General features: G+C 44.7%; 1 protein-coding gene across 1 annotated transcript; it reads right to left on the bottom strand.

The window, feature by feature from the left end:
* Positions 1 to 28014: 28014 nt before the first annotated feature.
* Positions 28015 to 32715, bottom strand: LOC143736632 (uncharacterized). The gene is made up of 2 exons (XM_077227307.1): positions 31429 to 32715; positions 28015 to 28278 (listed from the first exon to the last, which is right to left on the bottom strand). The coding sequence occupies exon 1, from the start codon at positions 32353 to 32355 to the stop codon at positions 31432 to 31434; it is 924 nt and encodes a 307-aa protein (XP_077083422.1). The 5' UTR covers positions 32356 to 32715; the 3' UTR covers positions 28015 to 28278; positions 31429 to 31431.
* Positions 32716 to 72089: the final 39374 nt, after the last annotated feature.

Below are 72089 nucleotides of genomic sequence, written 5' to 3'. Positions count from 1 at the left end.
GAGCTTCCCAACCTGTCACGCTGGGTCACGCGAACGATCAAGCTCGGCTACGCGATTCAGTTCGCGCGGTCTCCTCCCTGCTTCAGGGAGTCCGCTCCACTATGGTTGGTGGCAATGCCCCTATCATGAGAGCGGAGGTTGCCACCCTGCTGGCGAAGGGTGTGATCGAGACTGTCCCTCCAGCCGAAATGAGGTCCGGCTTCTACAGCCCGTACTTCATTGTCCCGAAGAAAACCATTGGGTTACGGCCAATCCTGGACCTGCGTGTGCTGAACCGCTCCCTTCACAGGCTGCCGTTCAAGATGCTCACTGCCAAGCGCATTTTCGAATGTGTACGGCCCCAGGATTGGTTTGCAGCGATCGACCTGAAGGACGCCAACTTTCATGTCTCCATTCTCCCTCGACACAGACCGTTCCCTCGGTTTGCTTTCGAGGGGAAGGCATATCAGTACGGGCCATTCGGGCTAGCCCTGTCTCCTCGCGTCTTCACGAAGGTCGTCGAGGCAGACCTTGTTCCCCTTCGGGAACACGAGGTTCGCATCCTGAACTATCTCGACGACTGGCTAATCCTAGCTCACTCTCGAGATCAGGTTTGTGAACACAGGGACCTAGTGCTCCGGCACCTAGCCCGACTGGGCCTTCGGGTCAACTGGGAGAAGAGCAAACTTTGCCCTGTGCAGAGGATTTCTTTTCTCGGTATGGAAATTGACTCGGTCGCCATATTCGCGCAGCTTACGAGCGAGCGCACGCAGTTACTGCTGACTTTTCTGAGACAGTTCGAGGGCAAGAGTGCGGTTCCACTGAAACTTTTTCAGAGGCTCCTGGGGCATATGGCATCTGCAGCCGCGGCAACGCCGCTCAGATTGCTTCATATGAGACCGCTTCAGCTTTGGCTTCGCGACGAGTCCTGAGGTGGGCATGGCATCACGGCACCCTCCGAGTACCAGTTACTCCGACCTGCCGTCAGACCTTCACCCCGTGGGCGAACCTCAGCTTTCTACGGGCCGGAGTGCCCCTGGAACGAGCTTTGCGGCATGTTGTTGTAACGACAGATGCCTCCTCCATGGGCCGGGGCTCAATGTGCAATGGACGTGCTGCCGCGGGCTCCTGGTTAGGACCCCAGCGCCTATGGCACACCAATTGCCTCGAGTTGCTGGCTGTACGTTTTGCTCTGCGCCGCTTCCGGGCCATGCTCAAGGGCCAACACGTACTAGTCCGATCAGACAATACCGCCACTGTAGCGTACATCAACCGTCAAGGCGGTCTGCGCTCCCGCCGTATGTCGCAACTCGCCCACCACCTCCTCTTACGGAGTCAGAAGCATCTAAGGTCGCTTCGTGCCATTTATATTCCCGGAGCTCTGAACTGTGTAGCCAACGAGCTCTCACGGTTTTAGCTCCTCCCAGGGGAATGGCGGCTCCATCCCCGGTCGGTTCAGCTGATTTGGGACCAGTTCGCGGACGCACAGATGGATCTGTTTGCCTCTCACAACTCGACCCATTGCACCCATTATTATTCCCTGAACGAGGGCACGCTCGCTTACTGGCCCACCTGGACCTGGTTCTCCGAACTAGTACTCCTCACGACAGCACCTCCCTGGCCGATCCCTCTGAGGAAGGACCTCCTTTCTCAGGGACGGGGCACCCTATGGCACCCTCGTCCCGATCTTTGGAACCTCCACGTGTGGCTCCTGGATGGGACGAGACAGGTTTGAGTACCCTACCACCAACGGTGGTGGCTACCATCACTTCCGCTAGAGCACCGTCTACGAGACATCTCTATGCGCTGAAGTGGAACCTCTTCGTCAACTGGTGCTCTTCTCACTGAGAAGACCCCCGGAGATGTTCAATCAGTGTCGTGCTTTCCTTCCTGCAAGATGGGTTGGAGCGAAGGCTGTCTCCCTCCACCCTAAAAGTCTATGTTGCCGGCCATACCGCACAGCATGACTCTATTGAAGGTAAGTCTTTGGGGAGGCACGACCTGATCGTCAGGTTCCTGAGAGGAGCGAGGAGACTGAATCCTCCTCGCCCCCCTCTCGTTCCCTCTTCGACGCCCTCTCGACCTCCCAGTGGTGCTAACTGCCCTGCGGAGTGCTCCCGTTGACCCTCTGCAATCAGTGGAGCTTAAGTTCCTGTCAATGAAGACAGTGCTCCTGGTTGCACTGGCCTTCATCAAGAGGGTAGGGGACCTGCACGCATTCTCCATTGACGAAGCGTGCCTGCAATTCGGGCCGGCTTACTCTCACGTGATCTTGAGACCCCGGCCTGGATATTGCGCCCAAGGTTCCTACCACTCCCTTCCGGGACCAGGTGGTGAACCTGCAAGCGCTGCCCCTGGAGGAGGCAGACCAAGCCTTGGCACTGCTCTGTCCAGTACGCGCCCTCCACGCCTATGTAGACAAAACGCTGTGTTTCAGGGACCTCAGACCTGCTCTTGTCTGTTATGGTGGGAAGCTGAAGGGAAAGGCTCTCTCAAGGCAAAGGTTGTCTCATTGGATAGTGGACGCCATTGCTTTGGCTTACTAGCAGCAAGGTCGACCGTGCCCCCTTGGTGTGACTGCCCACTCCACCCGGAGTGTGGCGTGCTCTTGGGCTCTAGTGCATGGCACCTCGCTAACAGACATCTGCAGAGCTGCAGGCTGGGCGACACCGAACACATTCGCCAGATTCTACAATCTCCGAGTGGAGCCTTTGTCCTCTCATGTACTCGCTTCAACCAGCTAGTACTGGACCCGCTCAGGTGTCTTCGCTTGCTCGCCATTCCACTCCACGGACTGGATACATGCGATATTACCCTCAGGTGAGCTTCTCCGAAAACCCTGAGTTCCTCCAGCACTGCTGATGTCGGCGCCAGTGTCTATTGCCTGCGCGTCGCCTCCCGTGTGCATGGTCCCTCCCTGAGGCGACCCCCACATGTGTATTTCCACTGTAAGCCTCTCTGAGCATGTGTCTTTCCCTTGGCAAGCCACCTTGCCACCCCTGGGGTTGAAATATTCCACCTGCGGCTGGACACCCCAGTGTTCTCCACATGCATCTTTCGGGTCATATGTGTCCCCCCCCCCCCCCCCGTCCCCCCCCGTCCCCCGTCCCCCGTCCCGGGTTGGCATTAATTGCATATCCCCTAAACCTTGGGATATGCTCCCCAGTGTACCTTGGTATCCCTGTGCTAAATAGGAGTCCTTCGTCCATGCCAGTCTCACGACAGGGATCTCAGATTTTCGCAGGGCACTGGAAGACAGCCGAGAAGGTGTCGTGATTAGACTGGTAACCCCATTCGTCGTCATCCGACATAACTCGGAGTGACAACGAAAGGGAACTTCTCGGTTACGTATGTAACCCTCGTTCCCTGAGTAGGGAACGGAGATGTTACGTCTGCCGTCTGCCTGCCACTTTCCGCTGTACTGCGTGGATCGCCTGAAGCTCAGTCTTGGCTCCTCAGTGAAGAAACATATCTGCATGTTGCCAGCGTCTTCCTTTTATACCCACGAGTTAGGGCGGAGATACGTTATGCAAATTCCGCAGACCCATGGCATTTCTTTGCCATTGGCTCGTTTTGTAATACTCGAAGTTGGTAGGCTTTCAGTTTGCCGTGGGAAAAAGCTAACTGCCTAATTTTTCCTCAGGAGTTTTAGATGAGGTTTCATCTTGTAAAAAGGTCATCAATTGCCAAATCATATAAGTGCCAAGTGAGCTATGTCACTCACATCCATCAAGCGGTGGAGGCTTGAGTAGTTTATTAATACTCCACATTATGTATATGAGATGTTTGTTTCCCTTTCTCTTTCTATCTTTCACACACTCATTCTCACTTCCCTTTTTTCATTATTCTTACAGTTCATCTTACCTTCGACATTGAAGGGGTTCTATCTCTGTGTTTGTATGACACAATGCTAGAACTGGTGCTAATATTAATCAATGCCACTGTTACTCATCTGCTAAAAGCTACCTAAATTTATCCACTAGCAAAGCATACTCAGACTAATAGCAATTGCTTTCTGACACTCGTCCTTGAGAGGATGCCGGGAACGCAGCAAGAGGGCAGGAAGTATCATCTTAATGCCTTAAAGCTACACTATATATCTCTGTGAAGAGTACACACACCCCACAGGCATTAGTGCAGCTGTATACATGCTCGCACACAAGCGAGACTCTTCACATCTGCATCAAACATATACCGTAATGTTTAAAAAGAGCTCTTTGAGTTTTAAAGCAGGGTCTGTGCACAGATGTACACTTTAATATAATTACACAATTTCTGTGTTTGAGACTTGAGAGTGGAAATGCGCTTTTTTGTGGTACTTCACACACCGTAAGAATTGTCAGATTTGCATTTCACAGGCTATTTCAAACATTAAGTGCCAGAAATGGTTAGGCCTGAACTCCAGCTAAAAAGACTAGCTTGGACTGGTTTATTAAAGACCAGGCTGGTTTATGCTAGTTGTTAAAATCTTGGTGAATATTTTTTCCGTATAGTTACATACTGTTTGATTATACTGTTTCTAGAAAAACAATAAATTGTATAAGACTTCATTATATCCATCAGTTGTTGATCGGATTTTGAGACGTTTGTGTTCCACTTTAAAATGACTGTGAGCTTGAAGTCGATTATGGAGGGGCGGGGTTTAAGTGGACTAAACGATTGGACAAGACCGACATATGTTTCCAGATAGAAAGACTGTTGTTTTTCCTCAAATTATGGCATTTTTATAAAATATTAATAAGTAAAAATAAATAAATAAAATTACATACATGGATGAATTGTTCACAATAAGATCTATAACATGCATTTACAAAATAAATAGGGTGAATTTTAATTTCATGCATACTGTAAAGCCAATCGACAAGCATGGCTTTTAAAATACTAGCTGGTTAAGCTAGGTAAATGAAAATGTTGTCATAATTTACTCACTCTCATGTTATTTCAAACCTGTAGAAGTTTCGTTCTTCCGTTGAACCAGACAGTTGACAGTACCCATTGACTTAGTATAGTGTTCCTACTATGGAAGTCAATGGGTGACGTCAACTGTCTGGCTACCAACATTCTATAATATATCTTATTTTGTTTTCAACAGAAGAAAGAAACTCATGCAGGTTTGGAACAACTTGAGGGTGAGTAAGTAATTTTTAATTTTCCAGTGCTATCATCGCATAAAATGCTGTTTAGTGCTATAGGCTGAGAATTAATTTTAATTCCATGGGGACCTGTGTGGTTGTCCTAATTATTATATAGAAGCCTTTGATCCTCTTTGTTTACTGAATCCTGTGATTGTACTATTCAGTAGGGTTGTACTTTTTCCATCTTTAATGATATTAGTGGTGGAATATCAAGCACATATTCTAGTTAGCACAGTATAGAAAAGAGGCCAAGACACAAAAGATCATTGCTAAAGAGGCTGGCTGTTCACAGAGCTCTATGTCCAAGCACATTAATAGAGAGGCAAATGGAAGGAAAATATTTTTAAAAAGTGTAAAAGCAATAGGTATAACCGCACCCTGGAGAGGATTGTGAAACAAAATCCATTCAAAAATGTGGGGGAGATTCACAAGAGTGGACTGCAGCTGGAGTCAGTGCTTCAAGAACCACCACGCACAGACGTATTGTCACAGAACACACACTGGAGAGAGAGATCCAATTGTAATGACTTTATTAGGTAATCCGTACACATTAACTAGTTCAGGCAGAGGTCAAAATCCAGGTAAACGGTCCAAAACAAGAAACAAAACACAAGGTAGACAGAACGAGAACAACCGAAGTGCGGTGACTCTAAACAAGGATTCCATGCCAAACATTAAGACAGACAGGGTATAAATACACAGACACAAATGATCTAGACCAGTGGTGTCAAACTCAATTCCTGGAGGTCCACAGCTTTGCACAGTTTAGCTCCAACCAGCTCAAACTCACACCTGCAAGGAAGTTTCTAGCAATCCTGAAGACCTTGATTAGCTGGTTCAGGTGTGTTTGATTAGGGATGGAGCAAAACTGTGCAGAGCTCTGGCCCTCCAGGAATTGAGTTTGACACCACTGATCTAGACAAAGAACAGCTGGGACAAATGATGACAGGGAAAAGCTGAGTGCAATGAACCGTGATAAGTGCAGATGGGGATTATGGGGACTGCAGTTCCAAATGAGAATGACACCGTGGGGGAAGGGGACCTCTAGTGGAGACCAGGGAACATAACACAACACTGTGACATAACCCTCCCTCTATGGAGCGGCTACCAGACGCTCCAAGACTAGACACAAACAAAACAAGAGTCCAGGCGGGGGGTGGAAAGGTGGAGGATCAAGGGGCGGGATGGGGGGCCAGGTCCATGGAGGGGAACAAGAACAACAGGTGACGGCTTAGCCGGCGACCAGGGCGAAACAGAGAGTCCATCGGGCAGCCAAGGCGAAGCAGACAGTTCATCGGGCGTCAAGGGCGAAGCAGACAGTTCAACAGGCGGCCAAGTTCGAAGCAGACAGTCCATCTGGCGGCCAGGGCGAAACAGACAGTTCATCGGGCGGCCAGGGCGAAGCAGACAGTCCATCTGGCGGCCAGGGCGAAGCAGACGACCCATCGACGGCCAGGGCAGTGAAGACCCCTCGGGCGGCCAGGGTGGTGAGGACCCCTCGAGCGGCCAGGGCGGTGAAGACCCCTCGGGCGGCCAGTGCGGAGACAACCCCCTCGGCCGGCCATGGCTCAGGAACAGACACCGACTCAGGCTCGGGAACAGCAGGCACCGGCTCGGGAACAGCAGACACTGGCACCGGCTCGGGAACAGCAGACACCAGCTCCGGCTCGGGAACAGACACCGGCTCCGGCTCAGGAACAGACACCGGCTCCGGCTCAGGAACAGACACCGGCTCCGGCTCAAGAACAGACACCAGCTCCGGCTCAGGAATAGACTCTGGAATGGCAGAAGTGATGTGAACAGTCTCTGGATCGGCAGAAGCGATGTGAAGAGTCTCTCGATCGGCAGAAGCGACGTGAACAGTCTCTGGATCGGCAGAAGTGACGTGAACAGTCTCTGGATCGGTAGAAGTGACGTGAACAGTCTCTGGATCGGCAGACGTGACGGTAGACGTCTCTTTCTTCCTCCTCCTCCGGACAACTGAACTTGGGACCCCCGGACTCTGGACCACTGGACTCGGGACCACCGGACTCGGGACCACCGGAACTGGGACCACCGGACTCGGGACCACCGGAACAGGGACCACCGGACTCGTGGCGGCGTCGGCATGGCGAGGCTCCGATACATCCCACTGACTCCGATGCTCAAGGTATCTGGTAAAACTCCAAAAGTCCAAGACTTCCAGACCCTTCATTTCCCACTCTGGCAATGGGTCATCAAGACAGGTATTATAAATGTATTTTAATGCTGCCTCATTGTATCCCATTCCCCTCGAAAGCGTCCAAAATGACTGAGCTATGCAACCCACCGGCAGGCACTGCTGACGAAAGCTCATCAAATTTTGGACACGCCCCATCCTCTCTTTCTCCGTGGTAGGAGGGAGGAAACTTGCCGGCCTTGAAAAGTTATTAAAGACATCGTTAAAATAGTCCAAGTGACTACAGTGGCTCAATATTAACTTTATCAAGCGACGAGAATACTTTTTTTCTGCCACGCCACATTGCTGCAGTAATTCAGGCAAAAGGAGCCACAAGTATTGAGTGCTGTACATGCTCATACTTTTCATTTTCATACTTTTCAGTTGGCCAACATTTCAAAAAATCTTTTTTTTTTGTATTGGTCTTAAGTAATATTGTAATTTTCGGAAATACTGAATTTGGGATTTTCATTAGTTGTTAGTTTTAATCATCACAATTAAATGAAATAAACATTTTAAATATATCAGCCTGTGTGTAATGAATAAATATAATATCCACATTTCACTTTTTGAATGGAATTACTGAAATAAATCAACTTTTTGATGATATTCTACTTATTTGACCAGCACCTGTATATAGGGTATGATGTTACCATAAAATGATAACTGGAAATCCACCTTTTGCTGCCTGGAGTCCAGTTGTTTCTATTAGTTGCAGTGATCCATTTGCTTCTCTGTGCTGTGCTTTCGGCAGTCTGTAAAAATACACCTCAATTTTCTTGTCAAATATATTTGTACAGTCAATCGTAAAGCTCTTTCCCGTTTTAGACGTGTTTTGTGTTTTTTCCGCGACATTCACGCTGAAAACATGCTGCAGCTCAGTCTTTTTGCCAGCTGACGGTGACGTCAAGCGCATTCCCTCTACACACTTTTTCTGACACTTCCATTCAGACAGGGACACCCTGAATTTAGTGATTCAGGTAGTAAGATTTCATTTATTTTTGGTTTGGGCTGTCTGGTTGGAGGAGTTGAGAGAATTGGGAAGTGAGACTGTGAGTTTACGGGCACACTCAGACCTCACGCGAGAGGTCACTAGTAAGCCTGGAAGTTGCTACTAGTGTGTCTCATGAACTGAAGCTCTCTGCCTCTTCTATTCAGACGGGGTGCCCCGAACTTAGTGATTCAGGCAGTTAGGGCCACAGTACGTCCAACTGATTCCACTTTATCTTATCTATGTATATTTTCTATTCTTTTAATTATTTTTATAACTTTTACTTAATCATTTTTATTCTCTGCTTTTTTATTCTCTGCTTTTATTGTTATTTTATGACTGTTTTAATAATGTTTCTATGTTAAGCACTTTGAATTAACATTGTTTATGACATGTGCTATATAAATAAACATGCCTTGCCTTGCCTTACTCTTGTATGAGTACTGTTAATTTGGACATACTACTTTTGTCACATACTATTTTTGGCCTACTATATAGTAGGGAAGTATGCAATTTCGGATGCAGCCAAAGTGATTGACAGCACTTGCCTCTGTGTACTCCTCCCACGCTGTAATTGACTTGGCTGGGGCAGCTGTGTGTCTGTGTGAGTGTCTTCCTTAAATGGCTATTAATTAGCATTAGAGAGCGCAGTCTGCTCACACCTCGTCTCTCTTAATCCTGAGCGTGTGGCTTTTCGTGAATCCATTAGCCACAGCGTGGAAGTTGCTTCTGCGCCAGAGTCAATTACATTTATTCATACTTCATGTATTCCGCTTTACTGTTTTGGAGACTCAGCTTTGACATTGTCAGCAGCCAGACTGAAAGAAAAGCATAAAACGGAACCAGCCACTTTTACATTTCAGACCTCGTTTGATTGATTTCACATTTGCTTTTCATAGTATTTGTTATTGGCCATTAGCCTCTTCATTCTCATTAGATATAATGCTTTACCCCCACCATGTAGTTTACAAACAGTCACTTTCTTGTGCACTTATTACACTGTAATTATGTTTCTGTCTTAAGAGAGTGTAAATATGCTCTAACTAGAACACTCGTGCGTTGGATTTTCAAGCATTATTTTAGGTGAGAGCAGGTTACATTCTTCCTCACATGTTTGGTATTGCTACTAAAACGCTCGTCTTTCAGCTTTTGGCTGAGCTCCCAAATCCAAACCCCATTAAGAAGTACATCTAAAAGCTTTCAGATTGCCAGTGAGGGGAAAGCCCATCCCCTCGGTATGAAATTAGATTTTACCCTGCTACTATGAGGAAACACGTGTTTCTTCATTCCCAGGAGGAACTGTCACTTCCCTGACGCGATGCTTTGCCATATGGGACCTGTGGCTGTTTATGTTGTCCGTAGCTATTTGTGGGGCAATATTTCCTACTTTACCGCCAACCTCCCATTTATTAGTGACAAAGCTCGTTGCAATAGTCTGTACTGACCTATTCGTGACTGGCACTGGCATTTAAGAAATACCAACAAGAAGGCATTGCAAACTGACAGGGTGAACTGGAGGAGTGGTGCATAGCATTTTAAACTGCAAATGTTGGAGACGACAGGCTGTCACACTATTCCTTCCCACCAGGCCTTCAACCCAAAGAGTTAGCGGGGCTCATCGCTAGATTATGAGCAACATGGGAGGTCACCTGCATTGTTGAGATCGCTCACTGGTAGGCTTTGGAATTTTCCTCTTGCCAGTTGGAAAATTGGACCTAGAGAAGGTCAGATCTTTGTGTTTTGGAATGGCTCCATATACATTACAACATATTAGTCACAGATGAACTCATTAACACTACTGTGCATGGCTTTTACCATAGGGTGACCATGTTCGATATCTTTGAAACTAATATGTAGGAAGTGGCCTACAGGTGAGATTCTGTTTTAGGTGGGTGAAAGTTGATTGTGGTTTATATTGATGGGACTCATGGGTGAGGGGGTGGGAGAGGGGATTTAGGGGAAATAGCTCTAGTGGCAGGCCGAAAGATGATGGAGGGGCTGTAGGTGGCATGTTCATAAAGCTGGCTGGATGCTCTCTGTGCTCTGATGCCCCTATGAGAGGCATACGATTCTCACTCTGGACTCTAGGCTTTAAGATCAATAGGATTATAGGACTTGTGCTAAAAGCTTGTCTTAGTTCTCTCTGCAGCTTGCATTGCACTTTCATGCCAACTTCACTTCTTCACAAACATCATCTCTGACTCAGTGCAGGGGATCATAGAGCATGTGGTCCATAAGTACTGTCACTATATTTGACTTCTCTGGGATATTGAGCATCACTTTTCTTGTATAAGCCCATAAATAAGAAGTAGTGTTACAACTTTTGATCAAATACTGGGAAATGTTGAGGCAGTAAAACACTAAAGATCAATTATAAAAATCTGTCTGTCTGTCTGTCTGTCTGTCTGTCTGTCTGTCTGTCTGTCTGTCTGTCTGTCTGTCTGTCTGTCTGTCTGTCTGTCTGTCTGTCTGTCTATCTATCTATCTATCTATCTATCTATCTATCTATCTATCTATCTATCTATCTATCTATCTATCTATCTATCTATCTATCTATCTATCTATCTATCTATCTATCTATCTATCTATCTATCTATCTATCTATCTATCTATCTATCTATCTAGTGTGACAGCCTTTCGTCTCCAACATTTGCAGTTTAAAATGCTATGTGCCACTCCTCCAGTTCACCCAGTCAGTTTGCACTGCCTTCTTGTTGGTATTTCTTATATATATATATATATATATTAATGAGTTATAAAACTCATAAAGAAACATATTTTTAAGTTGTTAAAATGGCCTTGTGGTCATTTGTCATTTACATTTGTCATTTAGGCCTACTCAAAAATAATAAACACTATATATGTATACAAAAATAATATGCTAGGAAAACAATGATTCAATACAGTTTTTCTCAATTGCTTTGGCACATTTTTCGAAACAGTCTTAACATTCTCTAAACTGTGAGTGCAAATGTCACAACTGTTTGCAGGAACTTCAAAACTTTATAGCATGTCTGCAAAATGTAGTTACTCACCCAAAACATTTAATTCATGCTTCAAAACCTAGTTATTGTGTCAATAATTTGGCCAAGGCCACCAAAATCTAAAGTATTTTTGTCATTGTGTGACCCACACTGGTCAAAATGTTTAGTTGTTTTTTCACCACAACAGTCAACCATGAAATTTAAGGATTTACTGTAAACAAGTCTCATATTTGTTGAGAAAAGTCAATAGAAAAAAAAGTGTATGAACATTTGTATTTTTACAGTGTTTATTTTTGTACTTCATGTGTATATACACAATACAAGTGTATTTACTGTACATGTTACGGTAAGTAACTGACAAGAGTAACAAGAATCACTTTACATTTCATATTTGTGTAAGGATGCTAACATTGCCAATGGCGACTCTGGCGCGCGCGCGCGCGCGTGTGTGTGTGTGTGTGTGTGTGTGTGTGTGTGTGTGTGTGTGTCATTATATATATATATATATATATATATATATATATATATATATATATATATATATATATATATATATATATATCCACAAGTGTGGCTCTGATTTCATCAGAGACTCTGACTCTTCTATTTCCACCTGTTCCTCGATTATTTCTTCCTCTACCACCACCACGTATTCTTACACGCCTTCCAATTGCTCTTCCATGAGCATGTTGCTGCAGTTCAGGGTTGTGAACGTCCTCCATTCTCAAAAACTTCTACAGCAGTGATTGTGCTGTGGGCAATCTATATATATATATATAGACATATATATATATACTCCCAAAGTTGATTGGTGTAATGGTTAAATGGTTGATTCATATTAGAGGTAATTTGCAATTAGATTGCGAATGCAATTAGAGGTCATGTGCCAATAGCAAACATTACAAACAATGTCAATGTCAGATATATTTTGGAATATACATTCATGTATACTAATTATGATAATTGAATAGATAGTTTTGAATGTGATGGCTTACACAATAAAAAATGTCTGAGAAGTTCTGAAGTGTTTGACAGTGTAAGTGAGAATCGAGTCATCAGTTTTGATCAACAAGCCATATGCAATTATTTGTTGTCCAAACTGCAGACAGTTGTATGTACTCTTTGCACACATGTGCCAAAGCATTTGCAATTTGCTCAAATCAATAAGAAATTCCAATCTGATGTGAGGAAGAAGCGAATTGTTCAGAGATCTGAACTTAATGTTTTGGGAAATAAAAAAAACATTTGAGAACTGAGCCAAAGCAATTGAGAAAAACTGTAAAACCAATTCAACTGCATTTTCTAACCTTGTGAATTATGATTGATTTAAAGAAGTTAATCAAAATAGGTACTGGTCCACCTTGCAGTATTCTCTCAAAATAGTGTCCAAAATATTTCTCTTAGGCTTAAAATATTGGTATTGGTGTTGGGTGTAATGGTATTACATCTCATAAATCATGTTTCTTAAAGAATTTAGATTCTTTAAAAAAGACCTACACCTATTTGCCCACACAAAGACCTCTCCTAGTCCCGGTGGTCCCCTCCCAGTGGGTTTACTACCATCTATTCCCTATGAATTGCTACACTTTAGAGGCTGTTATGTGGAACCCTGCATGGAAACTTCATGGAACCCTGAACGCAATTCTGCTGGTCAAACCATCCAGTAAAGAAAAAGAAAAAAAAAATTTTAAAGGGTAACTAAACCCTAAAACAACTTTTTTTAGTTCATGATCTGTAAGAATGGAGTTTCATAAATTCTGTTCATTGATTCCAGTAAATTTTTTGACATTTGGGTTTAAAGTCAAGTCATTCTCATTTATATAGCGCTTTTAACAATGTAGATTGTTTCAAAGCAGCTTTACAGAGATAAACATATAATTTAAGGTAACAGAGATTGGTTTGGTTTTATAGTGGTTCTTGAAAAATGTTTTTTCAGCTAAAGTTAGTTTTGATTGATTCACTTCCGTCTAAATTATCATTTGTTATTAAATTAGGGGCCGCTAAGACGACGCCGTTCTCTCTAAACAGACTTTAAACGTGAACCTGTGATAGACGCTGATGGTGTTCACATGCGCATTAAGAATTGATTCTATAATTATGTGCGTTTGAATATATGTGTGCAGGTTTGTAATTCCTTACAAACCATGCCTAAACAAACTACTTGTCTTGTCTATAAATTTTGATGCAGAATTTTATTTTATCTTATCACTTTGGGTACGCGAACCGAAAAATTCCACAACACTTTATCTGTAGAGTGGTATAGGGATCCTCCATAGGGAGAGGCTAGTTGCCACTTCAGCACTGCATTGTCATCAGGTCCAGGCGAAAGTCCTTAGTCAGATCTGGAAACGGCCTGGATCCGGCAGGCTGCGGGAAAACCTCGGGATAAACAAAGACACTAAAATTAGCGTAGATGCCATCTTCTTATGATGTAACGAGTACATCAGGATTTAAGGGAAGTGTTCTGTTTAAAGTGTTTTAATTCTACAATATATGGTTTAATTCTACAATATATGTCTGATTGCTGCCCTCTTCAGGTTGAACGGTGGCTACTGCAGTTGAATTTTCCTATTAGTGGTAGGGGTGGTTGGTGACGCAGCGGTTGTTGGTGACGTAGGCAGGTTCCATACAAAGAGATGCATCTCAGGTGCACGCCCCCCTCCGCTGGGCTCTGCCCACTTTTCCAGCATTTTTCAAATATTGCCAGTGGGTGGAGTCAGGCTCTTTAGTTACCCTTTAAAGAGTACATGAGGGACTTGTAACCAAAACTGCCATGTGACAATGAGAGAGAGAGACAGACAGAGAGAGGGAGGGAGGACTCTTGTTGCATTGGTGAGATGTTTGAGGCCAGATTCAAAGAGGAATTGTGCATTATGATTCTGTGACTGTTATGTGTTGTTCACTTCAAAGATCTTATTACAACACACATTAGTATGCATGTGCCATTTAAAATGAAAGTCCAACACCTGCATTGCTAACATGGTGCTAGAAAAGTTGCACACAACGAAAACATCAGCCAGAGTCAATACTTTCTGCAGTCCCTCAGTTTGACTTGCTGATGTACTTTTTCAGTGTAGCAGCAGTTGCGAACATAGGCTTACTGAAAAAAAGCAAACAAGTCAGTGGTACCAGATTTAACTGTCTAATGATACAAGTGATACACCTTCAAAATGATCAAGGTCTTATGGAACATACTAGTTTGGGTTTGGTAAGGTATAATTGTTTTTGAAATAATAATTCTCTCTCTCTATATATATATATATACACACACACACACACACACACACACACACACACACACACACACACATATATATATATATATGTGTGTGTGTGTGTGTGTGTGTGTGTGTGTGTGTGTGTGTGTGTGTGTGTGTGTATATATATATATATATATATATATATGTGTGTGTGTGTGTGTGTGTGTGTGTGTGTGTGTGTGTGTATATATATATATATATATATATGTGTGTGTGTGTATATATATATGTGTTTGTGTATATACATATATTTGTGCGTATATACATATATGTGTGTGTGTGTGTATGTATATACACTGAAATACTAATGAAACAAAATGCCTAAACACTAAGCTTTTAATTGTCTTAACCACTAATTATTGGTCAGGAAATTAGCAACATTTAAATAAATTGACCACTTAAAAAGCCATTGCTGCCTCAGAAAAACATCAAAGTCAAAATTAAGTTTGATTCAGAGTGGTTCAGCAGAGTTGAGTGGAATGACTCCCAATGAAACAGTCCACCCTATATTGAATGAACTGGGATTACTCAAAAACTGTTTGAAACCATTCAAATTTGCGAAACAGCACTGACTCGTCCTGTAAAAAGCTGTCTGCAAGTTGGGGCTGGCTATTCCATGCTAAGTTACTTTATCTACAGTATTTGTGCAATTATTGGTTATTTCCTGGCCAGTTATTTGTGATTAAAATGGTTAAGTTTAATATATATAGTAATATTATTTAATATACAGTAATATACAGTAACTTTTTTTTTTATATTTGTTTGTTGTTGCCCAGGAGTGTATATGTGCGGCCTAATTGCCAATCTTTACTGATTTTCCATCAGAAAGAGCAGAGTGTGAAGGTTGAATTAGCTGAGCATTTAACTCAGCTGTTATATTGCAAAATATTGCAATCCACACAATATAATGGGAGACATATCAGAGTTCAAAAGTGGACAAATTGTTGGTGTGCGTCTCGCTCATCTGTCACCAGGACAGCAATTCTTTGTGGTGTATGGAGAGTTATGGTTTCCATGGTAATGTCAGCATACCACCACGTTGGACAAACCACATCCAATTTTCGACGGTATATTGACGCAGAATTAAATGTGCACCTCGGCTCTCCTATTTCCACCAAAACTGTTTGTTGGGACCTCGACAGAGTCGATATTCATGGTTGGGCTGCAATAGCCAAACATTTGGTCACTTGGAGGAGCAAGTCAGGAACGTTTTCCTTCACCGGTATCACATAGTGACCGGGCCACTGTTCTGGAACAGGAAGGGCTCAAAATCCCTGTACTGTATGTATAATTATTTACTGTAAAATGTATTGCTCTGTTGTGAAGCTGCACTTGCAAAAGAAAAAGTCCAAAATACAAACTGCTTGACAGTCCATATAAATCTTGTTGGGTTGTCCCTAGTGTGGTGAAGTCTGGGCTGTTGGTCTGTTATCAGCTTGTTTACATTAAACTGCATAATAAGCCTCTCAAGATGTATGGTGACAAATACAATGGCGTCATGATCAGGCACCACATTTGTCAACAGATCTTTCTCCTTATTTGGAGACTTTTAGGACTTTTTTCTTCCTTGACTTCATGAATTCTTAAACATAGGCCCTGGTATTTTTAAATGTTTTATTGTGGTGATACAGAAGTGCTGGTGTGTTGTTGTTTTTTTTTTGTTTTTTTGCCAACATTGTTGCATGCAAATCAAAGCAAATGTGAAGATCAGATGAACATGGTGCTTGAGTGAAAATTAAATGTATTTATTTATTTATTTTAATTGGACTAAAAGTAGTACATACTTTTATTTTTGGTTGCACTTTTTTATCTTTTTTATGAACTTAATTTACTGATAAATCAACTGTGACAAAATGGACAGCCCGAGTTGTACTACATCTTGCTGACTCGATTCCTTGCTTAATTAGCAAGAGACCAGAGAACTGTGAGGTAAGAGTGAAGTTGTTTTTTGTTAGTGTTTGCATTCCCTGTTAGTCCTTTTTTTCTTTCAGTTGTTTATTAGTTTTTTTAGTCAAAGAGTAAGTGTTGTTTTGTATTAAATGTTGATTTGTGTCAAATTATTGTCAGAAACTGATTATTTAATATGCGCTAATTGAAATTGACATTTAGAAAAAAAACACAAAAGTATGGCGCAAATCTGTAATGGAATTACTACTGTTACTTGCAAATTGTGTACTTTTGCAGTCATGCAGTTCTGTTGTTGTTCCCTCACAGAAAAAAAAAAATCAGCACACAAAGCAAATGATGTGTGGACCAAGCAAGGGTTTTAGTTGTTGTCTTGAAGTCAGATTATTTTGTGCTAACTTATTAGCATTATTTTTGCCATCCTCATTTGTTATTACATGCGCAGGCTGTAGGAATGTCAACTGAGGCTGAGACCTCATAATCTGGTTGGCACTTGAAATGTGTAACTTCCTTCCTTTACTCGCCTGATTTTAATGGTTGTTGTTGCTCATCTGCTGGAAAAATTGCTGGGAAACCCTGTTGCTGCTACATCTGCTTATTGCAGTATGTAGAGTAGAGTAGGCTATTATGAAAGATATTGACAAAACGAGTGCATTATACCTGCAGTGGTGGACGAAGTACACATACCATGTACTTGAGTTAAAGTACAGATACTCAAGGTAAAATACTCAGATACTCAAGTAAAAGTAGAAGTGCTGCCTTTAAACATTCACTTGAGTAAAAGTACAAAAGTATGTGCCTTCAAATTTACTTAAGTATCCAAGTATTATGATTTTTTTTTTTATGGCTATAATGTCCTATTATAATTTGTCACAAGACTCTTGCTTAACTCAGTCTACATGAAGACTAATGTCACTCTTGGCACACCAATCTATTAACAAAATGACATTACACTGATTCTTGAAACTTTGGCTAACAACACATGTCCCACTAAGAAAAGTGCTAATTCTGTTGGAAATGAATAACATTTTCATGAATAAAAAGAATCAATGTTATAAGCAGGGGGTCCTTTGCACATATGTATGGTTCTTTTAAAGGTTTATTTTTATTTTTTATTAATTTAATGATTATATGCTGCCCGATTGCCTACAAAATCAGTTGTCCTTGGATAGGAGATAATCCTTTCATCTTGATTAAAAAAACACAACTACACTCAACTACACTCCTGAGCACCCCATTTTCAAACCTTCCGCTCTACTGCATGCTTCAAGATCCTCAAGCTCTCGTAAGTTTTCTATTTTCTTTTAAACTTGTTCATATTTTTGGACACTGCTACTGTCACAACTATAACATGTCAACACTGTATCTTTTGTATAAAAATTTTAGATTAGATTATGACATAAATGTATACTTATTAAGAAAAGGTCTGAAGTTGCTAGCAACAGAGGGGAAACAAGATGGCTAATGTGAACAACTCATGCATATCATGTGAAAGAGTAGCTCTTTGTCAACACCGTCAGACGGTGGTGACAAAAACCTCCAAATGGTTCCCTTTCAGTCGATAACGTCGGACGTAGTCGACGCCGACTGAAATGGGATCACGCTAGGGAGCCTGTCTTCTTCGAGTACTATTGAACGAGCCAATGTAATTGCCGTGCGTGATTCGCATCACACACTCCGCCCCCGCGGCGCGGGTATAAATACGGAAGTGGATGCACGCACTAGTTGCCTTTCGCTGAGGAGCCGATCGTTTGATGTCTCTGAGAGTGCTGTTGTCTACAACGAGCGAGTGTGTCGGTATTCTTCAGGAAGACTCTCCCAGTGCTGGTGTTCTATAGCGCGAGTGCAGCGGTGATCGCGAGCTTTGAGCTCTCAACTGCTGTTTTAACAGCAACAAATTTCTAAATGTTTGTGTGTGTTGATGGCTGGTTAGAGGGCGGAAAAGTGAGTGCTTCACTGTTTCAGTTCTCTGTTCAGTGTTGCCGCGGTCATTCCCCTGTGTGCTCCGGCACTGGTGACGGTCCTATTTTCTGAAAGAGCAACACGGGTGCGTTTGCGTCTTTTTCAAGATGTCATTCCGCCCGTGCGTTTCTGGGTGCGGTCGTTCCCTGTCTCTCTCTGATGGTCACAACTGTTGTGTCACGTGTTTGGCTTACAGCACGCTGAGACAGCTTTTGTGGACAGCTCATGTTTTCACTGTGGGAACATGACTGTCGCAGTGTTGAGGGCGAGACTCGCCTTCGTTCGCGGAGAGCGAGTCCCCATTACCATGCCCCACCCTCGGGTGCTGTGTGGGATGGGTGACCGGAGGATAGTGTTGGATGTCCCGCCCGGTAACCATTCCCTGTGGGCTCCTCACTCCTCCCGAGCCGGATCCAGAATTATCAGCTATGCTGAAGCGGGCCGCCGAGGCTGCCGGGCTCGAGTGGAACCTCCACCGTGTCCCGTTCAGTCTCGGTTGGAATCTGGAGTTTGGTATCTTGGGGCGGGCCGCGCTGGTTCTCAGCTCGCCGCCCCAGTGCCTTTCTTTCCCGAAATGCATGGAGAGCTTATCAGGTGGTGAACAGCATCTTTCTCTGCCAGAAACTGCCTGAATAGCTTTTCCCCCTCATTACCCTTGATGGAGGAACGGTGAAGGGTTGCGAGGTGTCCCTCCATTGGAGCGGTCTGTCGACACAGGTGCACCTGTGTCCGGCGGCCGCTGCCTTTTGGGGGGATCCTCGTCTCCCCCCTAAGGCCTGTGAGTTTCGTCTGTTCCGACGGGCAGAGCTTACAAAGCCTGTGGGCAAGCCCCTTCCTCTTGCGTGCCATGGCGTTGCTGCAGGCTAGGGCACCCATGGCATGCACGAGGGTAATCCAGACCGTGCGCTCATAGGTGAGCACCGCACTGCATCCGACCTCACCCTCCGGGGTACGGGTGTCATAGCGTGCGTGATCGGTCTGGCGATGTCCACCTTGGTGGTCCAGTGGCGTCTTCGTTGGCTCAGCCTGGTTGGTATGGCGGATGCGGACAAGGTTCGGTTCCTGGTCTCCCCAATTTCCCAGGTTGGGCTGGTCGGCGACGCGGTGGAGAACTGCATCAAACAGTTCTCTGCCGCTCAAGCGCAGACGGAGGTCATCCGGCACATCCTGCCCCGGTTGCCAGCTGCTGCCTCCACCCGCCGCCGGTGGCAGCTCCTCCGCCTGCTCGTCGCCGTGGGCGTTCACCGGCCGCCGCTCCTGCTGGCCCTCCGCAGCAGCCTCCACCCAGGCCTCAGCATGGAGCCGGCCGCAGTAGAGATGCCCAGCCCGCTCCAGGCGCTGCCAAGCCAGGTGGCAAGCGACAGCGAGTGGCACGATCACTCCCTCCCCCCGGGTGAGGGCCGGGTGGAGCCTTTGTTTGTGTGTGTGTCTGTTCCGCCGCTGGCTCCCTAAAAAAAAAAAAAAAAAAAAGCGGAGCAAGCGGTACCCACACTTCAAAGAGAGAGCAATTTCATCTGTTCCTGGGTCCCAAGAGGGCCAGTCTGGCGGGTGTGACCCTGTATAGCCTTACACCCCTCAGCTCCCCCTTGGTCCCCAGCAGGCAGCTTGGTGCGTTCGAGGACCCGGTCATCCGCCTTCTCACGCGCCCCCTGCCGCTTGTGGAGACAGGTAAGTGTTGCACAGCACACTAACACCACTCTCTCTACTTGGCTGCCCCACCTCAGGCTCGGCTACCCCGCTCAAGTCAGTGATAGTCATCACATTAGGTGTTGAGCAGACGTGCTCCTGAAAATTCAGTGATATTCATCACACCGAGTGTTGAGCAGTGCTCCTGACTTGTGCGTGCTTATCTTATCCTGCTGGCGAAGGATTTGATATAGCCGCTCCTCCAGCCGGTACGAAGGCCAGTGGTAAACTCGTTCTTCGTCCTACTAGGTGGTGGGTCGTGACCATCTTGGCCCAAGATTGGTCTGCAGCTTTGACCTGAAAGACATGTGCTTCAGATCTCTACCTCCCGCACCGCAGGCCATCCTGTGTGTTGCGTCTAAGGGTGGAGTATCAGTACAGTGTCCTTCCCCTCGAGTGCTCCAGAGTCCGTTGGGTCTTCAGGTCAACTGGAAGAGAGTAATCTCGCCCACGGGCTGAGTATCTCTTTTCTAGTTTTGGAGAGGTACTCGGTCCAACATGTCTCTCGAATGAGAATGTGTTCAGCTGGTGTTGAAGTGAGAAAGGGTCCCACTGAAAGAACTTTCAGAGGCTCCTGGGGTATATGGTAGTCGCAGCCTTTGGCTCCCTCCATATGTGACCGCTTCAGCACTAGCTTCACGATCGAGTCCCGAGGTGACCGTGGCAGAGCAGCTCACCCTGTGTGACTATAGTTCATCCCGGTCTGCTGCCAAACCCTCTTCAACAGAGGGGCCATGTACAAGGGGCGTGTTTTAACGGGGGCCTGGGCGACCCCCGACTACACGGGCATTCGTGCCTCGAGTTGTTAGACATTGCGACCGTTGCGCAAGCTTCCCCTGCATGTCACAAACTCACCCGTCACCTCCTCCTTGGAGTCAGACGCTTCTGAGGGCGCCTTGTTCCACTCCTCCCGCTTACTCAATCGTGCCGCCATCGAGCCTCACGACAGTTATAGCCAGAGCAAGTGGAGACTCCATCCCCTGGGTCCGGCTGGGTCATGACCATTCCGGGGCCGCTCAGTTGCCCCCCCGGTTTTATTTTTCCGCCAGTGTTTGGGTAAACCGAGCGGACTACCCTTGGACAAACACTGGGTCTCAGCTGCCCCAGGGGCCCGCAGAAATGCGTTTAACCCCAGTGAGCCTTTAAAAGTGACTGCGACTCATGGTCGCCTTGCGCCTGCAAGTCAGTGAAATTATCACTCTTCATGTTGAGCAGAATTGCTCCTGAAACTCAGTGAGGTTCATCGCACTCAGGTGTTGAGCAGCAATGCTCCTGTAGCTCAGTGAGTCCATCACAGGTAGCTCAGTGAATTCATCACACGCAGTGCTGAGCAGAAATGCTCCTGGTGCTCAGTGAAGTTCCTCGCACTCAAGTGTTGAGCAGAAATGCTCCTGAAGCTCAGTGAGTTTATCACACTCAGGTGTTGAGCAGTAATGCTCCTGAAGCTCAGTGAACTTGTCACACTCAAGTGCTGAGCAGAAATGCTCCTGTCGTTCAGTGAAATTCTTCGCACTCAAGTGTTGAGCAGAAATGCTCCTGAAGCTCAGTGTGTTTATCACACTCAGGTGTTGAGCAGGAATGCTCCTGAAGTTCAGTGAACTTGTCACACTCAAGTGCTGAGCAGAAATGCTCCTGTCGCTCAGTGAGGTTCTTCGTACTCAAGTGTTGAGCAGAAATGCTCCTGAAGCTCGGTGAGTTTATCACACTCAGGTGTTGAGCAGGAATGCTCCTGAAGCTCAGTCAACTTGTCACACCCAAGTGCTGAGCAGAATATGCTCCTGAAGCCCAGTGATCTTCACATGTTGTGTTGAGCAATGCTCCTGTCTTTTGCGCCCGTCACCTGCACCTACGTGCCAAGTCAGGAGAGGAACAGGTCTTCATAGTTGCCCCTTATTGGCCCAACTAGACCTGGTTCCCATCAACAGCCTTCCTGACTTCCCCGGAAAACTCTTCGGGGGCGGGGCACGATGGCACACGCGTTCTTCCCCCGGGGATTCCGGGCGGTCTTACATCTGAACGCGGAGGTTCAGGTGGCTATCACAAGAATGTGTGATAGTTGCCATCACTTCTGCGAGCACCCCCTAGAATGGGGTAGCGTGCTTACGCCTTTAGAAGTGGAACCTAGTCGTTGAGTGCGTCTTCTCTCCAGAGGAGATCCTGAAAGCTTTCGATCACTTCAGTGCTCTCTTTCCTGCAAAATGGGTTGCAGTAGGCTGTTTTCCTAAATCACCCTCAAAATGATGTTGCCTCGGTGTTTAAACGACGCTCATCGTGTTGCAGAAGTATGCAGGCTCGGATTGTGCCCAAGGTTCCTACCTCTCCCGTAATAGGAGCAGGTGGTGAGCCTGCAAGCGCTGCCCTGGAGGAGGCAGATCCAGCCCTGGCTTCTCTGTCCGTTCGCTTGGACGTGTACAGAATGCAAGTCATAGACCTCAGACCAGCTCTTCAAATATCTGTTGGAATTCAGCAGAGAGGGAAGGCTGTTTCCATGCAAAGTTGCACTTAGTGCTTGCCTTCATTTCGGCAAAGATCCGAGATGCAACATGTCCACTTAGGTGTTGAGCTCCTCTATGATGAGTGTAAAGTGCTCCGCCTGGGCGTTGACGATATACTTTGCTAAACAGATTCTAGAGTTGGGGGCTGGACGACACCTAGTTGAACCGCTGCTTCCCGTGGGCTCCCTTCTCATGAAGCCAGTTTCACCGTGAGCCCGGTTCAAGTGTCGGCTTGCTGCGCCATTCCCCTCCTATGGACTGGATACGTGCGCCTTTCTACTCCAGTTGAGTTCCCTTAAAATTGAACCCTGTTGAGTTCCTCCACACCCCTCCGACGTCGGACGTGCGGAACGTCTGGTGTTAGGCCTACCACTCGTAAGCAGTGTGGAACCTGTGTTAGGCTGGGTCCATATGTTGCGGTCCCTTCGGTGACCCCATATGTGTATTCTTCCACGATACGGCTCCCTGCGGTGAGCCCGTGTCTTCCCTCGGCAGAGTCTCTCTGCCGTCACTGTCCGGTGTGTCTCCCCCCGTCTTAGGCTGGAGCCACCCCAGTGACATTCCATATGTTAGACTGCCCGGTTTCCGCCCAGTTCATATGTGTATTCTCCACATTACCTCCCTCGGGTTGGATGTGGCTTCCGCAGCGTCCCTTCCTTCCAACGTACGGGGAACGCTTTCCCAGTGGTCCTGTAGGAACAGCAGTGACTTCCCTGGCCTAAGCCCTGTCCTTCCCCGCCTTAAGTTTGCGGGGGCATCAGGAGGCTTTGGTTTAGGCACTGGAAGGTGGCAGCGTTAGTGGCGTGTTCAATGGTTGATCCCATTTCAGTCGGCGTCGACTACGTCCGACGTTATCGACTGAAAGGGAACGTCCTGGTTGCGTATGCAACCCACCGTTCCCTGAAGGAGGGAACGGAGGACGTAGTCCCCTTGCCACTACCGCTGGACCACCGCTGACCCCGGGTTACTCTCGGCTCCTCAGCGAAAAGCAACTAGTGCGTGCATCCACTTCCGTATTTATACCCGCGCCGCGGGGGCGGAGTGTGTGATGCGAATCACGCACGCCAATTACATTGGCTCGTTCAATAGTACTCGAAGAAGACAGGCTCCCTAGCGTGATCCCATTTCAGTCGGCGTCGACTACGTCCTCCGTTCCCTCCTTCAGGGAACGGTGGGTTGCATACGCAACCAGGACGTTCTCAACGAAGGCTAGAATATAATTGTTGATCACAATAAATACCAATATGACCTGTAATGTGTCATTAACCTCTTTTATATTTTTATTTATGTAATTCCCCCTATATTTCTTCCATACAGACCTACACTGCATGCTACTATGAATTAATATAGCGCGAGTGAGAGTGAGGATATCCATGAACATCCTCATGAATACGAGCGCTATATTGCTTTTATACAGCAGTTCCACTTGCATCTAAACACGTTTAAAGCGATTAAATTGTGTTTTATAACATTCATTTAGATTTTCGCCTGCACTAAAAATTAGGTCCAAACAACTAGCTTGGTTGCTCCGCAACTTCATTGTCTTTCAACTTGGATTGTTCGCATTGCGCAGTTTGAAAAGAAAGGTGGAGTGATTATCAGCTGTGAGCAGTGAAGATGCTATGGTCGAGTGAGGATGTGCATGGATATCCTCACTCAAAGTGCGTCATAGGACGTCTTTCGGCCAATCGGAAATAATTAAATGATTCTAAATAATTAGACTGGACCTTACTGCGATATAACCATTGATGAACTATACCATCGGCCTATCGTCCAACCCTAGGGGAGGAGGTGTGCCTTCCCTCTCTCTCAATTCACTATTATGACATGTTCATTTGGCTTACGTCATTTGGGATCCACATAGTGCACCTACTACCCACCTACATAGCACATAGTATGCAATATCCCTTGTGGGCTATGCATCTCCAATGACTAAAGCCAAATGAAAATGGCATGATAATATTTAGCTAAATCTAACATTCAATGTAATTCCCCCCAATTTCATAGTCATTACACTCAACTTTGAGTTTATGTATTTTAGGAAGTTATGTTAAGCAAGAAGCCATTGACTTGATTGGAATACATTTTAGAATTGTATGTTGTAATGAGGCCACTGTCACCACCATCAGATTAGTGTCACCACCGTCAGAGGGAGTTTTCTTTGTTTTAAATGAATATGCTTACAATATGTTTCTTCAGTGCTGTTGAGTTATTAGAGTAATAGTCTCTTTTAATACAAAGATATGTTTGTTAAATAAAAAAAACATTACTTTAGGCTTAAAGGAAACATTGTATGATGTTATATCTTTTAAGGGAGTACACGTGAAACAGTATAAAAAAATGAACAAAAGTGAATATTCAACATTTAACCGCATATATGTGTACTAAGAATGCCAGATAATGATCTAAAAACTCTAAATACATATTAGACCAAATAAATAAAACATAATTAGCTTTTTATTGAGTCTGACGGTGTTGACAAAAACAAAGTAATAACTGGAAAAACTCCTAGTTTATGAAAAAAATACAAAATGAGGAGGCTGCACCGGTACATTGCTGAACAGCCATATATATATAGGCCTATATATTTGAATTGAATACATCTTTTGTGTGTTTAATTTTGGAGGGAAGGGTACTGTTCCCATAAGGTATAATACATTTAAAGTATTTACTGTATATATTTATATATTTTTCTCAAGCGTCTATGGTCATAATTATTAACATCCTAAAGTTATGATACGTTCACATAAACCTGCACAACGGCATATATATATATATATATATATATATATATATATATATATATATATATATATATATATATATATATATATAACTTAGTAGATAGCGGCAATTCAAGTTCAAACCAAAGCGCATGTGCTGTAGGTCTACTGTGATTGGTGGCTCGTTTGACCAGTTACGTTTTTATCCACTCATGAATAAAAAGGAACGACTGATTTTGAAAATGTAGTAGAGTAAAAAGTAAGATATCTGACTTTGAAATGTAGTGGAGTTAAAGTAAAAGTCTCCCCAAATTTAAATACTTCAGTAAAGTACAGATACGCAAAAAAGCTACTTAAGTACAGTAACAAATTACATTTACTTTGTTACTGTCCACCACTGTATACCTGCATCTAGCTGATATTCTTCAGGACAATCTTAAATGCATAATCACAAAATCACTGAAACCTTGTTTCAGTCCATTTTGTAACCCAGGTTGATGTAAGAAAAAATACTTAACACTCATGAATATGTAAAACAGTTATTTTATTTAATATTATGAAATTAATTATCTATGAAAATAAAATAATAAAATGCATAAATTAAAACCATAAAACTCATTTAGAAAAGTTATTTAATTTAATAAGATGAAGATTGGTCCAATTAGATGAGTGGGAAGTTAGCCCCGCCTTTACGGGTGGGGCCAGGACACAGACGATGCAACACTCCTTGTGAGAGAGAGAAGCAGCAGGCGCGATCATAAAAAGAAGAGAATAAAACATAGAATTAGAATGAACAAACTAACATTTGTATCAGAGAAATAACAGAGATATTTTAAAATAAAAGTGTGGATTGAATGTCATCAGTCAATGATTATGAAAACTTCATAATTGAAAAAATCGAATTATCTTGTTTGGATCTTTCTTTATTTTTATTTATAATTCTCCTAAATGCATCTTACCTGTTTCTAATGCAGCCAGTGTTGTCCCCATTTCCTTCTCCCCTTGTTGTTGACACCGTCTCTTGAGCGAGTCTAATCTTCTGGTCACTGGTCCAAATCTAGGAACACGTTACGGTGCAGTCCCTTTTTGCTCATTTCCGTATTTCACTGTTTGAGAATGACGCCCGTTTCACACATACTCCGTATGCAGTGCGTATGCGGTGAGTATTGCGGTACGTATAAGGTACAGAAGCAGCACGCGATATAGTACTTTCACATATGCTGCGTTTGCAGTGTGGTACAGATCCGCAGTTTCTTTGTGCCAAAAAATCAAAAATGGGTAAGTAATTCCTCCCACCCCCTCCTCAAAATATAACATGTATTTTTTGAGGGGGGAAAAAATCATATATGATGGCATTTTGCAACTTTTTAGACTATAATCATACTTTTTTGTTTTTCTTGACCCTGTAATTTACCCAGCAGGCACACAACATCATATGAAGTTGATATTTGGTTTAATTTTGGTTGCGACGTCGGTGACCAAAATCCAACATCACCTCAACGTCTATGGCCAACGTTAAGTTGACGTCAAATAATGATGTCAGCTGACGTTGATATTTTGTTGTTTTTAGGTTGTGTTGCAAAGTTACCCAAATCCAATGTCTATATGACGTCATAATTATAACGCCCACACAACGTCAAATTATAACATCATTAGACGTTGATATTTTGTTGGTTTTAGGTTGTGGTATTAACTAACCAAAATACAACGTCAAGCCAACGTCTCATGACAACGTCATATTTACGTCAAAAACTGACATTTAGTCTTGAGGTATGGTGACCAAAACCCAACATGTTATTAACGTGATACTGCATCGTCCACACAACGTCAAATTCTAACATCATTAGACGTTGATATTTTGTTGGTTTCAGGTGGTGGTATTAACTAATCAAAATACAACGTCAAGCCAACGTCTCAACACAACGTCCTACGTTAAACATTTATTTTTGATTTGTGGTTGTCACGGTTCACACATTCACTGACTCGTTCTGATGCTGTGTTTTTGTATCAGGTGGGCGGAGCCTCTGATCAGTCCTGATCATATGGCTGTTATCATCAGCGCCAGCATTGACAGATCAGCGGTTCCTATTTAAGCACTTAATCTTTCGTCTTGTGTTTGTCAGATCATTGTTGGATGTTCCCGGTCCTGGTGTCTGATCCCTCTCGTGTCTCCGTGTTCCTGCCTGTGCTTTCGTGTGTTTGTGGAGTTCGCTGATGTCATCTGTCTGCCCTCGTGAGTCTCTGTCGGTACTCGCCTGACTTCCCTGGATTACTTCTCTCCTTCACCGTCTCGGGGATTGGGTTGCCTACCTGCATGCCTGCGTCACCAAGGAATCCATCTGTTTGCTTTGCCAGAGTTCTGAGACTGTTCCTGTGTTCATTGATCGACACCTTTACTCTCTCTGGGACTGTTCCCGTGTTCATCCATTTGCCTTACTGTTTATTGGTCAATAAACTGAGTTTACTTGCTATTGTCTCCGCTATTCTCTGTGCCATAACAGAACGATCAGACCAACATGAAGGCAGCAAGGACACCTGAACTTTCTGAGTTTCTCGCCCGCAACATGTCTCGTATGGATCAGCAGGAGGAGAATCTCGCCATAACCGGCCGGGCGGTTCAAGCATTGGTGGCGCAGGTATCCGAGCTCACCCAGCAGATTCAACACCTTGCCATACCCACTGCGCCGACTCAATTCAATTCAATTCAATTCAAATTTATTTGTATAGCGCTTTTCACAATACACATTGTCTCAAAGCAGCTTTACAGAAATTGCATTTCGGAAATGTACATAGAAAAATACAGTTAGTTAATCAAGTATTAATTTATGGCATAACATATCGCCGGCTTTGAGTCGTCTCTTCACAGGCGTCGAGTCGTCTCTTCACAGGCGTTGGGGCATCTGAAGTCTCCGTGAGAGGCTGGATACAAACTGGAGCTGACGAACGCTATTTACCTCGGGACTAGCGTCCCGAGATAACAGCAGAAAGGCAGATGGGAAATAATTAGCATAGCTGATGTTCATAATGTTAATGCATTCGAACCGATTCAGCAGTATCAAAGGTTAAGCATTAAGTGAATGCTTGGTTAAAGAGATGCGTCTTTAATCTAGTTTTAAACTGGGACAGCGAGTCTGAGGCTCGTACAATATCAGGAAGGCTATTCCAGAGTTTAGGAGCTAAATGCGAGAACGCCCTCCCTCCTTTAGTGGACTTAGATATCCTAGGAATGACCAGAAGCCTCGAATTTAGTGATCTTAAAGAGCGCGATGGATTGTATGGCGATAGAAGGTCTGTTAAATACACAGGAGCTAAACCATTTAGGGCTTTATAGGTCAGTAGGAATACTTTGTAATTGATACGTAACTTAATAGGTAACCAGTGTAGAGATGATAAAATAGGTGTTATATGATCATATTTTCTTGATCTAGTAAGAACTCTAGCAGCTGCATTTTGCACTAACTGTAGCTTGTTAATTGAGGATGTAGGACAGCCAGCTAATGAAGCATTACAGTAATCTAGTCTCGAGGTCATGAAAGTATGAACTAACTTTTCTGCATCAGAAACAGATAGCATGTTGCGTAGCTTAGCAATGTTTCTAAGGTGGAAAAAGGCTGTTCTTGTAATATATGAAATATGATTTTCGAAAGTCAAGTTGCGGTCTAGTATAACACCCAGGTCTTTTACTGTAGTGGACAAAGTAACAGGACATCCTTCTAAATTAAAGTTGTATTGTAAGGGATTTTGTGGGTAGTTTTTTGGACCAATAAGTAGTACCTCCGTTTTATCTGAATTTAATAGCAGGAAATTACACGTCATCCAGCATTTTATATCATTTAGACACTCTGTCAATTTAGATAAGTTAGTGTTTTCATCTGGTCGTGATGAGATATATAATTGAGTGTCATCAGCATAACAGTGGAAATTAATTCCATGTTTTCTTATAATATTACCAAGTGGCAGCATATATATTGAGAATAGCAGAGGGCCTAACACCGATCCTTGCGGCACTCCATAGTCTACTGACGTTATCTTTGATTTTTCCCCATTTAGACAGACAAAATGGTAACGGTCTGATAAGTAAGATCTAAACCAGCTTAATGCCTGTCCCTGAACACCAGTGTAGTTTTGTAGTCGATCCAGGAGTATTTTATGATCGATAGTGTCGAACGCAGCGCTTAGATCGAGTAGAACTAGTATTGAGATACAGCCTTGGTCAGAAGCTAAAAGTAAATCATTTGTAATTTTAACTAGCGCAGTTTCTGTGCTATGATGCGGTCTGAATCCCGACTGGAATTTTTCATAGATATCATTTTCTTGTAAGAAAGAGCACAATTGAGCGGACACAATTTTTTCTAGTATTTTAGACATAAATGGAAGATTTGAGATGGGTCTGTAATTTGCTAAGTTATTTGGATCTAATTGCGGTTTCTTAATGAGAGGTTTTATTACTGCCAGCTTGAATATTTTTGGAACATGACCTAAAAATAAAGATGAGTTAATAATATTAAGAAGAGGCTCTTCGACTACAGGTAACACTTCTTTCAGTAGTTTAGTGGGTATTGGATCTAATAAACATGTTGTTGGTTTCGATGCAATGATAAGTTTATTTAGCTCTTCCTGTCCTATAGTTGTAAATCGGTGTAGTTGTTCTAGAGGGGCCATAATTGAGGCTGAATCATAAGACATCATAGAGGATTGTATATTTACAATTGTGTTTCGGATGCTTTCTATTTTCTCATTGAAGTAATTCATAAAATCATTACTACTATATTGTAATGGAATATTTTGCTCTGGTGATGTTTGTTTATTTGTTAGTCTAGCCACGGTGTTGAATAAAAACCTTGGATTATTTTGGTTATTTTCTATTAGTTTGCGGAGATGCTCAGCCCTTGCTGCTTTTAGAGCCTTTTTATAACGTGACATACTGTCTTTCCACGCGATTCTAAAGACCTCTAAATTAGTTTGTTTCCATTTACGCTCTAAGTTACGAGTTTCTCTCTTGATTGCATGCGTAGCACTGTTGTACCATGGTGCTTTAGTTTTCTCTCTTACCTTTTTTAATCTAATTGGTGCAACAATATCTAGTGTACTAGAGAACATGGTGCTCAAACTGCTAGTCATTTCCTCTAGTTCATCTGTTTGTTTGGGTGCACTGCGCAGCTGAGATAGATCAGGTAAGCTATTTGAGAATCTATCTATAGTGGTTGGAAGGATTGTTCTGCCTGGTCGATAACGTTGCGCAACGTGACAAATTTCAGCAGTACGTATTATACAAGTTACCATGTAATGATCAGTGAGATCATCACTTTGCGGTATAATATTTATATCAGTTGGATTGGTTCCATATGATATAATTAAATCTAGTGTATGATTTAGACGATGAGTGGGACCGCTGACGTTTTGCGTGACCCCAAAGGAGTTTAATAAATCTGTAAACGCAGTCCCTAACGCATCATTTGTATTATCTACGTGTATGTTAAAGTCTCCAACAATTATTGCTTTATCGACATTGACCAATAGATCTGAGAGAAAGTATGCAAACTCTTTTAGGAAATCAGCATAGGGCCCTGGAGGTCTATATAGGGTAGCCAAGGCTAGAGATAATATGGATTTGTTTCTTGCATCTAAGAGCGTAACATTTAGCACAAGTACTTCAAACGAATTAAACCTGTGACCTGTTTTCTGAGTAACATTAAGAATATCTCTATAGATTGTTGCAACCCCGCCGCCACGACCGATCAGACGGGGCTCATGCTTATAACAGTATCCTGGTGGAGTAGACTCATTTAGACCGAAATAATCATTTGGTTTAAGCCAGGTTTCAGTAAGGCAAAGTACATCGAAACTATTATCTGTGACCATTTCATTTACAATAACCGCCTTAGGTGTGAGCGATCTAATGTTTAGAAGACCTAGCTTTAGAAATTGTTTTTGTTCACTGATATTTAGATTTTCTGGTTTAATTACAATAAGATTTTTGCTAGATCCTACACTAGATTTATTGTTTGGCCTCACTAAGCGAGGAATAGACACAGTTTCTATATAATGTTCTACACTACTTATATCAATTAAGTTGGGACAGCAAAGACTGTGATTTGGACTTTGACTTACTAGTCATATGGTGTGTAACGTCTTGGAGATGTTGTCGGACAGAACAGCCGCTCCGATTCTGCTGGGGTGCAGGCCATCAGCACGGTAGAGCCTAGGTCGCTCCCAGAACAGATTCCAATTATTTACAAAGAGCAGTTTCTGTTCATTACACCATGACATTAACCATTCATTTAGAGCAAATAATCTACTGAACCTTTCTTGTCCTAGTCGGTACGTGGGAAGCGGTCCAGACACGATGATAGTTGCTTCAGGCGATGTGCTGCGAACCGTCTCGATCAGGCTTCTGTAGTCCTTCTTCAGAACCTCCGTCTGCCGCAGCCTGATGTCGTTCGTCCCGGCGTGTAGGACCACAGCTCCGACGCGCTCGTCACCGTTCAGGATCTCGGGAATCTGTGCGGCGACATCAAGAACACGAGCACCAGGAAAACAGTGAGTGCGCACCTTACGCTTACCTGAGGTAGCACGGACATGACGGACCATGGAAGTGCCGATGATCACGGCGGCGTCACGTTCCGGCTCGCGAAGAGGGGAGAAGCGGTTCCGGGTGGAGATCTCGAAGACCGGGAGGGGGGGGGAAGTCCTTGGTCTGGTCCTGGCTCGTGTCTTCCGCTGTGGGATCACCCAGGGTCCGTGGTGTTGCCTCGGTGCCGGAGTGAATGAAGGCAGAGATGATCGCGTCCTCCTGGGCAGAGAAACGCACGGAGTAGACGAAGTCGGAGTCAAAAAGTTACTAACCACTGACTTGTGAGCATCGGCGCGTGATGTTTCGAGCGTTGATCGCCGATCTCGCAGCTCGGCTTGCTTCACCAGCAGAACGCGGATCTGTTTCTCCACCGACTCCAGCTCCAATCGTACCGAAACCAGCTCGAATGTGTCCTCACCTGCACTCAGAGGTAACGTTAGACACACATCCGATATGTTCGCCATTATAACAGATGAACAGTAAATTAGTAGTGATACTACCAATATCACTACTAATTTAGGACTGAAATGATGGATATAACACGTATCCTTTCAGTCAAACGGGTGTAAAATGAGAGGGTCGATAGGCGCGAGGCCACGCGTGAAATGCTAGCGGGCTAAAGGCTAGTAGCCGAGATTCGGAAAGTTGGATCTAAGTAGCGATATCAAAGCAATCCGATTGTTTTTTATAAGGAATAGTGTCGAGGATAAGTTCACATGATATAAAAATAGAAAGTGCTTGTTTATAAATGAGTGGTAAAGAAGAAAATCAGCGATTAATGAATCAATTCGACGGAGCTCCAAACACAAACACAGATCGCACGCGCATGCGCATGACTCCAAACCCCCCCCCCCCCCCCCCCCCCCCTCCATCCGGACGTCAACAGGAGCCGCATTTACCCACCCCTGAGAGCTATTCGGGTGAGACCAATTACTGTCGAGCCTTCCTGACTAAATGTTCGATGTTTTTTGACCTACAGCCTCTAACTTTCTCCACTGAGGATGCGAAGGTGGCTTTCGTACTAACCTTGTTGACTGGACATGCGGCTTTGTGGGGGACGGCGGTGTGGGAGAACCAACGACCATGCTGTTCCTCGTTCCAGGCACTCTCACAAGAGATGAGGAGGGTGTTTGATCGGGCGGTCGCCGGTAGGAAGCTGCACGACAACTCGCAGACCTTCACCAGGGGGACCGACCCGTTGCCGATTACTCCATTGAATTTCGCACCCTCGCCGCTGAGTGCCGCTGGAACGAGGAGGCGCAGTGGGATATGTTCCTGCATGGGCTGGCTGACCGTATCCACTGGGAGATATATACCCTGGACCTGCCTACGGATCTCGATGGACTGATTGAGCTGGCCCTGCGAGTGGACGCTCGCCTACATCGTCTGGAGCAACGCACTCGCACTGTCTCGGGCCCCAGGACTTTCGGAAACCCCCAGGCCAGCGGTTGTGATACGGTCAGCCCCGTCGACGATCACGAGCCCATGCAGGTGGGTCGAGCTCGGCTCTCCCGGGAGGAGAAGGAGAGAAGGAGGTCCCGTGGTTTATGCCTCTACTGTGGTGGAGCGGGTCACTTTCTCAACCAGTGTCCAGTAAAAGACAGGGCTCGGCCGTAGAGAAGGGGATACTGTCGGGCGGGATCTCCACATCCATCGCCTCTTCCACACTCCTCCCGGTGAGATTGCAGTGGGCAACCCGAACTCATCACTGTCAGGCACTATTGGACTCTGGAGCCGAAGGAAATTTTATGGACTGAACATTAGCACGTAAGCTCCAAATACCCATCACACAACTCACCAACAAGATTTCTGTTAATGCACTGAATGGTCAAGAACTTCCTGCTATATCATTCACCAATACTCAGTTGACCCTTATCACTTCTGGCAATCATTCCGAAGAACTGTCTTTTCTGCTTCTGGACTCCCCTCATGTTCTCATTGTCCTCAGTCACCCCTGGCTAGTTCAGCACAACCCCAGGGTGGACTGGGGACATAACATAGTCTCTACCTGGAGCACCCAATGTTATGCGTCTTGTTTGGTGTGTGCTTGTTCGTCCGTTTCTAATTCTGTTTTTCAGGAGGAGTCGGTGAATGTGTCTAACGTGCCCCGTGAGTATCTCGACCTGAAGGAAGTGTTCAGTAAGTCCCGGGCTGCTTCTCTCCCTCCGCATTGTCCCTATGACTGTGCTATAGATCTTCTGCCAGGTACGTCTCCGCCTAAGGGCAAGTTATACTCTCTTTCAGTTCCTGAGAGGGAGGCCATGGAGAAATACATTTCTGATTCTCTGGCATCCGAGTTCATCCGTCCTTCTTCTTCTCCAGCGGGGGCGGGTTTCTTTTTGTGGGGAAGAAGGATGGTTCCCTGCGACCATGTATTGATTACCGAGGGCTGAATAACATCACGGTAAAGAATACTTATCCTTTGCCATTGATGTCTTTAGCTTTCGAGCGGTTACAGGGAGCATCAGTCTTCACAGAATTGGATTTATGTAATGCTTATATTTTGGTCCGCATCAAGAAGGGGGATGAATGGAAAACCGCGTTTAACACCCCCAGGGGTCACTTTGAATATTTGGTCATGCCGTTCGGGCTGTCCAACTCCCCAGCGGTTTTCCAGGCACTCGTCAATGACGTGCTGAGAGACATGGTTGACCAATTCATCTATGTCTACCTGGATGACATATTGATTTTTTCTTCGTCTCACCAGGAACACGTTCAGCACGTCAGATGAGTGCTTCAGAGGTTGCTAGAGAATGGGCTTTTTGTCAAGGCGGAGAAATGCGCTTTTCATGCACAGTCTGTTTCTTTCCTAGGTTACATCATCTCGTCTGAGGGGGTGCGTATGGATCCTGACAAGGTTAAGGCTGTGATGGATTGGCCAAGTCCAGATTCCCGTAAGGCCCTACAGAGGTTTCTGGGGTTCGCCAATTTGTATCAGCGTTTTATTCGCAACTTCAGCCAACTAGTCGCTCCTCTGACTGCCTTGACCTCCCCCAGAACGGCGTTCAGGTGGTCCGATACAGCGGAAGCTGTATTCGTCAACCTCAAGAGCTGCTTCAGTTCAGCTTCCATCCTTATTGCCCCTGATCCGTAACGTCAGTTCGTGGTGGAGGTCGACGTGTCAGAGGTGGGGGTAGGTGCAGTTGTATCTCAACGCTCCTCCACAGATGACAAGATGCACCCTTGCGCGTTTTTGTCTCATCGTTTATCTCCTGCCGAACGTAACTATGACATTGGTAATAGAGAGTTGTTGGCAGTCAAGTTAGCACTGGAGGAGTGGCGCCATTGGTTGGAAGGGTCGGGGGTACCTTTTATCGTTTGGACCGATCATAAGGACCTAGAGTACATTAGATATGCTAAAAGACTCAACTCCAGGCAGGCTCGGTGGGCACTTTTTTTCGGACGTTTTGATTTTTCTCTATCGTACCGCCTGGGTTCCAAAAACATCAAACCCGATTCCTTATCTTGTATTTTTGACCAATCCGAACGCCCGGTTACTCCCGAGTGCATTTTACCCGAGAAGCTAGTTATCTCCACACTCACATGGGAGGTCGAATCGAAGGACAAGACGGCCTTAGAAGGGGTAACGCCTCCGCCCGGTTGTCCACCGAGTCGATTATTTGTGCCAGAGGGGTTACGGTCCGACGTTATTCGATGGGGTCATTGTTCCAATGTGGCTTGTCATCCAGGAGTTAACCGCACCAGTTTTTTGGTCAAGCAACGATTCTGGTGGCCATTAATGGCTCGCAACATTCGGAATTTTGTTTTGGCTTGCTCGAATTGTGCCACTGGTAAGACTTCCAATCGACCCCCAGATTGGTTACTCCAACCGCTGTCGGTCCCTTCGAGACCCTGGTCCCACATTGCGCTAGATTTTGTCACCGCCCTCCCCCCCTCCCAGGGTAAGACGGTCGTTTTGACCGTAGGCCGATCGCCACCGGTCAAGACCTCCCGTATACGTCGTCGGTCAAAAAGTGTGTCTTTCTACCAGGAACATTCCGAACATTCCTACGCAAGAATGATAAATGAGGGCCACTGTGTGGGTGAAATGTGAACTACCTCTTTAAGTTGTGCCTTTGGGTAATCAAAATCTCCAAAGTCACAATACAGCAGTTTATCGGAGACTAATGAATTCAGGTAGTGACATGGTAACAGTAATCAACATCTGTATAGCATACGTCCAACAACCTGACAAATGTTTTAGCTTTTTAATTAGGGCTACTTATCAGGTGAGTTGGACTTCATGGCCCTGAAATTTTGGTTGGTGTATATAACACATGGCCTTCATTTGGAATCCATGAGAAACAGATATACATTGCACCCATAATTTCTTTATCAAGTTGTGCTTCATAACAGTGCAGCTGTCAGACAAACGCAGTAATTATTATTAGTATACAAATAATGATGATAATATGAATAACAATAATAATAAAATCAATTTAGCTGAACTACCTGAATTCATTTATCATTCTTGCGTAGAAATGTTCGGAATGTTCCTGGTAGAAAGACACACTTTTTGAAGTGTGCAATTTTTTTTAGAATGTTGCAGGTAACCCAAGACGTTTTTAAATTAATCCCTAACCAATCACAGTTAGGCATCAATTTGAAATGAATTCCTTAACAATCACAGTTAGGCATCAATTTCCTCCACTCTACCCTTGTGGGAAAGACCTCAAGTTTCCACTCCAGCCATCTGAGCGGCACTGCACACCTTTCAACATCCTGATATACCTGCTGTGGACGGTGAGTGAACAGAGGGAATGAAAATATAAATAAATATTGGTGTTTATTAGTTTTATTTTATTTTATGTGGACTTGGAAATCAATGGATTTTTGTGAACTGGCGCGAATTTCCACCTAGACTTAGCTACTATTTAACTACCAGAGTAACAGTTAAGTTGGCTTTAATGATGTAGTTAAAAGTGACTTAAATATAATAACTATAGTACAAGTAGTGATAGGAATGATGCCTCAGCGCACATATATCTGAATGAACTGCACGTGCGCCGGCTGTCCGGTTCGCTGGGGGTATAGGCCGCTGTTGTTGGGGGAGTCGGGGAAACGACTAGCACGTGCATTTAATGCATTAATTTATATTAATTTTACGGAGCGCTCCACATGACACGCAAAATATATATAATTTTTTTTTACATAGTGGCCATACTTGTCCTTTATCGTGGATTCTAGATCACTTTATTGTGTAAAATGTGCTTGTGGGACGTCAATGTATAAGGATTTTCGACAGCCAATTTTAAAATACAAAAAATCATAGGCCTACTATCTATTGCAATTTTTCTAACATTAAGACTGTTGTGTACACATAAATAAATATTCAAATGTGAAATTATGTGATTGAATGTTTATTTATCTAGAATAGATGAATTAGCAGTAGCCTTAAAAAATGTAATGTGGTGCGAACGTGATTTATCCTAATTTATTTCCTTAACATGCTAAACCATTTTATTTTTTACAAGTTCTGGTAACACTTTACAATATGTGTTAAGTTTGTTACAAATGTTAACATTTGTATGTTAAACATATGTTAAAAATGTTAAACATATAAGTTTGCATTAATATGCATTAATTCATACTTAACTAATGCACAGATAATCATGAGTCAATGTATAACACAATTATAGCCTACTGCATCAGCAACTAATACAGAGTCTATATTAATATTTTAACTAATATATTTAATTAAATGTGCCATAATGTATTAATTCAAAAATAATATATTTTATTAACTAACAGTGTAAATTAATGTGTTCATTACCACAATGAAAGCTATGTACTTCGACTTTCAGTTGTCTGCTTTAATTAATCATTAGCTTATGATTTGCAAAGGTATCATTATTTAAATATTAACTAATTGTTAAGTAATAGGTCATAGTGCAATCCATAGTGTGGATGTCAAAACCAAAATGACATATTGCAACTAGTTAATTGTCAGGTTGTGTGCAGGTAGCTGAAGACGAGGATGCAGGAACTTCAAAGTAGTTGATTTATTTACAAAATAAACTTCAGGAACATACAGGAACAAAATAACAAACTCCAGGAATTCAGTAACACAACCATACAAGGACGACGACCAACAAACACTGAGGGAAAACACAAGGCTTAAAAGAACTGGGACTAATAGGATAATTAACTGAACACAGGTGAAGGAACTGAACACAAACGAGGAGCGGGAAAACTAACAGGACTGAACCAAAATCACAAAGACAGGGGGAAACCATATCACAAAATAGAACTTAAACACATTGAAACATGACATTAATAGTCATACATTACATAAGGCATACATTAACTCATGATTATATGTGCATTGTTACCAAATTCTCCGTAATTAAAGTTTGCTTTTCTTTTGAGGTTTTGTAAATAATGATCTCATAATTTTGTTCTATAAGGACAGGCGTCAACTGTTGAGGAGCTAAATGTCCTTGATAAATCCCTCAACTGCCTGGAGGAAAAGCAGACACCGGTAAGGACATACATGTAGTCATACCAGTATAATGCAATTTTTATAATGTGCAGTGTTTCAATCCCTGTGTGACTTACAACAGTCATGGGGATACACTGTTAACCTTTTTTGTGTTTAAACTAAAATACTGTTCCTGTTCCTAAAATTTTTCCGGTTGTGAGAACGCTTGGCGCGGTTGTGCTGCCGCTTCACGCTGGTACCTGTCTGTCTGCTGCTGTTAGTTCGTGTCTTTTCTTGGATATGTTTTTCTCTGTTTCAACCCTCCTGGATTATTCGCTGGACTACTCTCATACCCTCTAAATTTTTGTGAATTCGCTGGACTATTCTCAAAACTTTTGGATAACTGGATAACTGACCTGGGTGTCCCTGTGATCCCTCACACAGATCGGCTGCGAGTCCTCTCCGTCAATATCCTGTCATCCCTCTCGACCCCATGATACTGTGAGTCTCCACTCTCTTTGTCATTTGTCTTTTGCGATGTAAATCCTTAGTATGGTTGGGTAGCCGTCCCTTCTGAGGATTGTTGATTCCGACGTGGTTCTGGCTAACGCGGTGAAACCGATAAACTGTTGTGTTAGGTCGAACGGGTCATCACTTGTCATGTCGTCACATATACACTGGCAGTTTCTGTTTTTGTTTTTTGGTGGTCTTATCTGGATCTTCCTGTCTGTCGATGAGACGAATCACAGTTTTTTCCCCAAGATGGCTTTGCAATATTCCGTTGCTCATCTCAGATCATTAAAAGGAGTTTCCCGCCTGGCTCCTGATACTTATAAACACTGTGAACAGCTCGAGGTTTTACGCCGACCTCGCTACATTCACCGGTCGCGGAAAAAACTCCGGAATTATTATTACTCGCCCCCCAATAATATTCCGGTTGTCTCTACCATCACCCGTGTTCTGGATACAACACAACTGGATAAAAGACATAGACATATCAACTTTGGAAATTTAAGATCGCTGCGTCCTGATCCTGACCTCGGAATCTGCAGACGTGCATCACCTGACCTGCGATGTGTGCTGCTAAACACCCGCTCTCTAACTGATAAAGCATCACTATTGAATGACATAATCATTGACACTGACCTGGACATGCTATTGCTAACGGAAACCTGGCAGGTGCCAAATGACTATTTGAGCTTAAACCTCTTAACGCCGCCTGGATACATCTTTTTTTCTCAACCACGTCTTCATCGCAGAGGTGGAGGGCTGGTTGTAGTTTGCCGTGAGACTATTAAAATATCCAAGATTGAGTTACACGATGTTACAACATTTGAATATTTAGCGCTGAAAATGACGGGCCAAACGTCACTGGCGGTAATCTTAATTTACCGACCACCAAAAAGTCCCTCTGACTTTTTTTCTGATATTAGTGAGATACTTACTCTTGTCTGTGCTTGTCATTCATCTGTTATTTTGCTTGGTGATTTTAACATACATGAAAACACTGCACAATGCAAAGAGTTGATGTCAGTATTGGACTGTTTCAACTTGATTCAAAATGTAACTTTTGCCACTCACTCCAGAGGCCACATACTGGATCTCATATGTACATCTGGCTTGAATAATATTCTTGTTAACGGCTCTGATTTTGCACTTTCAGACCACAAACTTATAAATTTCAGTTGTAGTTTTCCAATATCTATGTCTCCTCAGAAGAAAATGCTGACCTATCGTAAAATTAACTCTGTTAATTCAACTTCTTTTTCTGCTTCTATAAGGGCTTCTACTTTATCAGAATGTCTACTGTCTAACCATCCATCAGAAATCTGCTGTACTTACAATAATGCTCTGTCTCAAATACTTGATATGCATGCCCCTGTTAAAACTAGACTGGTTCCATCTACTCGTGCCTCACCCTGGTTCACTCCTGAACTTCGGATGATGAAAACTGAGGGTCGCCGTCTAGAAAGACTATACAGGAAAACTGGACTCATTGTGCACTCTTTAGCTTTTAAAGAACACCTGCTCAACTACCGGACCGTCCTTAACAATGCAAGATCCACTTATTTCTCCTCCACTATTAGAAATTCCTCGTGCAGACCCAAATCACTCTTTGCTATGGTTAACAAACTAACAAATCCACCACAACATGTTATGTCAGGCTCTGTGGAGCTTGTAAATAGCTTCTCTAAATTCTTTTCAGACAAATTGATGTCTATCACTTCTTCCATCACCAAAAACAAGCATACAAGCGACTCAAACTTAATGATAACTGGACCAGCCCACTTGTCAAACCCTCTCTCTACTTTTACTCTGACTACTCCTGTTGCCATAAGTGACCTAATTGTGAAGTCAAATTCTACATCCTGCCGGCTCGATCCTACACCTACTGTTCTACTTAAGAAGTGCGTCCTCGAGGTCGCACCATTCATAACTCACATGATAAACTGTAGTTTAGCCCGTGCCATTGTCCCAGCGGAATTAAAAACTGCTGCAGTGACTCCCATTCTTAAAAAAACCTGGCCTTGATCACCTAAACATGGACAATTACAGACCAATATCAAACCTAACATTCTTAAGCAAAATCCTTGAAAAGGTTGTTGCTTCTCAATTACGCTCTTATTTGGATATGAATGGTCTTTTTGAACCTTTTCAGTCGGGTTTTCGCCCATCTCACAGCACTGAAACTGCTCTTCTGCGTGTGGTTAACGACATTCTCTCATTGATGGATTCAGGGTTAATAAACATCTTGATGCTCCTTGATCTAAGCGCCGCTTTTGACACAGTCTGCCATGAATTGCTTATTTCTTGGCTTTCTGATATTGGTATCACTGGTTCCGCTCTTTCCTGGCTTATTTCCTATATCACTGACAGAATGTATTATATCACCATACAAGGTCATAATTCTGCCACCAATTTACTTACACGGGGCGTTCCTCAAGGTTCGGTTCTTGGTCCACTCTTGTTTATCATCTACATACACCCACTTGGTAGCATCATACGCAGGCATGGACTACAATTCCATTGCTATGCAGATGACATCCAAATTTACCTCACCACCAGCTCCGATAGACCATCCCTGCCTGACTCACTCACTGCATGCATCAGGGACATAAAGCATTGGATGTCCCTTAACTTCCTCAAATTAAATGATAATAAAACTGAGATATTAGTGATTGGTTCTCCAGTTTCAGTCAAAAGGATGGACCAGTCCTTCTATATTGATGGTTTCCATATAAAGCCTTCATCACTGACTCACAACCTCGGTGTCTTATTTGACTCAACTCTGTCTTTTGGCTCTCATATTTCTTTCATTGTTAAAAACTCTTTCTTTCATCTTCGAAATATTGCTCGTCTAAGACCATCTCTCACTTTAGCTGACGCCGAACTCTTAATTCATGCATCAATCACATCACGTCTGGATTATTGCAATGCTTTATTTCTTGGCCTTCCCAAAAAACTTATTGCAAGATTGCAATACGTCCAAAACTCAGCAGCAAGAGTTCTCACCTCCACCAGGCGTTCTGCTCACATTACTCCGGTGCTTCATGACCTTCACTGGTTACCTGTTTCATCACGTATCCACTTTAAGGTATTGCTTTTAACATATAAGGCATTAAACGGTCTTGCACCCCCATATTTGTCTGATCTACTTTTCACCTACCGTCCTGCACGCTCTCTCAGATCAACTGAACTTGGTTTACTTTCCATCCCTCGTTTTCGATTATCTACAGTAGGTGGAAGGTCATTCAGTGTTAATGCGCCAACATTATGGAATTCACTGCCCCTTTCACTTCGAAATATCTCATCAGTGACTGCTTTCAAGACACAGTTAAAAACATATCTGTTTAACATGTACTTCGCCTAAATGTGATTATATGTGTCCTTTGTGATTGTAAAGTTGTGTGTCAGTGTTAAATGTATTATAAAGGTACCATGTAAAGCTACCTTGAGCTTTGGAAAGGCGCTATATAAATAAAACTTCTTCTTCTTCTTCTTCTTCTTCTTCTTCCTCTAATTTCAGATTAATAGCTTGTCCAATGATGGAGAAATACATTTAAAAGGACAATGGGAAAAGGATCATGGAGAAGTAAGTTTTTATATTAGCAGTTCTTGGCAGAATCATGTGTTATTTTATCTGGCACTTGATGTTGTGACAGACAAGTTGTTGAAGTTGACTATCTATCCATCCGTCTGTCTGTCTAATTAGGGATGTGTGTTATGACTAATTTGACTGTCGTTTAAACAGAACTTTAGTAACTGACTAGGCTTGCTACGATAGTCGGTGTTGAGGCGGGCGTACACGGTGCGTGTTCGGACACTCGTGATAGAGGTCGTGAGATATTGCACGGCAGGAGTCAGTTAACTTGATAATCGCGTCAAAGCAGCCGGTACACGGCACGACTATTAAACAATCATCATTATTATAATGTTTGTTTAGTTGGATCTTTTCCCTACCCCAAGAGCACCTATCACAGACTTTATATACTTCACCTGAGTGCCAGGTTGAACCTCTTACAATACACCGGACAGTGATGGCAGAGCGGGCTCTGCCAAGAGAAAGACACGGGCTCACCGCAGGGAGGTGATCGTAGAAGAATACACATATGGGATCGCCACAGGGATCACAACATATGGAACCCAGCCTAGCACAAGTTACACAAGCGTACGAGCACTAGGCCTGGCATCGGATGCTCTGCTATGTCCGACTGCCGAGGGGTGCTGAGGAACTCTACCGGGTTCCCCTAAGTGGGGAACTCGACTGGAGCCAAAAGTGCACGTATCCTCTCCATGTGGGTGGGAGTGTTGCAGCAAGCCGACAGTAGAGCGGGAAGTTCAGTGTTACTGGCTGGTTGAAGCGAGCACACGGGAAAAAAAACAGCTCAACACATAGGCTATAAAACCTAGCAAACATGTTAGGTGTTTCCAAAGCCCGCAGCTCTACGGATATCTGTCAGCAAGGCGCTGTGTGCCAGCGGCCAGGAAGAAGCGACACTTCTAGTGGAGTGGGCTCTCAACCTGAGCGGACAAGGCACGCCTTGGGCTTCATAAGCCAAGGCGATGGCATCCACTATGCAGTGAGCCATCCTCTGCTTGGAGACAGCCTTTCCCTTCTGCTGGCCTCCGTAACAGAAGAAGAGCTGGTCTGAGATCCTCAGGCTTCGCGTTCTGCGAACAGGACAGAAAAAAGCCAGTGCTGGGTCTGCCCTATCCGAAGGCAGTGCTTGCAGGTTGACCACCTGGTCCCGGAAGGGAGTGGTAAGATCCTTGGGCATGTATACGGGGTGGGGTCTCAGGATCACGTGTGAGTTAGCCGGGCCGAATTCTAGGCACGATTCGTAGATGGAAAATGCATGCAGGTCCCCTAACATCTTGATAGAGGCAAATGCCATGAGGAGTACTGTTTTACAGGACACAATTTTTAACTCTGCTGATTGCAAAGCCTCAAAGGGTGGTTTCTGAAGTGCCGAAAGGACAAGAGACAAATCCCAAGAGGGTATTGAGAGCGGCCGAGGCGGATTTAGTCTCCTTGCCCCCCTCAGGAGTCTGACGATCAGGTCGTGCTTTCCCGGTGATTTACCGTCAACTGTATCGTGATGTGCGGCAGTAGCGGCAACATAGACTTAATGGGTGGAGGGAGACCGCCATCGCTCCATCACGTCTTGCAGGAAGGAAAACACAGCTCTGATCGAGCAAGTTCGGGGGTTCTCCTGTTGAGAAGAACAACACTCAACGAATAGGTTCCACTTCAACGCATAGAGGCACCTCGTAGAGGGGGCTCTAGCAGAAGAGATGGTGTCAACTACCGCCTAGGGTAGGTCACCTAGAACCTCCGCATCCTATCCAGGGACAAGACATGGAGTTTCCAGAGATCTGGACGTGGGTGCCATGCGGTGCCCCATCGCTGAGAGAGCAGGTCCTCTATCAGAGGAATGGGCCAGGGAGGGGCTGAACACGGGTGAACTGAATGCTCCTGAAGGCTGGGGGACACCAGGCGAACTGAATTGCATAGCCGACTCTGATGGTACAGATGAGCCAGCGAGACCGGTTGGGCAGCTCTAGCCAGGCTCCCGGACCAATGGTACGACAGATGCACCTGAGGTGGGGCAGCGCAGCGGAATGCAGGGACCCGACTCGGACGGCATAGGGGCCCGAAGTGGGGTCTGAGAGTGTGGTGCAACACATACCTGTTTCCGTCGAGTGTGCGGAAGCCTCTTGGGTGCGTCCGGAACACAGCCACTGCTGTTCACTGGCGATAGAAGAGGGGCCTGAGGGTGACAAGGGATAGCATCATACACCGCCAAGTGCGCCCTCTTGGGTACCCGATCAAAGGATTCTCCGCCCGGCCCTTCACCGGTGGAAGGAGTGGCGCATTCATCATCTCCTGAAGAGCAGTCTGATCCACCTGGTGGGCGGGGTCGACGCTGTGGCCTGGATGATGGCTGCTGCGGCGGCTTAGCGGGAGCGGAGGACGCCGCAGGAGGTCGACCTCGGCGACGAGAGGACTGAGGGTCTGCGGCCTGCGGACGGGTGGAGGCAGCAGCAGTCCACTGGGACAGAATGTGCAGAATGGCCTCTGTCTGCTTCTGGGCAGCTGAGAACTGTTGGGCGAAGCTCTTGACTGCGTTGCCGAATAACCAACCTGGGAGAGGGGGGAGTCCAGGAACTGATATTTATCGGTCTTCCTCATGTCGGCCAGGTTGAGCCAAAGTTGGCGCACCTGTACCACCAAGGTGGACATTGCCCGACCAATGTAACATGCGGTTTCCTTCGTCGCCCGGATATATAGGTCAGTTGATGCACGGAGCTCCCGGAGGAGGCTCTGTAAGCCTTCGCCGGTAAACCGGATGTAAATTTAAAGGCCCTGGACAGGAGGCGTGGATTACCCCACCAAGAGGAAGAGGACGCCGGACACAGCTGCATTGCGACGGCACGCTCCACTGGCGTGATATCCACATACCCCTTAGCTGCTCCGCCATTGAGGGTGGTGAGGAGGGAGGAGCCACTAGGACAGCTTCTGGCATTATACACCGCCGTCCAAGTCCTAGGAATGCTGAGAACCAGCGCGGCCCACCCCGAGAAACCAATCGTCCAACCAAGACAGTTCTGGACGTGGTGGAGGGTTCCACGCAAGCCCACCTTCTCGGTGGCCCGGGAAGCATAGCCGCCCATGCTGGATCTGACTCAGGCAACGCTACACTCCCTGAAAGGGGTAACGCTGCCGAGTCCTAATCTTCAGAGGACTGAAGCTCCCCCTCCGATCCTGTCCCCAAAGGCAACAACTGGTCGTCCATGAGAAGGACAGGCACGCTCTGTTTGAGGCTCCACCGGCTGCTGAGACGTTAGGGGCCCACGGAGATTGGCTCGGCGGGGAAGCCCTCAATGTAATCCTCAGATCATCCTGGCTAACCACAGAAGTAGGCTTTTTTCGGGGGCCAGAATAAGAACTAGATCTGGGCATTGGCACTGGGAATGCACCTCCCTTGAGGTAAGCGAGTCTCGATCTAAGCACAGCAATAGTCATGTTCCCGCACTGGCATCCAATCAACAAAAATGTATACTTATTCTTCACATTTGCCTTTTGTTCTTTTATAATATTAAGATGACATTTTCGCATAACTCATGTATGATCCTCTGATTATAGGACATGTTTAAAATTGTGTGCCTCAGCAGAACTATAAAGTAGAATAATCCTCACAAGATAGTCTTTTATATGAAATGTCACACATCAGGGTTTTACATTAGGAACAGGAAAGTGGAGAAAACCAGTGTGAAGTTTAGTAAGTATTTCAGCTCCCTGTTTCACTTTCTTATTTCAGTTTCTTCCTCCTTATTTTTTGGCTTAAAATTAGGGACAAAAATGGACTGTAATGTAACATGCTTTTAAGAGAGAGTTGAAAGTCAGCGGGCGGTTAGTGTTTGCAAAAACAATAAAGGCTCCTCAAATCATCCACTGCTACAGTGACAAAAGAGGCTTGTGGTTTTACGTTTCTTGATATGCAGTTTCACCACACAGTGCACATCTGACTTTGATGAGCTTAAAAAGAAAGTATAAACTCAGGGCACGTCCTGGGGAACTCTGAGACATTTAATCTGTGGTGGAACTGATCGCAGTTGACCAAATAATCTGCCAATTCCCTTCACCGGACTGCAACAGCAACAGAAGCTAAGTCCCTGGCCTTCTCATCCCAGAGAGCTTGCTCAGCACTATAAAGAATTATTAAATCCCATGAAGAGAAAATGAGAGGTTTCAAAGTAAGAAGATGATGAGTGGACATATACATTGAGGCAAGGTTTTGATCTGGATGTATTATAGCTGTCACAACTTTCTCCCAATATGTCGGGGAGAAGATTTGGCAGTTTTGTAGGTTACGTATTTGACATTTAGGCATTGGGCTAGTATGATTGTGATGATGATGATGATGATGATGATGATGATGAGAATAAGAAGTACATGGGAGGTTATATTGGGAAATGTACAGTACATATCTACAGTGGATGACAGCTAAAACACTTGTTACATGCCAGTCTGTTGCCAGGTCAGAGAGAAAGTTGAATAACGGGGTTGATAACTGCTGATCACCCCATAATATAGATTATAAGTGTATTAATTAGTGGTTTTCTAATTCATTTAGAGTGAAAATGAAAGCATATCATAAGAGAACAGCATAGTTATATGCAGCATAGTTATATAGCAACAGTATACATACCTCCTCCTCCTCTCTCTGTTCATTTTAATATGCACAAATACTTAAAACGCAAATATCCACAGGCAGCACACACTCATAGGCCACATTTATAGAGTGAGACATTCTTGCCAGAAGCAATGACAATGTGGTCCAAATGGAGTTATTTCACTCTACTAAATAATGGCACATTTAATGTGAGTTTTATTTTAATAGTATTAATGTGAGTTTGTTGAAGGGAACTATCATGTATTATTTAAATGTAAACATTATTATTTTGTTTTGTGGACAATATGTAAACACCTGTTATGTGAAATAGAAATTTAGATTATTCCTCATATTTTGTTAAAATCAATAACATTCTGCATGTTGCAAATATAGTTGTAAGCGCATGTCTCTTAAGGTCATATATAAAGTATTTTTGTATGACCTTGATAGTGTCACAGTCCTCGTCTGCACCTGTTTGTCCTTGTCTGCACTACACTACCCAGAATCCTCCTTGTCTCCACACCTGAACTCACTCCCTCACTTACCAGCCTGTTCATCGTTATCTTCATCCGTGTCACCTGTCTTCACCTTGTTATGTTTGATTAGTATCTGTATTTAGTATCCTTCTGTTCAGTTAGTCTTGGTCGGTTCTTGTGTTTTGTGAGTGTACCCTCTGCCTGCCGGTAGGTGTTTGTTCTTGCTTTTGAGTAAATCTTGAATTGGAGCTTTTTGCCTCAGCCTGTCTTCATCTACACCACAATCGTGACAGAAGAACCGACCAAGAAAATAGTTATAGTATCGTCTTCAGTGTGTTCTCTTACGAGAGGTTCTCTCGTATTGCGTAAGTTTAGCTTACGCTACGGGAAAGATTCATCTTCTCGAGATACTGAAGCCAAAAAATTATCCTTAATTTTGTATAACTTGTCAACGCAGTGCAGCAGCTAGCAGACCTAGAGCAGGCCATCTCGCGTGCTCATTGGCTGCCCTGCGGTCAACTGCTGCAGCCTACCAGTGCGCCCGGCGTGACGTCACGCCCAATGAAGGGCGCCCGCGCCTTTATAGCGTCACAGCCCACCAGATAGGCGTGGCTTAGCGTATAAAATAGGGGCTGTAGGCTGAATTCTCTGATTTTTCGACTCTTCAGCGAGCTCTTCGCATCGCTGGATTTGAGAGAAGCCACCGCCGCCGTCGAACAGCGAACAGCCAGCTTAGGACAGCGCTGAGGAAGCCGGCCGTCTTCGCCACCTTCAGCCATCCGTGCGAGATACGCTATCCGGCGACGTATCCTTTTGCAAATCATTCTAAAAGAGCAGCGAGCGTCTTTTTAAAGATGCCTCGCACTTCCTGCGGCTCGTGTAAAGCCCCGCTCAGCGCCGGAGACCGCCACCTGATCTGCGCTCTCTGACTGGGCCTTTGAACACGCAGAGCTCGCTCTCGCGTCCGGGGGCTGCGAGCTCTGTGAGGAGCTTCCGCTGTCGACCCTGCGGGCTCGACTCGAAGCGTTCAACACCACAGCAGTCACTCCGCCCCCTGTGGGACCGCGCAGAAAGAAGCGCCGTTCCCTGAGACAGCCGGAACCTGTGGCCACAGCGACGCGCTCGCCGGAGAACCTCCCTCGAGCCTCGCTCTCGCCTTCCCCACCTCTCCTCACTGACGCGCAGCTGCCGCTTGCGAGCCTCACTGCCGTCACTTCGGAGGATGAGTCCGTGGGACACGCCACAAAAGACTGCTGCTCTATCCTGGCATCAGACAGCGAGGAATGGTCGCTTCACTCCGCCTCCTCGTCAATCAAGGAATCCGCCCGTACCCGCGCTGGAGCTGACGCGGAACTTATGCGCCTGCTGACGCAAGCTGTCGACCGTCTCGGGCTCGAGTGGTCGCTGCCGAAGGAACCCGCGCCGAACAGGCTCGATGGCTGCTTCCTTCAAAGTCGCCGCCGCGCAGTTTCAGAAACCAGGCCCGCTCCATTCCTGCCGGAACTTCATGCGGAGCTGACGAAGTCGTGGAATTCACCTTTTTCTGCTAGACTTCAGTCACAGGCCTCCGCGTCGCTCTCCCGAGTGGACGGCGCCGCCGAGAAAGGGTACACAGCGATTCCCCCTGTGGAAGAGGCGGTCGCAGCGCACCTTTGCCCGCCCTCCGCGAGATGGCGGTCACGGTCAGCCCTCCCGTCTAAAGCCTGCAGAGCCACTTCCGCCTTGGTCGGCCGCGCTTATGCCGCCTCCGGCCAGGCCGCGTCTGCTCTACACTCGATGGCTGTGCTTCAGATCCTGCAAGCTGACCTCCTCCGTGAATGGGATGAGAAGGGCCGGGACCCAGCTGCGGTTACGGATTTGAGAAGCGCGACGGATCTTTCTCTCCGCGCCACCAAAGCTGCAGCCCAGGCCATCGGACGAGACATGGCCGCGTTAACCGTGACGGAGAGGCACCTCTGGTTAACGCTCGCGGATATGAGGGAAACTGAGCGAGCCACCTTTCTGAACGCGCCGCTTTCCCCCACTGGTCTCTTCGGCCCAGCGGTGAACGGGATTGTTGACCGCTTCTCTATGGTGCAAAAGACCACGCAGGCCATGAACCTCTTCCTGCCGCGACCCTCGAGTTCCGCCACAGGCCGCTCTCGCGAGAGACAAAGCCAGCCTCCTGTGCGAACCAGTACCCAGCGTCCAGCACAGCCTCAGCATCAGCCTTCGCAGCGACGTCAGGGCGGCCGCCCTAGATCGCGCTCAGACAGCCGTCGCAGACCGCCGCCCCCCAGAGGGCCTCGGCAAAGGCTCACGCTGAAGTCTGAGCACGCGAAGCCCTCCTAACAGCGGGAGAGAAAAGACGCGCGTGTCCCGCTGCGGCCGGACCGCCGTCAAAGTTCATTTCCCTGTCAGTCCCCTTCGAACAGGCTACTGCAGTGGTTCAACTAGCAGCCAACGAGCCGGTTTATTCACCCTCTCGCCTGCACACAAACGCCGTTTTCACGGCGACCCAGAGAAATCTCAAAAAGAGTATAATGTCTGGTCCGGCTCACGCCGTCAGTGTTTTAAGTGTAGTGAATGTGGCCACGCCCCAGTGTTCACCCCTACACATAAGCACTCAAAATCCCGTGTCACTCACAGAGCACACTCTCATAAAGCGCAGAAAAGCCGCTCGAGTGTTGAATGTAAGAAATGTGTCCACAGGTCTGTGCCCACTATCTGCCCGCTCTGTGGGTGCTGGTATCCTGCGGTTCATCCTTCACCGTCAATGAAGTCACCAGCCCCACTCCAACCCCACCGTTCAGTCCAGGGCCTTCACCGCTGGTCCCGTCCAGCGCAGAGCCTTCACCGCTGGTCCCGTCCAGCGCAGAGCCTTCACCGCTGGTCCCGTCCAGCGCAGAGCCTTCACCGCTGGTCCCGTCCAGCGCAGGGCCTTGACCGCTGGTCCCGTCCAGCGCAGGGCCTTGACCGCTGGTCCCGTCCAGCGCAGGGCCTTGACCGCTGGTCCCGTCCAGCGCAGGGCCTTGACCTCTGGTCCCGTCCAGCGCAGGGCCTTGACCTCTGGTCCCGTCCAGCGCAGAGCCTTGACCTCTGGTCCCGTCCAGCGCAGAGCCTTGACCTCTGGTCCCGTCCAGCGCAGAGCCTTGACCGCTGGTCCCGTCCAGCGCAGAGCCTTGACCGCTGGTCCCATCCAGCGCAAAGCCTTGACCGCTGGTCCCGTCCAGCGCAGAGCCTTGACCGCTGGTCCCGTCCAGCGCAGAGCCTTGACCGCTGGTCCCGTCCAGCGCAGAGACTTGACCGCTGGTCCCGTCCAACGCAGAGCCTTGACCGCTGGTCCCGTCGAGCGCAGAGCCTTGACCGCTGGTCCATTCCAGCTCGGTCGAGCCTTCACGTCAGCCAGAGACCGTCCAGCCAGAGACCGTCCAGCAAGAGACCGTCCAGCCAGCTCTGGAGGACGCAGTGATCCTTGTGGGATCCATGGCTGTTTTGTGTGTGTGGGCAGCACACACATTCATCACACCCCATGAACCTAGCTCTAAGCCCTCTTCCCCGCTGGTTCCGTCCAGCACCAAGCCCTCTTCGCCGCTGGTTCCGTCCAGCACCAAGCCCTCTTCGCCACTGGTTCCATCCAGCATCAAGCCCTCTTCACTGCTGGAGTACGTCAGGCAATCGGAGATTATGCATGTCCCGTCTGCCCAGCCAGAGACTCTTCCTGTGCGTGAGCCTGTGTTTGTGTCTGTCCTTGTGGCTATTACTGTTCTAGTGGCTGCTGATCCTGAGCCGGTGTCTGTTCCTGAGCCGGTGTCTGTTCCCGATCCTGAGCCTGTCCCTAATCCGGGCACTCACCCCAAGTATTTTTTTTTGGGGGGGGGGCCATAGGTCTTCATCCCGGCCGTCCAAGGGTCCTCTCCGCCGTGGCCGCCCGAAGGGTCCTCTCCGCCGTGGCCGCCCGAAGGGTCCTCTCAGCCGTGGCCGCCCGAAGGGTCCTCTCAGCCGTGGCCGCCCGAAGGGTCCTCTCCGCCGTGGCCGCCCGAAGGGTCCTCTCCGCCGTGGCCGCCCGAAGGGTCCTCACCGCCGTGGCCGCCCGAAGGGTCCTCACCGCCCTGGACGCCCGAGGGTTCGTCTGCTCCGCCCTGGCCATGCCCACGTCCTGCTCCGCCCTGGCCATGCCCACGTCCTGCTCCGCCCTGGCCACGCCCAAGTCCTGCTCCGTCATGGCTGCCTGGTCCATCCTGGAGTCCGTCCTCCTGCACCCGGTCCGCCTTCCCGTCACGGACTCCAGGATGCCCACCCTCCCACCCCTGTTCTAAGGCGTGAGGTCACGCCTACCGGGAGGGGGGAGTAATGTCACAGTCCTCGTCTGCACCTGTTTGTCCTTGTCTGCACTACACTACCCAGAATCCTCCTTGTCTACACACCAGAACTCACTACCTCACTTACCAGCCTGTTCATCGTTATCTTCATCCGTGTCACCTGTCTTCACCTTGTTATGTTTGATTAGTATCTGTATTTAGTATCCTTCTGTTCAGTTAGTCTTGGTCGGTTCGTGTAATGTTATTGTGTTTTGTGAGTGTACCCTCTCCCTGTCGGGACCTGTTTGTTGTTGCTTTTGAGTAAATCTTTGAATTGGAGCTTTTTGCCTCAGCCTGTCTTCATCTACACCACAATCCTGACAGATAGACGTGTGCTTACAAGTCAGCTTTGTTTTGTTTTTTTGTCTCGCCTCTTCCTGCTTCATAAATTGCTACTTGAGTTGTGCAGCTACATGTATTAAATTGACTGAACAAAGACTCCCCAATCTGCTGCCTATCACAGGGTGTAAGTCAGTCCAAAACGGAGACATTGGGTTTCCTTGATTTTGTTGTCATCACACACGTAATCTAGAGGTAGCTGTACCGGTTTCTCTGAGATTTGTCGCTTCTCTCTTACCATGCTGGCAGTTGGAGTGGGACAGCAGGCACAAGCTGGGAATCATTCCAGGAACCTTTCTAAAGCTGAATATTCATCTTCATTAGGGCATCATCACCCCACCACACTCCAGTGCTGATTCCTTTTAACACTGAGTGAATGTGCAAAACGGGTGCTGGGCAAGGTGACATGATGGGAATGAGGCTCGGAGAAAGGTGGAATATTGAATGAGTGACAGAGCTGGGGAGGACAGGGTGAGCTTGAACAAGATTATGAAGGACACGCTGATCTCACAGCTCTGCTTCAGCAATGTGCCCCTTGAACTGATACTGCCAAACTAAAAAATCAAGGACATTAGCAAAAGAACTTTCTTTGATATGATTCTTATGTTTTTCCTAGTGTTTAGTTCCTAGACGATTAATGAATGGGCTGATAATTTATAGGTTTTCTGGATACAGATTAATGTGCACCTCTAAATGAGTTTTGTTTATATATATACACAAACTCATATTACTTTATTTTATTATTATTTCCATTTAGATCAATTTGAGTGCAGAATCTCCTCTCCGCTCCATTGTTTGCTAATGGCGACCCATGTCACTGTAGTGACACTAGTCAACCCTTTCACTTTAGTAAAAGGAGGTCTCTACTTCAGACACGGTGTAAGATGCGCACACATTATAGCTTCCAGTCCACGGACAAGGTATGAAACATGGCTAGCTAGTTAATGTAGCAAACGAGTATGATAAGCTTGTTGTGTGAGTAGACGGGGACATTGTTTATTTACTTCACACCATCTTACTAGGTGACAATGTAGACTTAATCACCATTCAACAGACTCATGCCACCACCACACTGGTACTAGTAAGCAACTTACCGTTAAGACACTGCTTGTCTGCTGCTGCCTGAACAAGACATCGGACACGAGCGGCGTGATGCGACAAAAGACAGTTGAACCCATTATAATCAGTGATGTGGTCTACACTGGATGTGGCGTAGCGTGAGTGACAAATCTCCGAACATTAAACTGATGCCTCATTCTGCTTTGTAACGGGTGCTTTTTCGCGTTTGGGCTGGAAACAACGGCTGGGTCCGGTGTAGACACGGTGTTAAAGCTCATTCTGCCTATAACACTACGTTATATCAAGCAATATTCCAATAATATAATTATAGCACTTTATATAGGGCCATTTTGCATAAAGAGTAGCCTAATTTCACATTTAGTACATTTTGCTGACTACTTATTTCAAATAGTATAAAAGTACTGTAGATATATAATTTAACACATTTTCATTATGGTATTATTACTTTTACTTTAGTAAAAATATCTGAGTTCTTCCTCCACTGGTAGAGACTAGAGGAATTAAGACTAATAAAAGAAGATAAGGTTTTACCAGTGACAGTTTTTATATATTTATTGATGCAAGTTAATTTTCATATAACGTGCCTAATTACAAGACAAAGTCATTAGTGAAGTTTATGCAACAGTTTTTAGAATATAACATAGAATAGAAAATACAATGCAAACTAGTTTGGTTACGGCTCAAATGTATCATTCTCATTCTATCATTCACACTGCGTCCATTACATATATTTGTCACACAAGTGTTTGATCACCACATCATATTCATTTATGTGTGTTTATATGTTTATATATATATATATATATATATATATATATATATATATATATATATATATATTCATTTATGTATACTGTGTATTCTATATACAGAACCAATCAAAAGTTTGTGCACAATAATGGGAAAGTGTATCCAAACTTTTGACTGGTACTGTACTATAATATACACACAAATAATATTGCTACTGTATTATATTATACACATAAATAATATCGGCCGATATATCGATATCAGGCTTTTTGTACTCCCTAATACCGGCATCGGCCCCCAAAATCCATATCGGTCAGGCTCTAATCATTTATGAGAAACATGGCTTGAAGCAAACTCTTCATAGCTGTGTTTACCATTAACTGATGAATATTAATAATACTAATGATGCCTTTTCATCTATCTCATTCATTCAAAGCTGATTGTGTTTGCTCTCTTGATAATGAATTTGCTCATGGTGAATTGGTGTGAATTTTCTTTTCTTTTCTTTTGTTATTCATGCTTAATGGGTTTCTACTGAAATTGATGTGTATGACAGAGAAAGATTTGTGCTAAACACACATATTTATATGTTGGTAATGGTGACTAGGTTGGAAGATGTAGAGTAGATTCCACTATTTTCTTTAGGATTCAGAGACATTCTATTGAGTTATTAGTGGAGCTTTTTGAGACCTAGCCCAAAGTGAATACAAAAACAGATAATCTGGGGAACTGGGTATTAAAAATCAGCATTATCAGCCAATTACAGCACTACATTATGGCTTGTGGGCATTGGAATTCCATGCTGTAATCAGTGATGCCTGTTAGATCCTGTCTTAAAATGTTAGAACACCTTCAAGAAGGGTATTGAAATATACATTAAAGCTTTGTTTATAGTTTGCTTCTCCTGCTTTTGCTACTAAATATCCTGTATGTGTCATGAGACATTTTGTATTAATGTGAACAAAACTTAAGAGTATTTGAAGAGGAAATTGGCATAGTATAAAATACTCCTAAATAATTTGATTATTTGAACAGTAGTACACCTCTACTCTAATGCTTTTGCTGCTGTGTCTTTGTCTTTGAAGTCTTGAATAGAAAGTTCAAAATAACAGCATTTATTTGAAATAGAAATGCTTTAAATGAAATGATATAACATTACAAATGCATTTACTATCCTTTCTGAACAATCTGATGTGTGCTTTCCAAATAAAAGCATTAATGTCTTACAAAAAAAAAAAAAAAAGCTTTGAATAATAAAAGCTTTGGTAGTGTATAACAGTAATTTCATCAGTTTATAGTTTCTTTCTAATTGTTAAACTGATGGTTTTACAACCGTGCCTGCTCTCACCAGGGGATTTTTTTTAATGTTCAACCTGCAAAAATCGACCTATAAATGACTCACTTATAATTTGTCCACTTAACAGGGGAAGAAAAAAGGATTTTAACATTAACACCTTTAACATTTAAACATTTATGCTTAGAGGAATATGTATATAGAACTAAAGCAACTGATCCTGCGATGCATTTATTTTAAAAGCCAACACCATTATGAAGTCAGGAAGAGTTCAGGCAGCACCTTCTGTCGCTCCCTCTGTTTGTCTACGTCCCTTGTGTTTAATATCACTCCATCACTACGGGCATATATCACCAGTCCAGTCAGGCCATGATGCTGTGATAAGCAGCTCATCTTCATCAGGGCATGAATCTCTGGAGCTGGATTTCTTCAAGTGTCCATATTATCATAGGATTGAATCCGATATTATCATAGCACTCAAAGCTGTGTTTTTCACCTGTCACATGCCATCAATGTGATGACTGAAGCAGATCCTGTCCTGATGTATGCAGTTCATGGTACACCTCTCGTATAGTGATATTTAAGATGAGGGTCATAATTTGCAACCATAAACATCAGTCAGAAGAAATATCCCATATTCGCAGTCAATCTTGTCTATGACAGAGTCATGGGATTCTCATGAGCTCCAGTCAGGTGGTGTTTTATGGGTTGTGGGGAACCCTTGGGGAACACTTAATAAACAGCCATAAAGATGACCAATAAACATGCTTGACTAGTCTCCCAATGGGCCAGTGGCATTCCTGTAAGGGGGAAATACTTCAGGGGACGATGTTGTAAAGCTTTTCTGGTTTCAAAACAAGAGGAGAAAATAAAATATCTGAACAAATGCTTTATGGCCGTGCTTTCATTTTATGACGGATGGTTGGAGACATTATGCGCTCGGCTTTGCTGTAGGATAATGTAAGATGTCAGTTTTACCTTTTGGACCGGGCTCGTTTTGAACATGTTACACAGACTGCTGGTTTTAATAAACCTCCCCTGAAATCAAGTCAGTAATATTTGGACACACCATGCTCTCTTTCTCAATTTGTTGCTGTTGTGTCCTGTGTTTGTGTAGTTCTCATTGTATTATTGAAATATATAAGCTCACTGGAAAAATGTGCCTCTACCTTAATTTTTGCAAAACTCAAAAACATTTATGTACCTATACAAACCACTGCAGTTTCCACTACACTAGTGCCAATATAACAACTTTTATTATTATTTTCACAGAGATTATTTTTACAGGTGTAAATTATTAATCAATAAAGACTTATTAATAAAGGCTAAAGGCGAACCGGGGTAAAGGCACATATTATTTTATTCCCCTCTTAACCACTAGATGACGCAAAAACTTTCTGCAGCACTTTCCTAAACATCCGCTTTGCAAGATGCACATGGAAATTTGGCCGATCGCGGGCAGCAGCGCAAAGTTAATCCTGCACTAATTGATCTAATATTTAATGTTTTTTTTTTATTATTATTTACATTTAAGTAGCAAATGAGAATCAATAAACACAATATATTTTGAGTCAAAGGTCTTGTTAATGATTTTCAGTTTTGTTCCAGGTAAATAAAGCAACATTTTTGTAATAACGGAAGAATATGTAAAAGTATAGTATTCGGGGTAACATCTGCCGGTAGGCATATAATAATAATCTGGCTGACTTTCCATTTGTTGACATGACATGGTTAGATTCAGATGGTAAATATCATATATATATATATATATATATATATATATATATATATATATTAAATTGGGTGTCCACCTTAGACATAGTCTAGTCAAAATTAGTCACCTTTATTTATATAGCGCTTTTTACAATACAGATTGTTTCAAAGCAGCTTTACAGAGATAACAGGAAAATAATGTAATTATATTGTTAAATATAAAATTAAATGTCCCCAACTAAGCAAGCCAAAAGCCAATGGCGAAGAAAGGCGAAAAAGGCGACAGTGGCAAGGAACCAAAACTCCATCAGGTGACAGAATGGAGAAAAAAAACTTGGGATAAACCAGGCTCAGTTGAGGGGGCCAGTTCTCCTCTGGCCAACGAACGAATAGTGTATGAGGCAGCATTACAGGTCAGGGGTCAGATTGGATCGGAACATTATATTATGCAGTTCATCTGTTTGAAGACCGGAGTAATCACACGCGTATGGAGACGAGTTTGTTGAGGAAAAGTGCCGATGGCTGTCGTGTCCAGTGTGGTGCAAGTTACTTCCAAACTGTAATACATTATATATTACTTGTTACTGTTATTTAAAAGTAATTCATTACCTTACAATATTACTGTCTCAGAATTGTAATGCATTACATTACTCCTGTATTACTTTTGAGTTACTTTCACCAAAATAACTATACAGAAGTAGAACTTAACATTCTAAAATGACTAGGGCTGTAACGATATGCGATATGAAACCGAAATCGCGAAACTTAGATCCACGAACCTGCAGAATCGCGACACACCCCTTCCAACTCCCAGCGTTATCCTTCCTGTCCAGATCCAATGCTACCACATCTTTAAATTACTATTAGTATTATTTGAAGTTAACATAACATTATAAAATACGTAGACCTACACCACAAAACTAGTTGATGATAAATTATTTAAAATTTGGGAATTCCAGCTTTATGGACATGACATTTGCAGTCAAAACTTGAAATATAAATTCTCAGAAAATGCATTATTACCAAAATATTGAAATGTCTGATTATCCATAGGCTCCTCCCTGAAAGGAGTCCAGACATTAGAAAAAAAATTCAGTCTACACATGCGTTTTATATTTAATATTATGGAAATAGACAGTCATGCGTGACAAAAAAAAAAAAAACTATAACTTTTAGGAGGCAACGATTTTTTTTGTTTTTTTGTTGTAATTCTGTGAATTAAACTGCGCAAATCGGATGAAGAAGGGTTGGCTCTCCACAGAACATAAAATATTTATTTTATCTTATTTTTCGTGTTCTCATTTATGCAGTGCTTGAAGTGGGGGAAAAAAGGTGCCGGTACTCTCTTGCACTGGCAAATCATAACATTTTTCTACTGTGAAAAACAAAACTTGGAGATATTGCTGGTACAACAACAATTTATTGTTATTTATTAACCACATAAATGTATTTAAACAAGTCGTGTGTGTGTGTGTGTGTGTGTGTGTGTGTGTGTTTGTGTGTGTGTGTGTGTGTGTGTGTGTGTGTGTGTGTGTGTGTGTGTGTGTGTGTGTGCGTGTGCGTGTGCGTGTGCGTGTGCGTGTGCGTGTGTGTGTGTGTGTGTGTGAGAGAAAACGGAACTCCTCCAAGTCTGCAAGTCCAAAAATACATTTATGGTGAGATACTATACATTTTATTTAATTGAATGCATTTATGGTAAGATTATTATATTTTCATGTCAATCTGTGTTCATTTTGACCACGAACCATGCGCTGTAACTTTAATTCCGCACGTGCAGCACTGCAGAAATAGACTCGGTGTGGAAACGATCTCTGCACTGCTGTATAGGCTACACACCGCTCCTGGAACGGATCGCCGGAGCGCATCCGCGTGCAGTGTGAACGCTCTAACCTGTTAATACGGGTGCGGAAAAAATATGCACCACATACGCACTGCAAATGGAGTATATGTGAAACGTCTCAGGTTACTATTGTAACCATAGTTCCCTGAGAACAGGGAACGAGACGATGCGTCCATCGACGCCATGGGAACGCCCCCAGCGTGACTGCGTCTGAAGCATCTATGTCAACTAGTCCAATGGAAAGAATGAGCGTCACGGGCGGGTGACGTCATGACCAGGATATGATAAAAGCACATCCGGTGCAAACCGGCATTAGCTTCGAAAATTGCCGAAGCAAGCCGATCACAGGGATGCAGGAAGTATGGCAGGGTGACGCATCGTCTCGTTCCCTGTTCTCAGGGAACTATGGTTACAATAGTAACCTGAGACGTTCCCTTACGAAGGGAACTCAATGATGCGTCCATCGACGCCATGGGAACGAGAATACCCAAAGCGCCAGAATTCCAAGTACCTGAGTGTCAGTCTGTTGTAACTAAGCACTAAGCACCTGAGAACCTGGGGCAGCATCCAGGTCCAAACTGTAAAACCTGACGAATGTGAGCGGTGAGGACCAGCCTGCCGCATCACAAACGTCTTGGAGGGAAACCCCAAATAACAAGGCTTTAGAGGCCGCCATACCCCTCGTTGAGTGAGCTCTGACCACCAAGGGACACGGATGGTCAGAGTACTCGTATGCAAGTGAAATAGCCTCGACTATCCACTTGCTAACCGTCTGTTTAGAAGCAGGAAGACCCTTCTTAGGTGATCCAAAGCAAATAAATAACTGGTCGGACTTCCTCATAGAAGATGTCCGATGAACATAAGTATCCAGTGCTCGCACTGGACACAAGAGGTTCAGCCTTTCCTGGTCCGCAGATGTAAAAGGAGGAGGACAGAAAGCCTGCAGCACGATAGGCCTCGGAATCAAGGTCGGCACCTTAGGGACGTATCCCTGTTTTGGATATAAGAATGCCTTGACCATCCCCGGTGCAAACTCAAGGCAAGTGGGGGAAACCGAAAGGGCCTGAAGGTCTCCAACTCTCTTAAGGGACGAAATAGCTAGCAGAAAGATAGTCTTAAGGGTAAGAAATTTCTCTGAAACCGAATCTAAGGGCTCGAATGGAGCCCTAGACAGGCCTTCTAGTACTAATGCCAAATCCCAAGCTGGCACCCTAGTGCGAGTTGCAGCCCTCAGCCTCAGTGTGCCACGAAGGAAACGTGTAATCAGGGGGTCTCGACCCAACGATGTACCCCCAACCAGGGCGTGGTAAGCCGCAATGGCCGCCACGTAAACCTTAAGTGTGGAAGGACATAAACCTGACGTAAAGCGCACCTGCAAGAACTCGAGTACTGTGTTCACAGAACAGTTAACCGGATCCCACTGATGTCGGTGACACCATACAGAAAAAACTTTCCATTTCAGCGCATATAGTTTCCTAGTAGCTGGAGCTCTGGAGCTTAGGATGGTCTCAGCAGCCTCAGCTGAGAGACCACTCTCTATGAGTTGGGCCCCCTCAGAGGCCAAACCCACAGGTTCCAAATCTCTGGCCGAGGGTGAAATATTGTGCCCCCGGCCTGAGACAGAAGGTCTCTCCTGATCGGGATCTCCAAGGGAGGACCGTCTAAGAGATGGATCAGGTCCGCAAACCAGATCCGACTCGGCCAGCGTGGTGCTACAAGCAGTAGGCTTATTCCGTACTGGCGGACTCGTTCCAGAACTCCTGGGAGCAGAGCAACAGGGGGAAATGCGTACAGACGTAGCCTCGGCCACGTCTGCACCATAGCATCCAGCCCCAGGGGGGCTGGGTGAGTAAGGGAGAACCAAAGTGGACAGTGCGTCGTGTGCTGAGACGCAAACAGATCCACCTCTGCTTGGCCGTAAAACTCCCAAATTTTCTCCACCGCCTCGGGGTGGAGTCTCCAATCCCCTGGCCTCAGCTCCTGCCTCGACAGGATGTCTGCCCCCACATTCTGGTCCCCAGGAATATACACTGCCCTCAGGGAGAGTACCTTCCCCAGAGACCACAGGAGGATCTGGTGCGCCAGTTTGCAGAGCGGACGCGACCGCAGACCCCCCTGACGGTTCAGATAAGAGACCACTGATGTGCTGTCTGTTCGTACAAGCACGTGATGGCCCCTCAGGTCTGGGAGAAACTGTCTCAACGCATTGAAGACAGCCATCATCTCCAGGCAATTGATGTGCCACGAAAGATGATGACTTTTCCACAGACCCTGAACCGAGCGGCCTTCCATTACCGCTCCCCAGCCGGTGAGGGAAGCATCTGTTGAGATCGTAACACGATGGCAAAGAGCTCCCAATACCGGACCCTGGGTTAAAAACCAATGTTTCCTCCATATAATTAAGGCACGAAGGCACCGCCGCGTGACCTTGATCATACGAAGTGGGTTTCCCCTCGGGGAGAACCCTCTGGTCCTTAGCCACCACTGTAAAGGTCTCATGTACAGCAGGCCAAAAGGAATCACGTTGGACGCTGCCGCCAAGAGACCCAACAGTCTCTCGAACTGTTTCACAGTGCGTGACTGGCCTAGCTTTAGCTCTTTGGTGGCTGTCAGGATAGCAGCTACACGAACGGGCGATAGAGTGGCCCGCATCGTCACTGAATCCCATACCACACCAAGGAAAGTGGTTCTCTGTACTGGAGAAAGAACACTCTTCTTGGCGTTGAGCCTCAACCCCAACATCTGCATATGAGCGAGAACGACACCTCGGTGCCGAACCGCCGACTGCTCTGATTCCGCCAGAACCAGCCAGTCGTCGATGTAGTTCAGAATACGTATGCCCTGAAGCCTGAGAGGGGCTAGAGCTGCATCCACGCATTTCGTGAACGTGCGGGGTGATAAAGCTAGACCGAAAGGAAGAACCCGATATTGGTATTCTTTGCCCCCGAAAGAAACCTTAGGAACTTCCTGTGCTGAGGGAGGATGGAGATATGGAAGTAGGCGTCCTTCAGATCTATCGTGACAAACCAGTCCTCGGATCTGATTTGAGTCGCGATCTGTTTGAGTGTCAGCATCTTGAACTTGAGTTTCTGTACTGAACGATTCAACAGACGAAGATCTAAAATGGGACGCAACCCCCCATCCTTTTTTGGAACAATGAAATAACGGCTGTAAAAACCCGACTCTCTGTCGGGTGAGTACACCTGTTCTATAGCTTCCTTTGCTAACAGGGCCTTTACCTCTTGCTCCATTACCAGAGCCTGCTCGGGATGCACCACTGTGGGCAGCACCCCGTTGTAACGAGGAGGACGAGAACCAAACTGGATTCTGTATCCTTTCTCTACAATCTGCAGGACCCAATGAGAAATATTCGGCAGAAGCTTCCACGCTGCCAGAAAATTTACTAAGGGAACCAGCCTCTCGAGGCTGGTCTCTGGTGTTATCGAGACAGCCAATTCCGGAGCCTGAAACATAATGGCAGGAACTACCTGAACTGGCCGCTCTAAGGCCCCCCTCAGAGGGCGCGAAACCGATGCTGTGCCGCAGCATAGCATCAGCGACTCGCTGGAGACCGCTGCGCCCTGAAGCACCGAGGGTGGCAGGGTTGGCAGAACGGTCTCGTGAGGACCCCGAAATGGAACGGGCACCGTAAAATGAGGTGTACACCGCTCCACTTCGGTCGGGGCTGTCCTCACAGGCCTGATGCGTGAACATCAGGACCTTTTTTTTTGAACCGAAGTCTTCTTCGCCTGAAGAACGGTCCTCAGATCCGGCTTCGACTTAGAAGACTTCGGTTGAGAGGGTTGCGTCTGTCTCCAGTCTCTACGTGGAGGTGCACGAGATGCAACACTCTCTTTCTGATGCACACGATATGATGAGCTCGACGGCTGGGGCTGCTCACGCCCAGCAGCCCCAGGGGGCTGGACACGGCGAGGGATAAACTTTTTAAAAGCGTCAGCTTGTTTTTTAGACTCCTGAAATCTCTCGACGACCGCGTGGACTGCGTCGCCGAAGAGACCAGAAGGTTCAAGCGGAGCATCTAATAAAAAAGCTCGATCTTTTTCTTTAATCTCTGACAGATTTAACCATAAATGTCTCTCAGTAGCTACCAAGGCTGCCATAGACCGCCCAATTGCTCTGGCGGTCTCCTTAGTAGCCCTGAGAGAAAGATCGGTAGCCCGACGAAGTTCTCGAATATCGTCATGAGAAATTCCCTCACTACTATCCAGATCCCCCAGCAGGTCAGCTTGATAAGCCTGAAGCACTGCCATTGTGTGCAGACATGCTCCAGCTTGACCTGCTGCCGTATAAGCTTTGCCCACTAAAACCGAGGTGGCTTTAAGCGGTCTAGTGGGCAAAGCCGAGGCTTTCAGGGACGATGCGGGACCAGGCGAAAGATAGCTGGCTAAATTCTGTTCCGCCTGGGGCATCGCCTCATAACCATACTCTTTTAGCCCTCTTATTCTCGAATAAGTGTTAACTTGAGGGCTAAAAAGTCGTGAAGAGTAAGGTTTATTCCACGATTTCGATATTTCATTATGAAGATCGGGAAAAAAGGGAAGCCCTCGTGGTGGAGATAATGTCGTGGAAGATAAAAAGCGCTCATCTAATTTACTTTTAGGACGAGCGCCTTTATTCTCAGATGGCCATTCAATATTTAATTTCTCTACAGCCCATGACATAACATCCACCAGCTCATCATATGCTGGGGAAATAAATTGTGAATCTCTTTCCCCCATGTGTGTGCTTTCACTCTCCATACTCATAACATCGACCTCCTCGGAGGAAGAGCATTTAAGTAATGGAGGGCTCTCTCCCCGGGCGGAAGAACCGCAGTGCGTGCTTCCGACACCGGGGGGAGAGCGCTGGATCTTCCGGGTAAGGAAGGAGAAAAGGCCCGCGGACCCGTCTCCAACCCCTCCGAAAGATCCTTTTGCGATCCCCAGGAATGCATTCTCCGCGCCGCCTCGGCAGACGCGGGTCCTGATCCCTGAGGATCGCGAGCCTGCCCACTCTTTTCATCAAAGAGTGACAGGCGAGAGCGGAGCATGCGGAGCGGTAGCATTTCACAGTGTTGACACTCAGCCCCCTCGAAGGCTGAGACCGCATGCTCCACTCCCAAACAAATGACACAAAGCTTGTGTGTGTCCCCACCCGTTAAATAACGCGGGCAGGGAGGAACACACTGCTTGTACACTTGTTTCGCCATAACGTTTCCGAATAAATTGCAACAGACAACAATAAATAGACAGAGACAGTATAACACAGATCGCTTGCTGAGGCAACAGAAGCTAATGCCGGTTTGCACCGGATGTGCTTTTATCATATCCTGGTCATGACGTCACCCGCCCGTGACGCTCATTCTTTCCATTGGACTAGTTGACAAAGATGCTTCAGACGCAGTCACGCTGGGGGCGTTCCCATGGCGTCGATGGACGCATCGTTGAGTTCCCTTCGTAAGGGAACGGGCTTGACACTGACGCTTTTTCTGTCAGTGGTAGAGTACCGGCTACATGCGAGAAGTAGCGGTAAGCAAGAAAAAGTGCTTCTTCGAGCACTGCATTTATGAGGAAAAAACAATGTTACAGACGTGACAGTTCTCCGTTACGGACGCGACCGCTCTGAAGCGGCACTAAAAGACTGCTTTAAAACTTTCACAGAGACCTTTCATACACAAAGCCTTTCTTTAAAGTGAATTTCGTTTTGTATTAATTGTATCTTAATTTTTAATCAATGTTTCATCAACCAATTGCCTGGATAAGCGCGTGAACTGGAGCGCGTCTCATAAATGAACCGAAACTCAGCGTATAAGGTAGCCTATTCACGGACCTGAAAAAATATATCTATATTGATATGTCTACTTGTAAACAGAACAATTCAAAACGAAAGAAAACAGACTGCCCTCTGCTTATGAAATTAAATGTGCATTTATCTCTGGTGCATTCACTAGCCTACCTCGAAGATCGCGAGTCAGCATCGTCAACTTCATCTTGACCTTATTAATAAACAATGAAAATGTCTCCTTGCTATATTTGACATATTCATAATCATTGCTTTTGCCGGTTCTTTGAGACAGCTTTTAGGTGCTTTATCGGCAGCGCCGCCGCCCTTATATGAACGCGTCACCACCGCATCAAAAACATGATTGCGTGATGAAAACATGAAAAATACCACATAGCCTAAACATAGCCCAACTGTTTAGAAAGAAAACACAGAACGAATAGCCTAATGCTCATACGTCCATCTCGCGAATGTAGGCTATAGTCTTCTTCATGCCATCTTCACCATTAGCTGCTTTTCCACTGGCCAGCGTGAGCACAGAGGCCGAAATCATGCCTCACGGCACTCCTGTAAAAAATAAATCGCTATAAAAAATATATCAGACGCTGCCATTTAGTCTTTATTTACAGACTTGGACACCACACGCGGCTATTGACTGACCACGGACAGTTAATTTAGCCTACTTGCATTTTTCATTGGTTAATGTCTCCAGGTCTTCCTGTTTTTTTGTTTTTGTTTTGTTTTTTGTTTGTTTTACAATTAAAACTAAAAGTCTGTTGTAATGCAAGCCTTACTGAACATGTACCGAGTAAAATATTACTGAAAACTGATTAGTAATGCCTTACACTACTGCGTTACACCAAAACGTAATATGTTACTGTAATGCATTACTTTTGTAACGAGTTACTCCCAACACTGGTCGTGTCGATGAGGCCTTCACAGGGGAGAGTCTAGTTGACACAATCTCTGCTGACTCTTCAGGAATGCGTTGTGGTCGTGTCCAGGGCAAGTCTACCATCTGATCTGGATCGGCCCGGGTGCAGCTGATTACAGTTAACCTCGGAATAAACAGAAAGACTAAAATTAGCGTAGATACCATTCTCTTTATGATGTAGCGATCAGGTGTTATAGGAAGTGTCCCTGGTTCCGGCTGACCTAATTTATGCAGCCTAATATCAACATATTTATAATTAATCCATCATATTTAAAAATGCGATATTTATTGTAATGCTATATTAAATTGTTGGGATCCGTATCAGAATGTTTACTTCTTAAAATAATTGTATTTTGCATTTTTTTAATTATCATATTGTAATTACAGTATATTTAATGAATAAAAATGTTTTTTTTTCTTTTCAAAATAAACAGAAAATGGTACAAACTTTGCGGTAACACTTTATTTTGATGGTCCCTTTTGAACAATCTGCTTTGTTTTGAACAACTATTAACTTTGTTTTTAGTTTTTTTTATCATTATTTTATTAGCTTAACTATATCAATATGTTGTACCTTTTGCCCCATGCTGGTGAGCCTTTTACCCCGTGTGTGGGGTAAATGGCCCACTTTTCCACCTTATACATTTATAAGATTTTTAAACATAAAGCAATTTTTTATATATATTTTCACACAAAATCTGTTACTCTATCAGTGTTCAATAAAAACATTCATATTTTTTCAGTTGCCATACATTATGGGCGTAGTGAAAAGCACATTTTTCTTAAGGTGTGCTTTAAGCCCCGTTGTGGCATGGTTGCGTCAGCAATAGTATTTTTAACAAACGTTTGCTTTTGTTACCTATTGGTTAGGTTTAGCGTTTGGTTTAGTGTAGGTGGTACGTTATTCTCAAAAGCGATAGAGAATTAACACCTCTAGCGGCACTCGCCGGGGATTTAATTTCAGAACCAACATAATAAAACATTGCGAGATTCACGTTCATGTTGTGGAGAAAACTGAAAATGCTTTTGCCACTCACTGGATATTTCACTTTTAAAGTGTCGCAAAACATGCAAGCAGCAACATAATATAATTTTACAGAAATGCACACAGGCAGGGTTTTCCATTGAGGCTGAAAATACTAGCTATGCTCCTTTTGACGTTTCTTCACCCGTATATGTACAGAGTTAAGAAATGCAAGTCATGCTGACCTGGTTCTCAACAGGGATTTTAAAAAGGTAGGAGTTCATAATGAGGCATAAGTTGTAGTTATTAGATATGTTATGCTCAATCAGAGAATATGGCCTCTAGAGCCTCTATACCCCCCCCCCCCCCCCCCCCGGCACTCTCCCCCACTGCTGACAGATCGCCACAGCCTCAGATACTCTTCTCTTTACAATTAAAGATTAATGGGAGAAAGGGATTTCAGATCACAGAGATTAATTGCATCCCCCTTTTCTTTTCGTCTTTTTACAACTCTCTCCCATCATTTTGCACCCACACATAAAACTAGTGGTGATTTTTGTCAACATGAACATTGAGAAAGTAATAGACCATTTAGTTAGATTCCTACGGGATCTTGCCACAGTGTAGCTGAAAGGGGGCAGGTTCAGGCTGAGTTGGGCTATTTTATCATTCAAACCTTCTTTGTTCTTCCATTTGACTGCTTTACTCTATTCTTTTCACTTCTTTTTAACTTTGTAGCCTGGTAAAAGTCTCTTGTCGACAAAAGGGGCCAGTCCCTTGTAGGGGTGTAACAATATATCATGTCACAATATATAGCGCAATACAAAAATGCAACTATGTATCGTGGATGGTGACAATATATATTGAGTATAATTCACCCAAAATAAAAAATTACTGTGAGAAAATATTCAAGTTTTCAGAGTTCAGTACTACATTAAAGGGATAGTTCACCCAAAAATGCAAATTCTGTCAGTATTTACTCACCCTCATGTTGTTCCAACCCCGTAAGACCTTCGTTCATCTTCGGAACACAAATTAAGATATGTTTGATGAAAACTGAGAGCTGGATCACTCCTCCATACTAGTCCATAGGCTTCTTGAGGGATTGAAACTTGCCGGCCTCGAAAAGTTATTAAAGACATCGTTAAAATAGTCCAAGTGACTACAGTGGCTCAATATTAAGTTTATCAAACGACGAGAACATAAATAACGACTTTATTTCAACTATTCATTTCCTTCTCTTTGGGCCTCTAGTCAGTTAACGTAGTGTGATTGCGTAGAGCTACGTCACACATAGGCTCACTATTGGCCGACGCTGGTCATGTGGGTGATGCGTGTGACGTACAACAATAGAACATACGCTGTTAAACTAGTAACCTGACTCGAGGCCCAGAGAGGAGGAAATGAATAGTTGAAATAAAGTCGTTATTTTTGTTTTTTTTGCGCACAAAAAGTGTTCTCATCGTTTGATAAACTTAAGATTGAGCCACTGTAGTCACTTGGACTATTTTAACTATGTCTTTAATAACTTTTCGAGGCCGGCAAGTTCAATCCCTCAAGAAGCCTATGGACCAGTATGGAGGAGTGATCCAGCTCTCAGATTTCATCAAAAATATCTTAATTCGTGTTCCGAAGATGAACGAAGGTCTTACGGGGTTGGAACAACATGAGGGTGAGTAAATACTGACAGAATTTTAATTTTTGGGTGAACTATCCCTTTAAACTACTATATATAATGTTGAATATAATGTATAGTAGTTCAATTGTGGAATGATTTTTTGATAATGCAACATGTCTTATGTTACCAGTAAAAAGCAGCCTACATTATTTTTTAAATATATCTAGCCAGTGACAGAGTTATTCCTCTACAATTATTCTGTATTTTCAGCTTCAGAATCATGAATATATTTTTCTGGTGTCACTATTGCCCCGTGCATTGGGTTTCCAGCACTAAGAACAAGCCTATTCATTTACACTCCCAGTGTAACATTTAGCATTTTAATCAACAGTACATTTTTTGTTAACTTTGTCTTGAGTATCACAATAATATCACATTGTGTATTGAATTGTGACATGAGGGTATCGTTACACCCCTAGTCCCTTGTACTGATGAAAGAATTATCTGGCCACTAAAGCTTGAAAAATTGTGTACCGTCTTGTATGAATACGTAATTATATACACTATAGATCCTTCAGAAGTCATTCTAATATACTGATTTGGTGCTCAAGAAACATTTATTATTGATGTTGAAATCGGTTGTGCTGCTTAATATTTGTTGAGGGGAGGGGGGTTATGGTACTTTTTCCAGGAATCTTTGATAAATATTTTGATATAATCATTGTGCAAGATACAAACACCTGAAAACTGCTCATGCCGCTGATTTAACACTAGAAGTGCCAGAATCCATAACTACTAGAACTGCCACAAGTGGTCATTTTGACCGCTAGATGCCAAACTCTATGGGCCCTATCTTGGACCCGGCGCAAATGTCTTTGTACTCTGACGCATGTATCATTCCTATTTTGCACCCGCGCAGAGCGGACTTTTCCCTCCACAGACACACGTCGGTTAACTAATAAATACACTTGCGCTCCCCGGGGCGGTTCAGCGCAAAGAGGAGGCGTGTTCCGGCGCAAAATTTCCCTCATGCTATTTTGCTGTTCTATAAAACAATTGCGCCACTGACCAGGAAAAAAACCTAGTCTAAAGTCAATGGCGCGTTGCGCGTACATTCAGATGCTATTTTAAGCGCGCATGCTTGGCCATAATACAGAGTGTGAACAACGCGCATACACTGTAGATGATTCTCTCATCTACACAGATGCATTTAACTTTTTGCAAATGATACATTATTATAAGGAAAAATATTAAAACACGAGGGAAATCATTGTTGTGTCCATGACGATGGGGAAAATAGGCATAAAGCTTACACATTTGTGACCGGTCACGGAAACTAGGGACACAAGTCGGTTCTGGGGCATTTTGAGTTATTCATAGATTCTGAAAGTGTAATCTCCAAGCTTTCCAACGATGTGTAACATATGGAAATCTGATAATATTTGGAGAAGTTGTGGCCATTTTAAAGTAGGCACTTAAAAAAGCTCAAAGATGAGAAAACGACCTCTAAAGATTGTGCAGTTCTCACCTCTCTCTGCTGCTGGGGGTGACAATAGGGCTCATTTACATCTCATTTAGATAAGCCATACCCCCTGTAAAGCTCCTCCATGTGCTTTACAGCTTTTTTTGCACTTTGAATGAGTGCACTTCTGCCGCACTAGGCGAAAAACAATTGTGCTGCCCCTCTATTTGCAACGTACCAGCAACAACACACAAAGACCAATATGCCATATAGCCTGCATATAACGCAAAACCAGCAACAACACACAAAGACCAATATGCCATATACATATAACGCAAAACCAGCAACAACACACAAAGACCAATATGCCATATACATATAACGCAAAACCAGCAACAACACACAAAGACCAATAAGGCATAGGCCTACATATAACGCAAATAGTGCGCAACGCTCGCGTGTGCCCAAAATGTCAACAATATTAAAGTTTATGCAGGAGGCAAATGACTGCTGGCATTTTTCTTTAAGCAGTCATTTCTGGAATTTTCCAAATAATCACATTTCACCTCCTCAAATTACTGTTGCAAATCTCTTTACACCACTTTCTTATGTGCGTGTACATACACAAATGAAATGTCCGCAAGCACATTATATCATCAGCAGGTTCAGCATCTTAAATAACGACTAAAGAGCAAATGAAGCTTAACTTACATTTCAGAAACACGCACGGCAGGCCTTCATTGCAGCAAAGGTCTTAACTGCATCCTCTATTTCGACTCTCTGTGCCAGTTCATGTTCTATGGAGATTGTTGCCAGTCCATTAACTCTGTTCCCTGTTCACAAAACGTTCCCCATTCAAAGCAAGCGGGACGTCACATATGAAACAGCCAGCCACCGCTGTCAGCGAGCCGAGCCGCCGTATTCAAGCACTGAGGGCGCGCGCGCCGCGCCCATACCTCCGGTTCAGTTTCCCGAGGCCACGAAGTGCGGCGAAAACATTTTCGGTGTAACTGCCAGACGGTTCAGCTCGTCTGCGACAATCTTTGCGGCATCCATCTTCATTGAATTTTGATATCAGATAGAGCCGGCCAGAGCACAGCGTAATAAGTAGCCATGCGGTTCACTTGGAGGGCGGGGGCAAAAGCGCCGGGTTATTCAGTATGGAAATACACAAAGACAATGACACGCCACGCCCCTACTGCATGCTAGAATCTCCGAAAACAAGCCGATTTCAACCTCAAAATGTAAGCTTTTAAATATACCAATACTTAGGTTGACCAGACGTCCCGTTTTTCCCGGGACAGCCCCGTATTTCCACTCTAATTTTAGTGTCCCGACTTATTCTGAAAAAATCATGTTTTGTCCCTTATTTCATCGTTAGTATATATATTTTTTTTATATATAATAGGTTTCGTTTCCGAAAGGCTAAGTGAATATATATGTTACGTTCAAACCGTGTAGCGCGTGCATGACAGAGAGGGAGAGCCCTTGTGTGTGTGTGCTAGTGTGCCTAATGAAGCGCATGTAAGACGCATTAATAGAGGGAATGCATTAACGTCACTTTCCCGCCGAAACACGCCCCCTCAGTCGGACTGAGTGGCAGAAGAGCTGCTGCGTGACTGGATTTAATAGGGGAAACTGCGAAAACGCAAGTAAAACAAACGATTATCAGTTTAAACTAAAGATTGGACTCAATATAGTGTTCCTTAAACTTACTAAAGATCCAGTGATCCATGGATATTAACATGCAGCAGGAATCGTGTTTCCTGACATTTATATGTGCCTGATTTCGACACCAGGGAAATACATACGGCAAATTTGCCTGTGAATGCTTTATATAAATACAAAATAGGCAGGTCTAAATCCAGGTGATCACTTATCAATGTTATATATATCATCATATCGTCTAGAGACTTAAAACTTGTATAGTTTTTTGTCAGTGTTTATTTAAAAATGTCAAATTATACAGCATATACAGTGGTAAATATTTGATTGATGAGTTGTCACTGCAATATAAAACAATACAATATACAGAGAATGATTTTACCACTAAATTCAGCATATTGACACAAAAAGGATAACTGCAAATCCACCTTTCGCTGCCTGGAGTCCAGTTGTTTCTATGAATTGTAGCGATCTATTTGCTTCTCTGTTCTGTAGCTTTAGGTAGTCTGTAAAAATATTCCTCATATTTCTTGTCAAATCTAGTTGTACAGTCAGTCTCAAAGCTCTTTCCCGTTTTAGACGCGTTTTGTGTGTTTTTCCGCAGCATTCACACTGAAAACCAATGCTGCCGCTCAGTCTTTTTGCCACTTGTGGGCGTAACTGCAGTCACTCCGGCCAACGGTGACGTCACGTGCATTCCCTCTATACGCATGCGTTCTGTATCTGTCCCGTATTCCACTCCGAGAAATCTGGTCACCCTACCAATACTGCTATCTCAAACATGGAGAGGCTTCTTCGTGATTTCAATTAACAGATTCTCCAAAAAATTGAAAATCACCAATT

This window comes from Siphateles boraxobius, unplaced genomic scaffold (assembly GCF_051911475.1).
Source record: "Siphateles boraxobius isolate OS27281-9 unplaced genomic scaffold, OSU_SipBor_1 130, whole genome shotgun sequence".
NCBI classification, from domain to species: domain Eukaryota; kingdom Metazoa; phylum Chordata; class Actinopteri; order Cypriniformes; family Leuciscidae; genus Siphateles; species Siphateles boraxobius.
Note: the sequence above shows the minus strand (reverse complement) of the source record. Positions and strands in the feature narration are given on the sequence as shown.

Coding starts and splice junctions, on each gene's coding strand:
- LOC143736632 (XM_077227307.1), bottom strand. CDS start 32,355: ATGGCGAACATATCGGATGTGTGTCTAACGTTACCTCTGAGTGCAGGT.